This window comes from Aulostomus chinensis, chromosome 1 (assembly GCF_037954235.1).
Source record: "Aulostomus chinensis isolate RoL2024-O1b breed Wild chromosome 1, RoL_Achi_v1.0, whole genome shotgun sequence".
Taxonomy (NCBI): domain Eukaryota; kingdom Metazoa; phylum Chordata; class Actinopteri; order Syngnathiformes; family Aulostomidae; genus Aulostomus; species Aulostomus chinensis.
Genome location: NC_141320.1, coordinates 4,074,161 through 4,134,613, shown reverse-complemented (window position 1 = coordinate 4,134,613; position 60,453 = coordinate 4,074,161). Strand labels below are relative to the sequence as shown.

General features: G+C 39.8%; 1 long non-coding RNA gene and 1 other non-coding gene across 2 annotated transcripts; both read left to right on the top strand.

Moving 5' to 3' along the window:
- The first annotated feature begins 34,558 nt into the window (after positions 1–34,558).
- On the top strand, positions 34,559–34,630 carry trnae-uuc (transfer RNA glutamic acid (anticodon UUC)). The gene has a single exon. It is a non-coding gene; the product is annotated as a tRNA-Glu (tRNA).
- Positions 34,631–39,892: 5,262 nt separating this feature from the next.
- LOC147270054 (uncharacterized) lies at positions 39,893–40,706 on the top strand. Its single transcript, XR_015115664.1, has 4 exons — positions 39,893–40,027; positions 40,100–40,167; positions 40,256–40,311; positions 40,396–40,706. It is a non-coding gene; the product is annotated as an uncharacterized LOC147270054 (long non-coding RNA).
- The last annotated feature ends 19,747 nt before the right edge of the window (positions 40,707–60,453 follow it).

Here is a 60,453-nt window from a genome sequence, read left to right as displayed (position 1 = left end):
TAATCAAGTCAGTGATGCTTACAGTAATGTAGTAAGTGTTTCGAATAACCTCAAAGTGATGGTGACAGTCATGTAGGAAGAGTTGCTACGAACCTCAAAATAATGCGACAGTAATGTCAGAAGAATTGCTAAAGATCTCAAAATGATGCGACAGTGATGTATTTAGAATTGCTAATGAACTCAAAAAGATGCTGACAGTAATGGAGTGAAAGTTTCGAATAACCTCAAAGAGATGCTGACAGTCATGTAGTAAGAGTTGCTACGAACCTCAAAATAATGCGACAGTAATGTAGTAAAAGTTGCTACGTACCTCAAAATATTGCGACAGTGATGTCGTAAGAATTGTTATTAAACTCAAAATCATGCTCACAGTAATGTAGTGATCGTTGCTAATAAACTCAGTGATGCTTACAGTAATGTAGTAAGTGTTTCGAACAACCTCAAAGTGATTCTTTCAGTAATGAAGTGAAAGTTTCGAATAACCTCAAAGTGATGCTGACAGTCATGTAGTAAGAGTTGCTTCAAACCTCCAAAAAATGCGACAGTGATGTCGGAAGAATTGCTAATGATCTCAAAATGATGTGACAGTGATGGGGTCAGAATTGCTAATGAACTCAAAATGATGCTAACAGTAATGTAGTGATAGTTGCTAATAAGCTCAGTGAGGCTTACAGTAATGTAGTAAGTGTTTCGAATAATTTCAAATGATGCTGAAAGTCATGCAGTAAAAGTTGCTACGAACCTCAAAATATTGTGACAGTGATGTCGTAAGAATTGCTAATGAACTCAATATGATGCTAACAGTAATGTAGTGAGAGTTGCTAATAAACTCAGTGATGCTGACAGCAATGTAGTGATAGTTGCTAATCAACTCAGTGATGCTGACAGTAATGTAGTGATAGTTGCTAATCAACTCAGTGATGCTGACAGTAATGTAGTAAGTGTTTCGAACAATTTCAAATGATGCTGAAAGTCATGTAGTAAGAGTTGCTACTACCCTCAAAATAATGCTACAGTGATGTCGGAAGAATTGCTAATGAACTCAATTTAATGCTACAGTGATGTCGTGAGAATTGCTCAACAACTCAAAATGATGCTAACAGTAATGTAGTGATAGTTGCTAATAAACTCAAAGTGATGCTGACAGTAATGTAGTAAGAGTTGCTACGAACCTTAAAATAATGCAACAGTAATGTAGTAAGAGTTGCTACGAACCTCAAAATATTGCGACAGTGATGTCGTAAGAATTGCTAATGAACTCAATTTAATGCTACAGTGATGTAGTGAGAATTGCTCAACAACTCAAAATGATGCTAACAGTAATGTAGTTATAGTTGCTAATAAACTCAAAGTGATGCTGACAGTAATGTAGTAAGAGTTGCTACGAACCTTAAAATAATGCAACAGTAATGTAGTAAGAGTTGCTACGAACCTCCAAATAATGCGACTGTGATGTCAGAAGAATTGCTAATGATCTCAAAATGATGCGAAAGTGATGTAGTAAGAATTGCTAATGAACTCAAAATGATGCTAAGAGTAATGGAGTGACAGTTTTGAATAACCTCAAAGTGATGCTGACAGTCATGTGGTAAGAATTGCTATTGAACTCAAAACGATACGAAAAGTAACGTAGTGATAGTTGCTAATGAACTCAAAGTGATGCTAACAGTAAAGTAGTAAGTGTTTCAAAAAACCTCAACTCAAAATGATGCTAAAAGTAATGGAGTGAAAGTTTCGTATAACCTCAAAGTGATGCTGACAGTAATGTAGTAAGAGTTGCTACGAACCTTTAAATAATGCAACAGTAATGTAGTAAGAATTGCTACGAACATCAAAATAATGCGACAGTGATGTCTGAAGAATTTCTAATGATCTCAAAATGTTGCGACAGTGATGTAGTAAGAATTGCTCATGAACATGAAATGATGCTAACAGTAATGGAGTGAAAGTTTCGAATAACCTCAAAGTGATGCTGACAGTCATGTAGTAATGGCTGCTACGAACCTTAAAATAATGCATCAGTAAAGTAGTAGGAGTTGCTTCGAACCTCAAAAAAATGCGACAGTGTCGCAGAAGAATTGGTAATGATCTCAAACTGATGGGACAGTGATGTCATAAGAATTGCTAATGAACTCAAAATGATGCTAACAGTAATGTAGTGATAGTTGCTACAGTGATGTCTTAAGAATTGCTAATAAACTCAAAAAGATGCTAACAGTAATGTAGTGATATTTGCTAATAAACTCAAAGTGATGCTGACAGTAATGTAGTAAGAGTTGCTACGAACCTTTAAATAATGCACTAGTAATGTAGTAAGAGTTGCTACGAACCTCAAACTAATGTGAAAGTGATGTCGGAAGAATTTCTAATGAACTCAAAATGATGCTAACAGGAATGTAGTGATAGTTGCTAATCAACTCAGTGATGCTGAAAGTAATTTAGTAAATGTTTCGAATAACCTCAAAGTGATGCTGACAGTCATGTAGGAAGAGTTTCTACGAACCTCAAAATAATGCCACAGTGATGTCAGAAGAATTGCTATAGATCTCAAGATGATGCGACAGTGATTTAGTAAGAATTGCTAATGAACTCAAAATGATGCTAACATTAATGGAGTGAACGTTTCGAATAACCTCAAACTGATGCTGACAGTCATGTAGTAAGTGTTGCAACGAACCTCAAAATAATGCGACAGTAATGTTGTAAAAGTTGCCACGAACCTCAGAATATTGTGACAGTGATGTCGGAAGAATTGCTCATGATCTCAAAATGATGCGACAGGGATGTAGTAAGAATTGCTAATGAACTCAAAATGATGCTTACAGTAATGGAGTGAAAGTTTCGAATAACCTAAAAATGATGCTGACAGTCATGTATTAAGTGTTGCTACGAACCTCAAAATAATGCGACAGTAATGTAGTAAGAGTTGCCACGAACCTAAAAAGATTGCGACAGTGATGTCGGAAGAATTGCTAATGAACTCAAAATTATGCTAACAGTAATGTAGTAAGTGTTTAGAACAACCTAAAAGTGATGCTGACAGTCATGTGGTGATAGTTGCTCATAAACTCAGTGATGCTTACAGTAATGTAGTAATGGTTGCTACAAACCTTAAAATAATGCAACAGTAAAGTAGTAAGAGTTGCTTCTAACCTCAAAATAATGCGACAGTGATGTCAGAAGAATTGGTAATGATCTCAAACTGATGGGACAGTGATGTCGTAAGAATTGCGAATGAACTCAAAATGATGCTAACAGTAATGTAGTGATAGTTGTTCATAAACTCAGTGATGCTTACAGTAATGTAGTAAGAGTTTCGAAGAACCTCAAAGTGAAGCTGACAGTCATGTAGTAAGTGTTTTGAACAACTTCAAAGTGATCCTGACAGTCATGTAGTAAGAGTTGCTACCAACCTCAATTTAATGCTACAGTGATGTCTGAAGAATTGCTAAAAAACTCAAAATAATGCTAACAGTAATGTATTGATATTTGCTAATAAACTCAAAGTGATGCTGACAGTAATGTAGTAAGAGTTGCTATGAACCTTAGTAATGTATTGATATTTGCTAATAAACTCAAAGTGATGCTGACAGTAATGTAGTACGAGTTGCTATGAACCTTTAAATAATGCAACAGTAATGTAGTAAGAGTTGCTACGAACCTAAAAATAATGCGACAGTGATGTGAGAAGAATTGCTAAGAATTCAAAATCACGCCAAAGTGATGTAATGAGAGTTGCGACATACCTAAGAAATGATGCTACAGTGATGTGGTGAGAGTTGCTACTTACCTAAGAAATGATGCTACAGTGATGTAGTGAGAGTTGCTACTTACCTAAGAAATGATGTTACAGTGATGTAGTGAGAGTTGCTACGAACCTCAAAATATTGCGAGTGATGTCGGAAGAATTGCTAATGAACTCAAAATGATGCTAACAGTAATGTAGTGATAGTTGATAATCAACTCAGTGAATTGCTAATGATCTCAAAATGATGCGACAGTGATGTAGTAAGAATTGCTAATGAACTCAAAATGATAATAACAGTAATGGAGTGATAGTTTCGAATAACCTCAAAGTGATGCTGACAGTCATGTAGTAAGAGTTGCTACTAACCTTTAAATAATGCAACAATAATGTAGTAAGAGTTGCTATGAACCTCAAAATAATGCGACAGTGATGTCAGAAGAATTGGTAATGATCTCAAACTGATGGGACAGTGATGTCGTAAGAATTGCTAATGAACTCAAAATGATGCTAACAGTAATGTAGTAAGAGTTGCCAATGAACTCAAAGTGATGCTGACAGTAATGTAGTCAGTGTTTCGAACAACCTCAAAGTGATTCTGACAGTCATGCAGTAAGAGTTGCTTCTAACCTCAAAATAATGCTACAGTGATGTCAGAAGAATTGGGAATGATCTCCAACTGATGGGAGAGTGATGTCGTAAGAATTGCTAATGAACTCAAGATGATGCTAACAGTAATGTACAATAATGCTACAGTGATGTGGTGAGAGTTGCGACTATCCTCAAAATTATGCTACAGTGATGTAATGAGAGTTGCTCCGAATCTCAAAATGATGCTACAGTGATGTGGTGAGAGTTGCTTCTTTCCTCAAAATGAGGTGACAGTGATGTAGTGAGAGTTGATACTAATCTCAAAATGATGCTGACAGTGATGTAACGAGAGTTGCTACGGTCCTCAAAATGATGCTACAGTGATGTTATGACAGTTGCTACTAACCTAAGAAATTATGCTGACAGTGTTGTGGTGAGAGTTGATAGTAATTTAGAAATCATGCTAAAGTGATGTCATGAGAGTTGCTTCTAACCGAAGAAATGATGCTACAGTGATGTAGGCATAGTTGCTACGATGCTCAAACTGATGCTTCCAGTAATGTAGTGAGAGTTGCGACAAACCTCAAAATGATGCGACAGTGATGTCATGGGAGTTGCTACTAACCTAAGAAATGATGTTACAGTGATGAAATGAGAGTTGCTACAAATGTCAAAATGATGCGATGTAGTGAGAGTTGATACGAATCTCAAAATGAAGCTGACAGTGATGTGGTGAGAGTTGATCGTAATTTCAAAATCAGGCGAAAGTGATGTAATGAGAGTTGCTACATACCTAAGAAATGATGCTACAGTGATGTGGTGAGAGTTGCTACTTACCTAAGAAATGATGCTCCAGTGATGTAGTGAGAGTTGCTACTTACCTAAGAAATGATGTTACAGTGATGTAGTGAGAGTTGCTACGAGCCTCAAAATATTGCGAGTCATGTCGGAAGAATTGCTAATGAACTCAAAATGATGCTAACAGTAATGTAGTGATAGTTGCTAATCAACTCAGTGAATTGCTAATGATCTCAAAATGATGCGACAGTGATGTAGTAAGAATTGCTAATGAACTCAAAATGATGCTAACAGTAATGGAGTGATAGTTTCGAATAACCTCAAAGTGATGCTGACAGTCATATAGTAAGAGTTGCTACAAACCTCAAAATAATGCGACAGTAATGTAGTAAAAGTTGCTACGAACCTCAAAATATTGCGACAGTGATGTCAGAAGAATTGCTAATGAACTCAAAACGATGCTAACAGTGACATAGTGATAGTTGCTAATAAACTCAGTGATGCTGTCAGTAATGTAGTAAGTGTTTGGAACAACCTCAAAGTGATGCTGACAGTCATGTAGTAAGAGTTGCTAATGAACTCAAAGTGATGCTGACAGTAATGTAGTAAGTGTTTCGAACAACGTCAAAGTGATTCTGACAGTCATCTCGTAAGAGTTGCTTCTAACCTCAAAATAATGCTACACTGATGTCAGAAGAATTGGAAATGATCTCAAATTGATGGGACAGTGATGTCGTAAGAATTGCTAATGAACTCAAAATGATGCTAACAGTAATGTAGTGATAGTTGCTCATAAACTCAGTGATGCTTAGGTAATGTAGTAAGAGTTGCCACGAACCTCAAAATAATGCAACAGTAAAGTAGAAAGAGTTGCTTCTAACCTCAAAATAATGCGACAGTGATGTTAGAAGAATTGGTAATTATCTAAAACTGATGGGACAGTGATGTCGTAAGAATTGCTAATGAACTCAAAAAGATGCTAACAGTAATGTAGTGATAGTTGCTAATTAACTCAGTGATGCTTACAGTAATGTAGTAAGAGTTTCGAAGAACGTCGAAGTGATGCTTACAGTAATGTAGTAAGAGTTGCTACTAACCTCAAAATAATGCGACAGTGATGTCTTAAGAATTGCTAATAAACTCAAAGTGATGCTGACAGAAATGTAGTAAGTGTTGCTCCGAATCTTTAAATAATGCAACAGTAATGTAGTAAGAGTTGCTACGAACTTCAAAATAATGCGACAGTAATGTCAGAAGAATTGCTAATGATCTCAAAATGATGCGACAGTGATGTAGTAAGAATTGCTAAGGAACTCAAAATGATGCTAACTGTAATGGAGTGAAACTTTCGAATAACCTCAAAGTGATGCTGACAGTCATGTAGTGAGTGTTGCGATGAACCTCAAAGTGATGGGACAGTAATGTAGTAAAACTTGCTACGAACCTCAAAATATTGCGACAGTGATGTCGGAAGAATTGCTAATGAACTCAAGATGATGCTAACAGTAATGTAGTGATAGTTGCTAAGGAACTCAGTGATGCTTACAGTAATGTAGTAAGACTTTCGAACAACCTCAAAGTGATGCTGACAGTCATTTAGTAAGAGTTGCTAATGAACTCATTTTAATGCTACAGTGATTTCGTTAGAATTGCTCAAAAACTCAAAATGATGCCAACAGTAATGTAGTGATAGTTGCTAATAAACTCAAAGTGATGCTGACAGTAATGTAGTAAGAGATGCTACGAACTTTAAAATAATGCAACAATAATGTAGTAAGAGTTGCGACGAACCTCAAAATATTGCGACAGTGATGTCGGAAGAATTGCTAATGATCTCAAAATGATGCGACAGTGATGAAGTAAGAATTGCTAATGAACTCAAAATGATGCTAACAGTAATGGAGTGATAGTTGCTCATCAACTCAGTGATGCTGACAGTCATGTAGTAAGTGTTTCGAATAACCTCAAAGTGATGCTGACAGTCATGTAGTAAGAGTTGCTACGAACCTCAAAATAATGCGACAGTAATGTAGTAAAAGTTGCTCCGAACCTCAAAATATTGCGACAGTGATGTCGGAAGAATTGCTAATGAACTCAAGATGATGCTAACAGTAATGGAGTGAAACTTTCGAATAACCTCAAAGTGATGCTGACAGTCATGTAGTAAGTGTTGCTACGAACCTCAAAATAATGCGACAGTAATGTAGTAAAAGTTGCTACGAACCTCAAAATATTGCAACAGTGATGTCGGAAGAATTGCTAATGAACTCAAGATGATGCTAACAGTAATGTAGTGATAGTTGCTAAGAAACTCAGTGATGCTTACAGTAATGTAGTAAGAGTTTCGAACAACCTCAAAGTGATGCTAACAGTCATTTAGTAAGAGTTGCTAATGAACTCAATTCAATGCTACAGTGATGTCGTGAGAATTGCTCATGAACTCAAAATGATGCTAACAGTAATGTAGTGACAGTTGCTAATAAACTCAAAGTGATGCTGACAGTAATGTAGTAAGAGTTGCTACGAACCTTAAAATGATGCAACAATAATGTAGTAAGAGTTGCTACGAACCTCAAAATAATGTGACAGTGATGTCAGAAGAATTGCTAATGATATCAAAATGATGCGACAGTGATTTAGTAAGAATTGCTAATGAACTCAAAATGATGCTAAGAGTAATGGAGTGAGCGTTTCGAATAACCTCAAAGTGATGCTGACAGTCATGTACTAAGAGTTGCTACGGACCTCAAAATAATGCGACAGTAATGTAGTAAAAGTTGCTACGAACCTCAAAATATTGCGACAGTGATGTCGGAAGAATTGCTAATGAACTCAAGATGATGCTAACAGTAATGGAGTGAAACATTCGAATAACCTCAAAGTGATGCTGACAGTCATGTAGTAAGAGTTGCTACGAACCTCAAAATAATGCGAAAGTAACGTAGTAAAAGTTGCTACGAACCTCAAAATATTGCGACAGTGATGTCGGAAGAATTGCTAATGAACTCAAAATGATGCTAACAGTCATGTAGTAAGAGTTGCTAATCAACTCAGTGATGCTTACAGTAATGTAGTAAGTGTTTCGAATAACCTCAAAGTGATGCTGACAGTCATGTAGTAAGAGTTGCTACGAAACTCAAAATAATGCGACAGTAATGTAGTAAAAGTTGCTTCGAACCTCAAAATATTGAGACAGTGATGTCGGAAGAATTGCTAATGAACTCAAGATGATGCTAACAGTAATGGAGTGAAACTTCCGAATAACCTCAACGTGATGCTGACAGTCATGTAGTAAGTGTTGCTACTTACCTCAAAATAATGCGACAGTAATGTCGGAAGAATTGCTAATGAACTCAAGATGATGCTAACAGTAATGGAGTGAAACTTTCGAATAACCTCAAAGTGATGCTGACAGTCATTTAGTAAGAGTTGCTAATGAACTCAATTTAATGCTACAGTGATTTCGTTAGAATTGCTCAAAAACTCAAAATGATGCTAACAGTAATGTAGTGATAGTTGCGAATCAACTCAGTGATGCTTCCAGTAATGTAGTAAGTGTTTCGAACAACCTCAAAGTGATGCTGACAGTCATGTAGTAAGAGTTGCTACGGACCTCAAAATAATGCGACAGTGATGTCAGAAGAATTGCTCATGATATCAAAATGATGCGACAGTGATTTAGTCAGAATTGCTAATGAACTCAAAATGATGCTTAGATTAATGGAATGAAAGGTTCGAATAACCTCAAAGTGATGCTGACAGTCATGTAGTAAGAGTTGCTACAGACCTCAAAATAATGCAACAGTGATGTAGTAAGAATTGCTAATGATCTCAAAATGATGCGACAGTGATTTCGGAAGAATTGCTATTGAACTCAAAATGATGCAAACAGTAACGTAGTGATAGTTGCTAATCAACTCAGTGATGCTTACAGTAATGTAGTAAGTGTTTCGAATAACCTCAAAGTGATGCGACAGTAATGTCGGAAGAATTGCTAATGAACTCAAGATGATGCTAACAGTAATGGAGTGAAACTTTCGAATAACCTCAAAGTGATGCTGACAGTCATGTTGTACATGTTGCTACTTACCTCAAAATAATGCGACAGTAATGTCGGAAGAATTGCTAATGAACTCAAGATGATGCTAACAGTAATGGAATGAAACTTTCGAATAACCTCAAAGTGATGCTTTCAGTCATGTAGTAAGAGTTGCTACGAACCTCAAAATAATGCGACAGTAATGTAGTAAAAGTTGCTACGAACCTCAAAATATTGCGACAGTGATGTCGGAAGAATTGCCTATGAACTCAAGATGATGCTAACAGTAATGGAGTGAAACTTTCGAATAACCTCAAAGTGATGCTTACAGTAATGTAGTAAGTGTTTCGAACAACCTCAAAGTGATGCTGACAGTCATGTAGTAAGAGTTGCTACGAACCTCAAAATAATGCGAAAGTAACGTAGTAAAAGTTGCTACGAACCTCAAAATATTGCGACAGTGATGTCGGAAGAATTGCTCATGAACTCAAAATGACGCTAACAGTCATGTAGTAAGAGTTGCTAATCAACTCAGTGATGCTAACAGTAATGTAGTAAGTGTTTCGAATAACCTCAAAGTGATGCTGACAGTCATGCAGTAAGAGTTGCTACGAACCTCAAAATAATGCGAAAGTAACGTAGTAAAAGTTGCTACGAACCTCAAAATATTGCGACAGTGATGTCGGAAGAATTGCTCATGAACTCAAAATGATGCTAACAGTCATGTAGTAAGAGTTGCTAATCAACTCAGTGATGCTAACAGTAATGTAGTAAGTGTTTCGAATAACCTCAAAGTGATGCTGACAGTCATGCAGTAAGAGTTGCTACGAACCTCAAAATAATGCGACAGTAATGTAGTAAAAGTTGCTACGAACCTCAAAATATTGCGACAGTGATGTCGGAAGAATTGCTAATGAACTCAAAATGATGCTAACAGTAATGTAGTGATAGTTGCTAATCAAGTCAGTGATGCTTACAGTAATGTAGTTAGTGTTTCGAATAACCTCAAAGTGATGCTGACAGTCATGTAGTAAGAGTTGCTACGAACCTCAATATAATGCGACAGTGATGTCAGAAGAATTGCTAATGATCTCAAAATAACGCGACAGTGATTTAGTAAGAATTGCTAATGAACTCAAAATTATGCTAACAGTAATGGAGTGAACGTTTCGAATAACCTCAAAGTGATGCTGACAGTCATGTACTAAGAGTTGCTACGAACATCAAAATAATGTGACAGTGACGTAAGAAAAATTGCTAATGATCTCAAAATGATTTGACAGTGATGTAGTAAGAATTGCTAATGAACTCAAAATGATGCTAACAGTAATGGAGTGAAAGTTTCGAATATCTCAAAGTGATGCTGACAGTGATGTACTAAGAGTTGCTACGAACCTCAAAATAATGCGACAGTGATGTCAGAAGAATTGCTAAAGATCTCAAAATGATGCGACAGTGATTTAGTAAGAATTGCTCATGAACTCAAAATGATGCTAACAGTAATGGAGTGAAACTATCGAATAACCTCAAAGTGATGCTGACAGTCATGTAGTAAGTGTTGCTACAAACCTCAAAATAATGCGAAAGTAATGTAGTAAAAGTTGCTACGAACCTCAAAATATTGCGAGAGTGATGTCGAAAGAATTGCGAATGAACTCAAGATGATGCTAACAGTAATGTAGTGATAGTTGCTAAGAAACTCAGTGATGCTTACAGTAATGTAGTAAGAGTTTTGAACAACCTCAAAGTGATGCTGACAGTCATTTAGTAAGAGTTGCCAATGAACTCAATTTAATGCTACAGTGATGTCGAGTTGTCGAGTACACTTTAGTAGCATTTCGTAGCATTTAGTAAGAGTTGCTAATGAACTCAATTTAATGCTACAGTGATGTCGAGTACAGTGATGTCAAGAGTAGCTACGAACCTCAAAATATTGCGACAGTGATGTCGGAAGAATTGCTAATGAACTCAAGATGATGCTAACAGTAATGGAGTGAAACTTTCGAATAACCTCAAAGTGATGCTGACAGTCATGTAGTAAGTGTTGCTACTTACCTCAAAATAATGCGACAGTAATGTCGGAAGAATTGCTAATGAACTCAAGATGATGCTAACAGTAATGGAGTGAAACTTTCGAATAACCTCAAAGTGATGCTTACAGTAATGTAGTAAGTGTTTCGAATAACCTCAAAGTGATGCTGACAGTCATGTAGTAAGTGTTGCTACTTACGTCAAAATAATGCAACAGTAATGTTGTAAAAGTTGCTAAGAACCTCAAAATATTGCGACAGTGATGTCGGAAGAATTGCTAATGAACTCAAGATGATGCTAACAGTAATGGAGTGATAGTTGCTAAGAAACTCAGTGATGCTTACAGTAATGTAGTAAGAGTTTCGAACAACCTCAAAGTGATGCTGACAGTCATTTAGTAAGAGTTGCTAATGAACTCAATTTAATGCTTCAGTGATTTCGTTAGAATTGCTCAAAAACTCAAAATGATGCCAACAGTAATGTAGTGATAGTTGCTAATGAACTCAAAGTGATGCTGACAGTAATGTAGTAAGAGTTGCTACGAACTTTAAAATAATGCAACAATAATGTAGTAAGAGTTGCTACGAACCTCAAAATATTGCGACAGTGATGTCGGAAGAATTGCTAATGATCTCAAAATGATGCGACAGTGATGTAGTAAGAATTGCTAATGAACTCAAAATGATGCTAACAGTAATGGAATGATAGTTGCTTATCAACTCAGTGATGCTGACAGTCATGTAGTAAGTGTTTCGAATAACCTCAAAGTGATGCTGACAGTCATGTACTAAGAGTTGCTACGGACCTCAAAATAATTCGACAGTAATGTAGTAAAAGTTGCTACGAACCTCAAAATATTGCGACAGTGATGTCGGAAGAATTGCTAATGAACTCAAGATGATGCTAACAGTAATGGAGTGAAACTTTCGAATAACCTCAAAGTGATGCTGACAGTCATGCAGTAAGAGTTGCTACGAACCTCAAAATAATGCGACAGTAATGTAGTAAAAGTTGCTACGAACCTCAAAATATTGCGACAGTGATGTCGGAAGAATTGCTAATGAAATCAAAATGATGCTAATAGTAATGTAGTGATAGTTGCTAATCAAGTCAGTGATGCTTACAGTAATGTAGTAAGTGTTTCGAATAACCTCAAAGTGATGCTGACAGTCATGTAGTAAGAGTTGCTACGAACCTCAATATAATGCGACAGTGATGTCAGAAGAATTGCTAATGATCTCAAAATGATGCGACAGTGATGTAGTAAGAATTGCTAATGAACTCAAAATGATGCTAACAGTAATGGAGTGAACGTTTCGAATAACCTCAAAGTGATGCTGACAGTGATGTACTAAGAGTTGCTACGAACCTCAAAACAATGCGACAGTGATGTCAGAAGAATTGCTAAAGATCTCAAAATGATGCGACAGTGATTTAGTAAGAATTGCTCATGAACTCAAAATGATGCTAACAGTAATGGAGTGAAACTATCGAATAACCTCAAAGTGATGCTGACAGTCATGTAGTAAGTGTTGCTACAAACCTCAAAATAATGCGAAAGTAATGTAGTAAAAGTTGCTACGAACCTCAAAATATTGCGAGAGTGATGTCGAAAGAATTGCGAATGAACTCAAGATGATGCTAACAGTAATGTAGTGATAGTTGCTAAGAAACTCAGTGATGCTTACAGTAATGTAGTAAGAGTTTTGAACAACCTCAAAGTGATGCTGACAGTCATTTAGTAAGAGTTGCCAATGAACTCAATTTAATGCTACAGTGATGTCGAGTTGTCGAGTACACTTTAGTAGCATTTCGTAGCATTTAGTAAGAGTTGCTAATGAACTCAATTTAATGCTACAGTGATGTCGAGTACAGTGATGTCAAGAGTAGCTACGAACCTCAAAATATTGCGACAGTGATGTCGGAAGAATTGCTAATGAACTCAAGATGATGCTAACAGTAATGGAGTGAAACTTTCGAATAACCTCAAAGTGATGCTGACAGTCATGTAGTAAGTGTTGCTACTTACCTCAAAATAATGCGACAGTAATGTCGGAAGAATTGCTAATGAACTCAAGATGATGCTAACAGTAATGGAGTGAAACTTTCGAATAACCTCAAAGTGATGCTTACAGTAATGTAGTAAGTGTTTCGAATAACCTCAAAGTGATGCTGACAGTCATGTAGTAAGTGTTGCTACTTACGTCAAAATAATGCAACAGTAATGTTGTAAAAGTTGCTAAGAACCTCAAAATATTGCGACAGTGATGTCGGAAGAATTGCGAATGAACTCAAGATGATGCTAACAGTAATGGAGTGATAGTTGCTAAGAAACTCAGTGATGCTTACAGTAATGTAGTAAGAGTTTCGAACAACCTCAAAGTGATGCTGACAGTCATTTAGTAAGAGTTGCTAATGAACTCAATTTAATGCTTCAGTGATTTCGTTAGAATTGCTCAAAAACTCAAAATGATGCCAACAGTAATGTAGTGATAGTTGCTAATGAACTCAAAGTGATGCTGACAGTAATGTAGTAAGAGTTGCTACGAACTTTAAAATAATGCAACAATAATGTAGTAAGAGTTGCTACGAACCTCAAAATATTGCGACAGTGATGTCGGAAGAATTGCTAATGATCTCAAAATGATGCGACAGTGATGTAGTAAGAATTGCTAATGAACTCAAAATGATGCTAACAGTAATGGAATGATAGTTGCTTATCAACTCAGTGATGCTGACAGTCATGTAGTAAGTGTTTCGAATAACCTCAAAGTGATGCTGACAGTCATGTACTAAGAGTTGCTACGGACCTCAAAATAATTCGACAGTAATGTAGTAAAAGTTGCTACGAACCTCAAAATATTGCGACAGTGATGTCGGAAGAATTGCTAATGAACTCAAGATGATGCTAACAGTAATGGAGTGAAACTTTCGAATAACCTCAAAGTGATGCTGACAGTCATGCAGTAAGAGTTGCTACGAACCTCAAAATAATGCGACAGTAATGTAGTAAAAGTTGCTACGAACCTCAAAATATTGCGACAGTGATGTCGGAAGAATTGCTAATGAAATCAAAATGATGCTAATAGTAATGTAGTGATAGTTGCTAATCAAGTCAGTGATGCTTACAGTAATGTAGTAAGTGTTTCGAATAACCTCAAAGTGATGCTGACAGTCATGTAGTAAGAGTTGCTACGAACCTCAATATAATGCGACAGTGATGTCAGAAGAATTGCTAATGATCTCAAAATGATGCGACAGTGATTTAGTAAGAATTGCTAATGAACTCAAAATGATGCTAACAGTAATGGAGTGAAACTATCGATAACCTCAAAGTGATGCTGACAGTCATGTAGTAAGTGTTGCTACAAACCTCAAAATATTGCGACAGTGATGTCGAAAGAATTGCTAATGAACTCAAGATGATGCTAACAGTAATGTAGTGATAGTTGCTAAGAAACTCAGTGATGCTTACAGTAATGCTGACAGTCATGTAGTCAGAGTTGCAACGAACCTCAAAATGATGCGACAGTGATTGAGTAAGAATTGCTAATGAACTCAAAATGATGCTAACAGTAATGAAGTGAAAGTTTCGAACAACCTTAAAGTGATGCAAACAGTCATGTTGTAAGAGTTGCAACGAACCTCAAAATGATGCGACAGTGATGGAGTAAGAATTGCTAATGAACTCAAAATAATGCTAACAGTAATGTAGTGAAAGTTGCTTAATAAACTCAAAATGTACTGACAGTCATGTAGGAAGAGTTGCTACAAACCTCAAAATAATGCTACAGTGATGTCAGAAGAATTGCTAATGATCTCAAAATGATGCGACAGTGATGTAGTAAGAATTGCTTATGATATGAAATGATGGGACAGTGATGTAGTAAGAATTGCAAATTAACTCCAAATGATGCTAACAGTAATGTAGTGAAAGTTTCGAATTACCTCAAAGTGATGCTGACAGTCATGTAGTAAGAGTTGCTACGAACCTCAAAATGATGCGACAGTGATGGAGTAAGAATTGCTAATGAACTCGAAACGATGCTAACAGTAATGTCTTGAAAGTTGCGAGTAACCTAAAAATGATGCTGACAGTCATGTAGTAAGAGCTGCTGATAACCTCAAAATAATGCTACAGTGATGTCGGAAGAATTGCTAATGATCTCAAAATGATGTGACAGTGATGTAGTAAGAATTGCTAATGATCTCAAAATGATGCGACAGTGATGTAGTAAGAATTACTTATGAACTCAAAATGATGCTGACAGTAATGGAGTAAGAGTTGCTACGAACCTTAAAATAATGCGACAGTGATGTCGTAAGAATTGCTAATGAACTCGAAATGATGCTAAAAATAATTGAGTGAAAGTTTCAAATGACCTCAAAGTGATGCTGACAGTCATGTAGTAAGTGTTGCTACCAACCTTAAAATAATGCGACAGTGATGTCAGAAGAATTTCTAATGATCTCAAAATGATGCGACAGTGATGTAGTGAAAGTTGCGAGTAACCTAAAAATGATGCTGAGAGTCATGTAGTAAGAGTTGAAACTAGAACAACAAACTGTCCTCTGATGGTTGGACAGGTTGCTTTGGTCTGTCCTCTCACCCATCATTAAAAGCCCTTATTACTCATCATTCATCCAATCTGACACTCACGTCTGCAGTGGGGAATCCCCAGCAACCCGCGGCCCACATGGAGCAGTCTCGGCCAATCACGTGGGGCCTGCAGCGGCACCGACCACCAAATGACTCGCAGGTGTCACTGTCAGCTCCAACCTCATGGCAGGCACAAGGCAGGGCGCCGTTGTTGAAGAGAGCCCAAGAGACACAGCTGAGCTGAGACAGAATGGAGACGAAGGACAGGAGGGACGACAGAGAAAAAGGAAATGTTAGCGAGACATTTTAGGAAAATTAGTTTAGTGGGGAAACGGTTCTTAGCCAAACTTGCTAAATGGAAGGACAACAAAAAAACAAAGATCTTAAAAAGAAAATTAGCACAAAGTGAAACCCTGCAAGAGAAAGTAAATCAAGAACTAAATCTTCTTGAGGCTCAGGTCTTTAGTTCCAATGCTTGTAAATGACATCTGAATGCATTCACAACCCAAATCTGAGCAGACAGAAGCGTCCCAGTCAGGCCCAGTTTAGTTCCTCTAGAACATTCAGGGATACAGAACATGGACCAACTCAGGCTGAGAGACACCGACTTGACATGAAAGCTGTTGAGGCCACAGTTGCTGATGAAGTGGTCAGATTTCTCCAGTGGTTCTTGGTTCAGGGAGCTGGAGCTGGAGCTGCTCTCAGGCACCACCAGGACGTAATCCTGGAGAGACAGAAGGAAGAAGTCCAGGCCTGACAGAGGAGAAGGAGGCACAGAGTAGAAACAGCAGATACGTGTCGGGAAAGGGAGAGGGTATCAGTCCAGCAGAGGAGCAGGAAACCTACCACCACAGGGCTCTGCCTGCAGGAACCTGCAGGTGAGGAGGACCTGGTGGTCCGGCACATCCACAATGATCTGGTTTTCAGACACCGGCACGTTTCGGCAGCCGTAAGCGTGGGGACAGAAGGAGGCGTTGGCGTGGCCTGAAAGACACAAACAACCATCTCCATTTGAATGTTTCTCAAACAGCCGGAGCAGGAAAGCTAAGATGAATCAAAGATCCTCCACCCTGCCAGATCCGACCCTGGTAATGTAGACCTGCACAGGGTGGGTGGGGTGGAGCGGCTGGTGGTGGTGGAGGATGAAGACGTATCTGCCCAAAGCCTGGACACGGTGGAGTCCACCGCAGCGTTCTGAGTAGAAGGATGAGAGCGATGTTCAATGGTACATGTTTTCTTTCCTGAACCGCCGATGTTTCCAATCACGAATCGAGGGGACACAGGAGGAGCTACAGGGGGACGGAAGGTGGATCAGAACCCTTCTAACAAGAGCGCTGAGGGGACACAGGAGGAGCTACAGGGGGAGGGAAGGTGGATCAGAACCGTTCTAACAAGAGCGCTGAGGGGACACAGGAGGAGCTACAGGGGGAGGGAAGGTGGATCAGAACCGTTCTAACAAGAGCGCTGAGGGGACACAGGAGGAGCTACAGGGGGAGGGAAGGTGGATCAGAACCCTTCTAACAAGAGCGCTGAGGGGACACAGGAGGAGCTACAGGGGGAGGGAAGGTGGATCAGAACCGTTCTAACAAGAGCGCTGAGGGGACACAGGAGGAGCTACAGGGGGAGGGAAGGTGGATCAGAACCGTTCTAACAAGAGCGCTGAGGGGACACAGGAGGAGCTACAGGGGGAGGAAGGTGGATCAGAACCGTTCTAACAAGAGCGCTGAGGGGACACAGGAGGAGCTACAGGGGGAGGGAAGGTGGATCAGAACCGTTCTAACAAGAGCGCTGTCCCACTAATGTTCCTCACCAGAATCCTCCTGTCAGGGGGGAACCGTCCATGGGTACTGATGCAGCAGACTGAAGGTTCAACGTAGTCCATGCTGAACTGGTCTTTAGGCACCAGGTGGACTTTGTGCTAAAAACAGCAGAAAAAAAAGACAAAAAGGGGAGAATTTCAACAAAAGTATGCAAATGAGCTGAAGATCAAAATACAAAAAGTAAATCACGTTTTTTTTTTTTCAAATAATTGCCAGCTATTTAGCTAAGAGAAGGACAAATGTCAATCAAGATGTCAGAATGGAACGATCCCACTGGCTTCTGGTCAAGGGAACCATGGAGATGCTAACTTCCTGTTGGACTATCAGGGTGTCTCATCCCTGACATGCTAACTTCCTGTTGGACGATCAGGGTGTCTCATCCCTGACATGCTAACTTCCTGTTGGACTATCAGGGTGTCTCATCCCTGACATGCTAACTTCCTGTTGGACGATAAGCGTGTCTCATCCCTTACATGCTAACTTCCTGTTGGACGATAAGCGTGTCTCATCCCTGACATGCTAACTTCCTGTTGGACGATAAGCGTGTCTCATCCCTGACATGCTAACTTCCTGTTGGACTATGAGGGTGTCTCATCCCTGACATGCTAACTTCCTGTTGGACTATAAAGCCTGATTTAAGCCTGATTTATGCTTCTGTGTCGAGTAGTATTCGTACCTACGCCGTCGACGCAGACCAGACGCTGTAGCCTGAAACGCGCCTCCAAAAAATCCTGTTTTCGCATCGCGTCGACGCGTGGTGACGTCTACGTCGAGGACTGTGATTGGTCCGCTCAGAACGTTATTTCCGGTTCAGTCGCAGCACAACCCCGCCATTTTCAAAGTTTCTGTGGTGAAGGCTCCAAGAAAAAATGGACCAAGCTGAAGAAAGGATTATCGAGGAGGTGCTCAAGTACGACCACCTCTACAACGCCTCTTCGCGGCACTACAAAGACTGACAAATGGCCAACAATTGTTGTCTGTGACCGGAAGAAAACCGAGGAATCCGACAAGAGCCCCGTAAACAATACAAAGACAAAGCCACGCCCCCTAGCGGTTCGGCGGTGTATTGCAGAGCAACGCGTTCCCTCGACGCAGAATAAACCAGGCTTTCCAGTCGCACCTGTTTTACCCCCGTGCCAGATAAGGACCCCCATCGGGCTGTGCCACTCTGGAGGGAGCGCGTCTCACAGTCAGTCAGCGGAACCATGCGGATCCGGGCCGGAGCTGTGGGAAGGAGCGCCAATTGTATCGGGTTGTTGTTTTCTGGACTGCAGCAGAACAGGAGCAGCCGGGACTGGAATGTAGAAGTAGGTTATCTTGAAGTTGACTCAGTTATGGTGAACGATATTGTGGTTCAACACTTTAATGAGCTTTAAGGCAAACATATTTCATGAGGAAACAACGCCGGAATTGGACGGATTTCAGCGGCACACAACAACGTATCCGAGACACCTCATTGGAAACCTGGTGGTCTAAGACTAAGAAACACCAGTCACCATGAAGAAAGGAACTTTTAGCTGAGTACTCATGTTCTTTTCTGCAGGTTGAATGTCGCATTTGTTGGACAGAAGCGTCTCATCTCAACAAAAGCACCTCTTCAGTGCTGAGGCATGATGGGGCCAGGCATGAGAATGAAGTCCCAGATCCACCAGGATGAACTCAGGTATACAGACACTCTCCAACTGACTCACAGTTGCTTCATTGATCATTAATTCCTATTCATTTCTTCTCTCCTTCATCTTTAACCATCCAGCTTCCAGGAAGCAGATGCTGGATGAGGCTCTGCTGAATTTCATCCTGAAGGACTGCCAGCCCCTCAGCACTGTTGAGAGGGAAGGGTTCAGGGAACTGGTTCAGGTCCTTGAGCCTCATATGTTTGCCAACCAGAAAGGTTTGTGTGGAAATGATCTAAAGCAGTAGTTGATATCTCCAGTTTATTTCATCTCTAATTTTAATGTATTGATTTACTCTGGGTGTCATTTTCAGACCATCAAACAAACGGTGGCTAAAAAGTACCAGGAGGAACGGGAAGGAGTGAAAAAGGAAGTCCAGCTGCCATGTGGACATCTGTGGACATGGAGGCTCCCTTTGCTCTGACCTGTCACTGCATTAGTGAGAATGATTGTGTTGGGAGTGCAAGACTTTCCACAAAGTCACCCTGCATCATTTTGAGGTTCGTAGCAGCTCTCACTACATCACTGTCGCATCATTTTGAGGTTTGTAGCAACTCTCAGTACATCACTGTAGCATCACTTCTTAGGTTTGTCGCAACTCTCATTACATCACTGTCGCATCATTTCTTAGGTTAGTAGCAACTCTCACTACATTACTGGAAGCATCAGTTTGAGCATCGTAGCAACTCTGCCTACATCACTGTAGCATCATTTCTTCGGTTAGAAGCAACTCTCATGACATCACTTTAGCATGATTTTGAAATTACTATCAACTCTCACCACAACACTGTCAGCATAATTTCTTAGGTTAGTAGCAACTCTCAATACATCACTGTAGCATCATTTTGAGGATAGTCGCAACTCTCACGACATTACTGTAGCATCATTTTGAGATTCGTAGCAACTCTCATTCCATCACTGTAGCATCATTTCTTAGGTAAGAAGCAACTCTCATTACATCACTTTAGCTTGATTTTGAGATTAGTATCAACTCTCACTACATCACTGCCACCTCATTTTGAGGATCGGAGCAGCTCTCACTACATCACTGTCGCATCATTTTTAGGATAGTAGCAACTCTCACGTCATTACTGTAGCATCATTTTGAGATTCGTAGCAACTCTCACTACATCACTGCAGCATCATTTCTTCGGTTAGTAGCAACTCTCATTACATCACTGTTTCATCATTTTGAGGTTCGTAGCAACTCTCACCACATCACTGTAGCATCATTTCTTAGGTCAGTAGCAACTCCCATGACATCACTGTAGCATCATTTTGAGGTTTGTAGCAACTCTTACAACATTACTGGAAGCATCAGTTTGAGCATCGTAGCAACTCTGCCTACATCACTGTAGCATCATTTCTTAGGTAAATAGCAACTCTCATTACATCACTTTAGCATGATTTTGAAATTACTATCAACTCTTACCACATCACGGTAGCATCATTTCTTAGGTTTGTAGCAAATCACATTACATCACTCTAGCATCATTTTGAGATTAGTAGCAACTCTCATTACATCACTGTAGCATAATTTTGCGGTTCGTAGCAAACCTCACTACATCACTGTAGCATCATTTCTTAGGGAAGTAGCAACTCTCATTACACCGCTTTAGCATTATTTTGAAATTACTATCAACTCTCACTGCATCACTGTAGCATCACTTCTTAGATTTGTAGCAACTCTCATTACATCACTTTAGCATCATTTTGAGATTAGTATCAACTCTCACTACATCACTGTCAGCATCATTTTGAGATTAGTTTCAACTCTCACAACATCATTGCCAACTCATTTTGAGGATCGTAGCAACTCTCACTACTTCACTGTCGCATCATTTTGAGGATAGTCGCAACTCTCGCGACATTACTGCAGCATCATTTTGAGATTCGTAGGAACTCTCATTACATCACTGTAGCATTATTTTGAGGTTCGTAGCAACTCTCACCACATCACTGTAGCATCATTTCTTCGGTAAGTAGCAACTCTCATTACATCACTGTAGCATCATTTTGAGGTCCGTAGCAACTCTCACCACATCACTGTCGCATCATTTCTCAGGTAAGTAGCAACTCTCATTACATCACTTTAGCATGATTTTGAAATTACTATCAACTCTCAGCACATGTCTGTAGCATAATTTCATAGGTTTGTAGCAACGCTCATTACATCACTCTAGCATCATTTGGTCATTTGTAGCAACTCTCATTACATCACTGTAGCATCATTTCTTAGGTTTGTAGCCACTCTCATTACATCACTTAAGCATCATTTGGACATTTGTGGCAACTCTCATTACATCACTGTAGCATCATTTTGCGGTTCGTAGCAACTCTCACTACACCACTTTAGCATTATTTTGAAATTAGTATCAACTCTCACCACATCACTGTAGCATCACTTCTTAGGTTTGTCGCAACTCTCATTACATCACTTAACATCATTTTGAGGATCATAGCAACTCTCACTACATCACTGTCGCATCATTTTGAGGATAGAGGCAACTCTCACGACATTACTGTAGCATTATTTTGAGGTTTTAAGCAACTCTCACAACATTACTGTAAGCATCATTTTGAGCATCGTAGCAACTGTCACTACATCACTGTCCCATCATTTTGAGCATCGTAGCAACTCTCACTACATCACTGTACCATCATTTTGAGATTAGTCGCAACTCTCACTACATCACTGTCGCATCATTTCTTAGGTTAGTAGCAACTCTCACCACATCACTGTAGCATCATTTCTTAGGTAAATAGCAACCCTCATTACATCACTGTAGCATCATTTTGCGGTTCGTAGCAACTCTCACTACATCACTGTAGCATCATTTCTTCGGGAAGAATCAACTCTCATTACACCGCTATAGCTTTATTTTGAAATTACTATCAACTCTCACTGCATCACTGTAGCATCATTTCTTAGGTTAGTAGCAACTCCCATGACATCACTGTAGCATCATTTTGAGGTTTGTAGCAACTCTCACTACATTACTGGAAGCATCAGTTTGAGCATCGTACCAACTCTGCCTACATCACTGTAGCATCATTTCTTCGGTTAGAAGCAACTCTCATGACATCACTGTAGCATCATTTCTTAGGGAAGAATCAACTCTCATTACACCGCTATAGCTTTATTTTGAAATTACTATCAACTCTCACTGCATCACTGTAGCATCAGATTGAGATTAGTATCAACTCTCACTACATCACTGTCAGCATCATTTTGAGATTAGTATCAACTCTCACTACATCATTGCCACCTCATTTTGAGGATCGTAGCAACTCTCACCACATCACTGTCGCATCATTTTGAGGATCCTAGCAACTCTCACTACTTCACTGTCGCATCATTTTGAGGATTGTCGCAACTCTCGCGACATTACTGCAGCATCATTTTGAGATTTGTAGGAACTCTCATTACATCACTGTAGCATCATTTTGAGGTTCGTAGCAATTCTCACCACATCACTGTCGCATCATTTCTCAGGTAAGTAGCAACTCTCATGACATCACTTTAGCATGATTTTGAAATTACTATCAACTCTCAGCACATGTCTGTAGCATAATTTCATAGGTTTGTAGCAACTCTCATTACATCACTCTAGCATCATTTGGTCATTTGTAGCAACTCTCATTACATCACTGTAGCATCATTTCTTAGGTTTGTAGCCACTCTCATTACATCACTTAAGCATCATTTGGACATTTGTAGCAACTCTCACTACATCACTGTCGCATCATTTCTTAGGTTAGTAGCAACTCTCACTACATCACTGTCGCATCATTTCTTAGGTTCGGAGCAACTCTCACCACATCTCTGTAGCATCATTTTGAGGATCGTAGCAAATCTCACCACATCACTGCAGCATCATTTTGAGGATCGTAGCAACTCTCAATACATCATTGTCGCATCATTTTGAGGATAGTCGCAACTCTCACGACATTACTGTAGCATCATTTCTTAGGTTTGTAGCAAATCTCCTTACATCACTCTCGCATCATTTCTGAGGTTAGGAGCAACTCCCATGACATCACTGTAGCATCATTTTGAGGTTTGTAGCAACTCTCACTACATTCCTGGAAGCATCAGTTTGAGCATCGTAGCAACTCTGCCTACATCACTGTAGCATCATTTCTTCGGTTAGAAGCAACTCTCATGACATCACTTTAGCATGATTTTGAAATTACTATCAACTCTCACCACAACACTGTCAGTATAATTTCTTAGGTTAGTAGCAACTGTCATAACATCACTGTAGCATCATTTTGAGGATCGTAGCAACTCTCACCACATCACTGTCGCATCATTTTGAAGATCGTAGCAACTCTCACTACATCACTGTAGCATCATTTTGAGGATAGTCGCAACTCTCGCGAGATTACTGTAGCATCATTTCTTAGGTAAGTAGCAACTCTCATTACATCACTGTAGCATCATTTTGAGGTTCGTAGCAACTCTCACCACATCACTGTAGCATCATTTCTTAGGTAAGTAGCAACTCTCATTACATCACTGTAGCATCATTTTGTGGTTCGTAGCAACTCTCACTACACCACTTTAGCATTATTTGTAAATTAGTATCAACTCTCACCACATCACTGTAGCATCACTTCTTAGGTTTGTAGCAACTCTCATTACATCACTTAAGCATCATTTTGAGGATCGTAGCAACTCTCACTACATCACTGTCGCATCATTTTGAGGATAGTCGCAACTCTCACGACATTACTGTTGCATCATTTTGAGATTCGTAGCAACTCTCATTACTCATTGTAGCATCATTTTGAGGATCGTAGCAACTCTCACTACATCACTGTCGCATCTTTTTGAGGGAAGTAGCAACTCTCATTTCATCACTGTAGCATCATTTTGAGGATAGTCGCAACTCTCGCGAAGTTACTGAAGCATCATTTTGAGATTCGTAGGAACTCTCATTACATCACTGTAGCATCATTTTGAGGTTCGTAGCAACTCTCACCACATCACTGTAGCATCATTTCTTAGGTAAGTAGCAACTCTCATTACATCACTGTAGCATCATTTTGAGGTTCGTAGCAACTCTCACCACATCACTGTCGCATCATTTCTGAGGTAAGTAGAAACTCTCATTACATCACTTTAGCATGATTTTGAAATTACTATCAACTCTCAGCACATGACTGTCGCATCATTTCTTAGGTTTGCAGCAACTCTCATTACATCACTCTAGCATCATTTGGACATTTGTAGCAACTCTCATTACATCACTGTCGTATCATTTTGAGGATTGTCGCAACTCTCACAACATTACTGGAGCATCATTTTGAGATTCCTAGCAACTGTCATTACATCACTGTAGCATCATTTTGAGGTTCGTAGCAACTCTCACCACATCACTGTAGCATCATTTCTTAGGTAAGTAGCAACTCTCATTACATCACTGTAGCATCATTTTGCGGTTCGTAGCAACTCTCACTACACCACTTTAGCATTATTTTGAAATTAGTATCAACTCTCACCACATCACTGTAGCATCACTTCTTAGGTTTGTCGCAACTCTCATTACATCACTTAACATCATTTTGAGGATCGTAGCAACTCTCACTACATCACTTTAGTATCATTTTGAGGATAGTCGCAACTCTCACGACATTACTGTATCATCATTTTGAGATTCGTAGCAACTCTCATTACATCACTGTAGCATCATTTTGAGGACCGTAGCAACTCTCACTACATCACTTTAGCATGATTTTTAAATTACTATCAACACTCACCACATCACTGTAGCATAACTTCTTAGGTTAGTAGCAACTCTCATTACATCACTGTAGCATCATTTTGAGATCCGTAGCAACTCTCACCACATCACTGTAGCATCATTTCTTAGGTAAATAGCAACCCTCATTACATCACTGTAGCATCATTTTGCGGTTCGTAGCAACTCTCACTACATCACTGTAGCATCATTTCTTCGGGAAGAATCAACTCTCATTACACCGCTATAGCTTTATTTTGAAATTACTATCAACTCTCACTGCATCACTGTAGCATCATTTCTTAGGTTAGTAGCAACTCCCATGACATCACTGTAGCATCATTTTGAGGTTTGTAGCAACTCTCACTACATTACTGGAAGCATCAGTTTGAGCATCGTACCAACTCTGCCTACATCACTGTAGCATCATTTCTTCGGTTAGAAGCAACTCTCATGACATCACTGTAGCATCATTTTGAGATTCGTAGCAACTCTCATTACATCACTGTAGCATCATTTTGAGGACCGTAGCAACTCTCACTACATCACTTTAGCATGATTTTTAAATTACTATCAACACTCACCACATCACTGTAGCATAACTTCTTAGGTTAGTAGCAACTCTCATTACATCACTGTAGCATCATTTTGAGATCCGTAGCAACTCTCACCACATCACTGTAGCATCATTTCTTTGGTTAGTAGCAATTCTTATGACATCACTGTAGCATCGTTTCTTAGGTTAGTAGCAACTCTCACTACATCACTTTCAGCATCATTTTGAGGTTCGTAGCAACTCTCACGACGTTACTGTAAGCATCATTTTGAGCATCGTAGCAACTCTCACTACATCACTGTAACCATCATTTTGAGATTAGTCGCAACTCTCATTACATCACTGTCGCATCATTTTTTAGGTTAGTAGCAACTCTCACCACATCACTGTAGCATCATTTCTTAGGTAAATAGCAACCCTCTTTACATCACTGTAGCATCATTTTGCGGTTCGTAGCAACTCTCACTACATCACTGTAGCATCATTTCTTAGGGAAGTATCAACTCTCATTACACAGCTTTAGCTTTATTTTGAAATTACTATCAACTCTCATTTCATCACTGTAGCATCATTTCTTAGGTTAGTAGCAACTCCCATGACATCACTGTAGCATCATTTTGAGGTTTGTAGCAACTCTCACTACATTACTGTAGCATCATTTTGATATTCGTAGCAACTCTCATTACATCACTGTTGCATCATTTTAAGGATCGTAGCAACTCTCATGACATCACTTTAGCATGATTTTGAAATTACTATCAACTCTCACCACAACACTGTCAGTATAATTTCTTAGGTTAGTAGCAACTGTCATAACATCACTGTAGCATCATTTTGAGGATCTTAGCAACTCTCACCACATCACTGTAGCATCATTTTGAGGATCGTAGCAACTCTCAATACATCATTGTCGCATCATTTTGAGGATAGTCGCAACTCTCACGACATTACTGTAGCATCATTTCTTAGGTTTGTAGCAAATCTCATTACATCACTCTAGCATCATTTTGAGATTCGTAGCAACTCTCATTACATCACTGTTGCATCATTTTGAGGTTCGTAGCAACTCTCACCACATCACTGTACCATCATTTCTAAGGTAAGTAGCAACTCTCATTACATCACTTTAGCATGATTTTGAAATTACTATCAACTCTCACCACATCACTGTCGCATTAAATTGAGGTGAGTAGCAACTCTTACTACGTGACTGTCAGCATCACTTTGAGGTTATTCGAAACACTGACAACATTACTGGAAGCATCACTGAGTTTATTACCAACTTTCACTACATTACTTTAGCATCATTTTGCGTTCATTAGCAATTCTTACGACATCACTGTCCCATCAGTTTGAGATCATTACCAATTCTTCTGACATCACTGTCGCATTATTTTGATGTTCGTAGCAACTTTTAAATAAATTGCCTTGCCTTTTACTACATTACCGTTGCATTATTTAAAGGTTCGTAGCAACTCTTACTACATTAATGTCAGCATCACTTTGAGTTTATTAGAAACTATCACTACATTACAGTTAGCATCATTTTGAGTTTATTAGCAATTCATAGACATCACTGTACCATTAAATTGAGGTTCGCAGCAACTCTTAGTCCATGACTGTCAGCATCACTTTGAGGTTATTCGAAACGTTCACTCCATTACTGTTAGCATCATTTTGAGTTCATTAGCAATTCTTACTAAATCACTGTCGCATCATTTTGAGATCTTTAGCAATTCTTCTGACATTACTGTCGCATTATTTTGATGTTCGGAGCAACTCTTACTACATGACTGTCAGCATCACTTTGAGGTTGTTCGAAACACTTACTACATTACTGTTAGCATCATTTTGAGTTCATTAGCAATTCTTACTAAATCACTGTTGCATCATTTTGAGATCTTTAGCAATTCTTCTGACATGACTGTCGCATTATTTTGAGGTTAGTGGCAACTCTTACTACATGACTGTCAGCATCACTTTGAGGTTGTTCGAAACACTTACTGCATTACTGTTAGCATCACTGAGTTTATTTGCAACTATCACTACATTACTGTTAGCATCATTTTGAGTTCATTAGCAATTCTTCTGACATCACTGTCGCGATATTTTGAGGTTCGTAGCAACTTTTACTACATTACTGTCGCATTATTTTGAGGTTCGTAGCAACTCTTAGTCCATGACTGTCAGCATCACTTTGAGGTTATTCGAAACTTTCACTCCATTACTGTTAGCATGATTTTAAGTTCATTAGCAATTCTTACTAAATCACTGTCGCATCATTTTGAGATCATTAGCAATTCTTCTGACATCACTGTTGCATTATTTTGATGTTCGTAGCAACTCTTACTACTTTACTGTTGCATTATTTTAAGGTTTGTAGCAACCCTTACCACATGACTGTCATAATCACTTTGAGGTTGTTCAAAACACTTACTACATTACTGTCAGCATCACTTTGAGTTCATTAGCAACTATCACTACATTACTGTTAGCATCATTTTGAGTTTATTAGCAATTCATAGACATCACTGTACCATTAAATTGAGGTTAGTAGCAACACTTACTTCATGACTGTCAGCATGACTTTGAGGTTCGTAGAAACTTTCACTCCATTACTGTTAGCATAATTTTGAGTTCATTAGCAATTCTTACTACATCACTGTCGCATCATTTTGAGATCATTAGCAATTCTTCTGACATCACTGTCGCATTATTTTGATATTCGTAGCAACTCTTACTACATTACTGTCAGCATCACTTTGAGGTTATTGGAAACTTTCACTCCATTACTGTTAGCATCATTTTGAGTTCATTAGCAATTATTCCAACATCACTGTTGCATCATTTTGAGATCATTAGCAGTTCTTCCGACATCACTGTCGCATTATTTTGAGGTTTGTTGCAACTCTTACTACATGACTGTCAGCATCACTTTGAGGTTGTTCGAAACACTTACTACATTACTGTAAGCATCACTGAGTTAATTAGCAACTTTCACTACATTACTGTTAGCATCATTTTGAGTTCATGAGCAATTCTTCCGACATCACTGTCGCAATATTTTGAGATTCGTAGCAACTTTTACGACATCACTTTCGTATTTTTTTTGAGGTTCGTAGCAACTCTTACTATATGACTGAAAGGATCACTTTGAGATTATTCGAAATGTTCACTCCATTACTGTTAGCATCATTTTGAGTTCATTAGCAATTATTCCTACATCACTGTTGCATCATTTTGAGATCATTAGCAGTTCTTCCGACATCACTGTCGCATTATTTTGAGGTTCGTTGCAACTCTTACTACATGACTGTCAGCATCACTTTGAGGTTGTTCGAAACACTTACTACATTACTGTAAGCATCACTGAGTTAATTAGCAACTTTCACTACATTACTGTTAGCATCATTTTGAGTTCATGAGCAATTCTTCCGACATCACTGTCGCAATATTTTGAGATTCGTAGCAACTTTTACGACATCACTTTCGTATTTTTTTTGAGGTTCGTAGCAACTCTTACTATATGACTGACAGGATCACTTTGAGGTTATTCGAAATGTTCACTCCATTACTGTTAGCATCATTTTGAGTTCATTAGCAATTCTTAGTAAATCACTGTCGCATCATTTTGAGATCATTAGCAATTCTTCCGACATCACTGTCGCATTATTTTGAGGTTCGTAGAAACTCTTCCTACATGACTGTCAGCATCACTTTGAGGTTGTTCGAAACACTGACTACATTACTGTTAGCATCATTTTGAGTTCATTAGCAATTCTTACTAAATCACTGTTGCATCATTTTGAGATCTTTAGCAATTCTTCTGACATGACTGTCGCAATTTTTTGAGGTTCGTAGCAACTTTTACGACATGACTGTCAGCATCACTTTGAGGTTGTTCGAAACACTTACTACATTACTGTAAGCATCACTGAGTTTATTTGCAACTATCACAACATTACTGTTAGCATCATTTTGAGTTCATTAGCAATTCTTACTAAATCACTGTTGCATCATTTTGAGATCTGTAGCAATTCTTCTGACATGACTGTCGCAATTTTTTGAGGTTCGTAGCAACTTTTACTACATTACTGTCGCATTATTTTGAGGTTCTTCGCAACACTTACTACATGATTGTAAGCATCACTTTGAGGTTATTCGAAAGTTTCACTCCATTACTGTTAGCATTTTTTTGAGTTCATTAGTAATTCTTACGACATCACTGTCACATCATTTTGAGATCATTACCAATTCTTCTGACATCACTGTCGCATCATTTTTACATCTTTAGCAATTCTTCTGACATCACTGTCGTATTATTTTGAGGTTCGTAGCAACTCTTACTACATGACTGTCAGCATCACTTTGAGGTTGTTCGAAACACTTACTACATCACTGTCAGCATCACTGAGTTGATTAGCAACTATCACTACATTACTGTTAGCATCATTTTGAGTTCATTAGCAATTCTTCCGACATCACTGTCGCAATATTTTGAGGTTCGTAGCAACTTTTACTACATGACTGTCGCATTATTTTGAGGTTCGTAGCAACTTTTACTACATGACTGTCAGCATCTCTGTGAGTTTATTCGAAACTTTCACTCCATTACTGTTAGCATCATTTTGAGTTCACTAGCAATTCTTACTACTTCACTGTCGCATCATTTTGAGATCATTAGCAATTCTTCTGACATCACTGTCGCATTATTTTGAGGTTCGTAGCAACTCTTCCTACATGACTGTCAGCATCACTTTGAGGTTATTCGAAACACTTGCTACATTACTTCAAGCATCACTGAGTTGATTAGCAACTATCACTACATTACTTTTAGCATCATTTAAGTTCATTAGCAATTCTTCTGACATAACTGTCGCAATATTTTGAGGTTCGTCACAACTTTTACTACATTACTGTCGCATTATTTTGAGGTTCGTAGCAACTCTTCGTACATGACTGTCAGCATCACTTTGAGGTTATTCGAAACTTTCACTCCATTACTGTTAGCATCATTTTGAGTTCATTAGTAATTCTTCTGACATCACTGTAGCATCATTTTGAGATCATTACCCATTCTTCCGAGATCACTGTCGCAATATTTTGAGGTTCGTAGCAACTCTTACTACATTACCGTAAGCATCACTGAGTTTCTTAGCAAGTATCACTACATTACTGTTAGCATCATTTTGAGTTAATGAGCAATTCTCACGACATCACTGTAGCATTGAATTGAGTTCATTAGCAACTCTTACTAAATGACTGTCAGCATCACTTTGAGGTTGTTCGAAACTCTTACTACATTACTGTAAGCATCACTGAGTTTCTTAGCAACTATCACTACATTACTGTTAGCATCATCTTGAGTTCATTAGCAATTCTTCCGACATCACTGTCGCAATATTCTGAGGTTCGTAGCAACTTTTACTACATCACTGTCGCATCATTTTGACATCATTAGCAATTCTTTCGACATCACTGTCGCATTATTTTGAGGTTCGTAGCAACTCTTACTACATTACTGTCAGCATCACTTTGAGGTTATTCGAAAGTTTCACTCCATTACTGTTAGCATCATTTTGAGTTCATTAGCAATTCTTCCGACATCACTGTCACATTATTTTGAGATCATTAGCAATTCTTCCGACATCACTGTCGCAATATTTTTAGGTTCGTAGCAACTAGCTGCTATTTTGAATCAGAAAAACCTTTTGAAGTCTACTTTTGCTTCAGTCAGAAAGTGGACTGTTGTTAACTCTCACAATGGTTGGTGATTGTGGAGGAAGACAAAATCCTTATGAACCTCTTTTTAACAGACACACGTTTCTAAAGACACTGGTTCATTTTATTTTGTTCTTTTAGCAGAGGATGGTTTTGATCCATCGACCTCTGGGTTCTGGGCCCAGCACGCTTCCTCTGCTCCACTCTGCTCTACCATTGACTGAACAGTCCATGTTTTAGGAGAGCATTATCTGTCTTTGTCTCTGCCCTGCTCTCCTGCTCTCTTTCCCCCCAACCGGTCAAAGCAGAAGGCCGTCCCCACTGATCCTGGATCTGCTCCACGTTCCTGCCTGTTAAAAGGAAGGTTTTCATCACCACTGTTGCAGGATGTGCTGCTGATGGAGAACTGTTGGTGTAGGTTCATTGAAGGAGTTTGGTGCTGGACCTGCTCTACTAGTAAAGAGTCATGAGAGAACTTTTGTTGTGACTTGACACACACACACACACACACACACACACACACACACACATTCATTTCTTCCTGCCATGAACACAGACTGTGTGTTTAATGTTAACAGAAATTCTACTTTGTCAATGAATTAATTCAGTCTCCGACTGTCAGTTTCTGTCAGGATGGCTGAGCGGTCTAAGGCGCTGCGTTCAGGTTGCAGTCTCTCCTGGAGGCGTGTGTTCAAATCCCACTTCTGACAAAGGACAATTTCTCCACATTCCTATGCATCCACAGTGGTAAATTCCAAACCCAGTTGAAGCTGCTCTCCACTGATGGGAGTGAGTGGTTGAACTGGCAGCAGAGGAGGCAAAGGAGCTTCCCTGTGACGGTCCAACATCGCCTGGTTTCCTCCAACATGGAGCAGCCACCAAAATCTAACTTCAATGTTGGATCAAAGTCTGCTGAAGAAATGTGTTTTCTTTCAATTCACATTTTGTCCATTAACTTCATCATCAGAGTCTCCATCTCATCACATGACTAAAGTCTGGGTTCTGTGTTGGTGGTAAACATCCTTCCACTCACCCAGGCTCCCCACTGGTCTGCACACAGAAATGCATATTTTACTGGTTTAACCAGTTCCTCAAGTAGTTTAGAAAAAAGACACTTTGTTAGCTCCTGTAAAGGTCCCACTTTGGGTCATAACACTTTTTTCCTGACTGCTTGACGTCTCAGTCAGAACAGCTGAGATGAGAACTGAATGTCTGGATTTCTTCCTGACATCATCAGGGTCTGAGGAGTTCATTAAAAAAAGGATTCAGCAGATGGGAGTTAGAACTTGGAGACCAAAGGAAGAACCTCCAAATTCAGGACCCTGAGATCAAAGTGAACACTCTGATCTCAGAGGTCTGGGATATTTCACATCCTGATGGCCCTCCAAAATAAGAGCCCTGTGTCACTGTCTAAAAATCATCATTTGTTTGTGAAAAAATCAGGGTATGTTTGTCAGACTTTGTCAGACCTTTCCCCAAATCATCATTTGTTTGTGGAAATTAGATCCAGAAAACCACTGCAGTCCCTCGTACATGGTTAGTGCCATAGTTTGTCTCACTCGTTTCCTCTTTGATGGTTCCATGGTGGAATGGTGAGCACTCTGGACTCTGAATCCAGTGATCCCAGTTCAAACCTCAGTGGAGCCTCCAGCAGGTCTCTGACAGGTGTTGATAGAGGAGTTGTGGCTGCTGACTATGGTGGAAGACACCATCAACAATGGTGTGTAGAAGCTCTCAGCTCCTTCAGTCACATGACTGGGCCATCCTGTCATGTGACTGATGTCACTTGGCAGGACTGCCATTGCATTATTAATTCTATAACATCTGAGATTAAAGTCTATGGAATTACAACCAACAAGCAGCCAAACACCTGATCAGATGCTCCTTCATCAGGCTGAGAAGAATCAATCAAACTGGGATGAAGAAAATTAACTGAGAGGAGAAACCTCCTGATTGGATGACATGGACCCACCTGATCCATGTCAGCCTTGTTGGAGCAGAAAGAGGTGGATAAGAGGAATCAGTGGATCAAGACTCAGGTGGCAGATGAAGAGTCTCTGTATTCACAATGGAGTCAGAGAAATCTTCCAACGTGAGAGAACGTGACAGACCATTTTATACTGAAGACAGGCTGTGTGTGTGTGTGCGTGTGTGTGTGTGTGTGTGTGTGTGTTCCTACTGACTGGAAACTGAATAATAACCAGACTAACTTTGTCATTGACCAAGTCTGGTTGACTCACTAAATTCATAACTCAAGTGATTATTTAATTAATAAACAGAACATGTGTCTAAAGTCATGATCAAATTCATGTAAAATCTGAGCAACGAGGGTTTGAAAATGTTCCAATGAGCCAAACCAATGTTGACAGTTAAAAGAAGCCAATGTGGGAGGATTCTTTCTGTCTCAGCAGTAAAGACCAATCCCACAGCTCACGTGAAGCATCAGGTCCTCTGTGAGAGGTGGGAATCCAACCAGGGACCTTTATATCCACACCAATCTTCCCTGACCTCATAGAAACTGGAACCTTTCAACAAATAAATTCAAATTCAACTCAGCAGCAACTCTAGAACAGTTGCTAACTTGCTAATTCCTGTTAGCTCCAGATCAGACAATGCAGGCTCACCTTCACGCTTGGTTGTACGACCGTCACCAGTTGAAGCTTCTCTGGTTCAACAAACTCTGGGGACTCAAGACACAAGTCAGCACCGGTGCAGGTCCAGATCCAGATGTTAGCTGAGGGGGACAATGGCTTAAGGGAGCTCCAGGGAGCTGGTTTGAACTGGTCCCTCATCTCTGTGAGTAGAAACCATCTGAGGTGGAGGGTGAAGATCTGCTTTGACCTCCTGATCTCCCAGTAAAGCCAGTATAGATGTTGAGCTTGGAGGAGTTGATGGCCTCCTTCATCTTCTTGTTGGAGGTGTTTGCTAAACTCAGCACCACCACAGATCAGAGGAAAGTCCACTTGTCAGCTGGAAACTGGAGTTTCTTGTGACCTGCAGGATCTTAGTTGTGGTGGCAGCAGGCCTGTTCCAAGAGCTTTGCTCACATTCCTGATCAGGCTTCATCATGGTTCTGGACCACTGAGTGATAGAAGCTGATCCTGGGGGTGGACTGTCTTTAGGGGGCTGAGGTGTCTGGTGGTCTTGGTGGACCCTCTGCATCTCAAGCTGAGACCACAGAGTCCTGTGTTCTTGAGTCATTGTCTATAGTCTCTGTTGTTGGAGTGCTCTGTGTGGTCCCTGATGGTCTAGTGGCTAGGATTTGGCGCTTTCACCGCCGCGGCCTGGGTTCGATTCCCGGTCAGGGAATGAGTTATTTAGAGGTTGAGGGAGAGGTGATCAGGTGGTCCACATGATGGTGGAGGTGATGAACTGTGAATCCATCATGGCTCCACTCTCACCCCCATTGTAGTGTTCTTGGTTCACTCTGCCATGGCCCCATGTTGAAGGGTGACTGTCTCATTCAGGTTCAACCCTTTGTTAGACTCTATTAAGTCACTGACTCCTGCAAGGACAAACTGTAATCCTCCTTAGTAGCTTTGGTTCCTTGCAGCACAGAAAGTCCATTCACTGATGTAGGAACTGGAAAACTTAGAGCTCCAGTCCTCGGTTCCTTGCTCCAAAGAAAGGAGGGAAATGCAATCAATGTTGAATTCATTTACATTTCTTATATTTGATCAAAGCTAGAACTTAAGAAGCTGTCATCGACCTTGATGATCAACTCCTTCACTGTGTAGTTCAAAGTCCCTGGTTTGATTTGTGTCAGGACTTCAGAAGCTCCAATCCTCTCTAAGTTCTAGTGAGAGTGGAAGAGATTATAAATGAGAGAAGCAGGGCCCTCACTCAGAACTGAACCAGCTCAGTTGGGAGAGCCTTAGACTGAAGATCTAAAGGTCCCTGGTCCGATCCCAGGTTTCAGCAGAGGCGCAGCATTGACTTTACTTTCCAGTGGAGGAACTGCAGACATGAAGGAAACTAACATCTTGTCCTGTGCATTCTTGTGACATTCAGGACATTTTTGGAGCCTCTTGTTGGATTTTGCCACAGAGAATCAGAGCCAATCAAAAGCATGGTGGACTTTAACATGGAGGACTGAACAAGTCAAGAAAGCATCAGTTTGACCTTCACAGGTGTTTCTGTTCCTGTCTCAATGCTGTAGAAAGAGCCTGAGGAGCTCAGACGGTAGAGCATCAGACTTTTAATGTGAGGGTCCAGGGTTCAAGTCCCTGTTCAGGTGCTGTGGAGGTTCCAGTGTTTGACAACATGGTACTGGATGAAGTTTAGTGTTGAACAAACTGTCATCATCAAAAGTAGAAGTGTTCTTGTCTTGACGCTGTGAGACTGTTGCTAGGAAACTGACCAATAATAATTTCATGTGGCATGCAATTAACAAAACACCTACATTGATGGTCGAGGGGGCTGGAGCCTATCCCAGCATCTACGGGCCAGAGGCGGGGTTCACCCTGGACAGGTCGCCAAAACCATTCACACTCACATCTACAGTCAATTTAGAGTGTCCAATCAGCCTAATCCCAAATTACATGTCTTTGGACGGTGGGAAGAAGCTGGAGTACCCAGAGAGAACCCACGCATGCACGGGGAGAACATGCAGATTCTGCACCCGAGCCTGGACTCAAATCCAGAACCTTCTTGCTGTGAGGCCACATTGCTGACCACTAAACCATCATGCTGCCGTGGTCTCATATACTTTTCTAAATTGTGTTTCTTTCATGTCCTCCTGAGATCAAAGACAGAATTCTAGTTACTGTCAAAGCCCTGATGACATCATCAGGAATTCTGACTTTGATCTGGAGACTCTTGCTTTAATCTGAATTTGATCTGACTAATGTTTTAGTTTAGGTTGCATGAAACCGACCACCTCATTTCTCCTGATGGACTGGTGACCTGTCCAGGGTGAACCCTGCCTCTTGAACAACGTCACCTGGGATCACCCCCCCCCCCCCCCCCGTGACCCTTAAAGGATAGAACAGAAAGTGGATGGAGGGATGGACTCAACACTGAAATCAGCTGATCTGATCCACATTCTAATGTTTCCTGTCCCTCTTTAGGAGTCAATGAGAATAGTAGTGTATATAATAATGTATATCCAACCTTGTAGTATCTTTCCAAAGCTTTTAGTATTTCTTCTTGTTTCTACTTGTAGTTTTAGTGTCTGGATCTTTTCTTTTGATGTCCTGCTGTCTGCTCTTTGCTTTTGGAGCTTCCTTCAACAACTACCAGGCCTCCTGGGTACTGTAGGAAACATGGTCAAGTTCTTCTGACTTCTCCAGGAACGTCCTGCTCACATTGGTCTGTCTTCATTTTGACTCCTCCCACTGCCACAATGACCAGCCTTTATACTCTTGGTGACTGGGGCCCTGGTTGCTGCAGGCCTCAACACCAGCCTGTGGTTGTGAGCAGGGCAGAACAGAACTGACAGTATCTCCCATGCAGGACCTGGGTCAGCACCTGCTGCCAGCTGGGGCACCGCTTTAACCTGGACCCCTAGAAGATCTTCTCCAGGAACTGGCCTTTTTGGTTCCATCAAGGCCTGAGAGGATGGTGAAGAGTGATCCTCCACCAGGCAGCACAGTCAGCAGCAGCCATTTTGTTCCACTAGAATCAAGTATGATAGTGACAGACTGGTGAGTACTTGCTAACTAACACTTCCTGTTTTTGTTGCTATTCTTCCATGAATGTGCTCATGTTGGCTGGTCCCCAACCACAGTTTCAAAGCCATGAGGACATCTTTCATCAACAATCAGACTTATTTTTTCTCTATTAGGACAAATAAGGTTTCAACTGACACGGCTGGCCAACGTCCTGGAGTTCATTCAGCCTGGAGAACCAGGTGCTGGTTCCTTCTTTTACCAGGCAGGAACGGGCAGCAGATCCAAGATCAGTAGGTGAAGATGTCTGCTTTGACTGGTAGGAGGAAAGAGAGCAGGAGAGCTGGTCAGAGACTCTCTGACCAGGGTCAGGGGTCAAGGGTCTCTGTTGTTGGCTCCACCCCCTTTAAGGAAACCACCAGGAAGAGGTGAGGACTGACCGTGACGACTGAAACTGCCACATTTACATGAGACAAACTTGACAAACCCAAAATACCAGGCCTTGCACAGTGACTCCCACTGACTGACACTGGGGTCTTCATTTTCCACAGGTAGGATGGCTGGTCCCCCTGTGCTTCCCAGGTCCCTCCCTGGAACACATGGCATCGAAAATGTTTCACATGTTTGCTGATTCAATAAACCTCACCATTAACATGTGTGTGTGCCAATAATTTACATAAACTGTTAATACCAAGACAAATGCTACCTTCAATTCATCATTTATGTCATGGAACCCTTGGTCTCCATTACATTGGTCAACCAGAGAAGCTTCAACTGGTGAAGGTCATCCAACCATGAAGGTCAACCTGCATCACCTGCTGTGCTCCTTAACAGGGGAATTAGCTCAAATGGTAGAGTGCTAGCTTAGCATGTGAGAGGTAGAGGGATCGATGCCCTCATTCTCCAGAATACTTCAGCTTGTTCTGTTGATCAGAGGAGCTGCTGGGGGATGAATGCTGATGTTTGTCCACTGCTGTGATAAAGTGTCCCCCTGTTACTGAGATGTGAATGAACACCTGCTCAGGTCAAAGCTGCAATGAAGTCAAGTCATCACCCTGTAAAGCACCAAATAACAACAAAAGTTACACTTTACAAGTAGAACAGGTCCAGTTCAACACTCCTTAAATGAATTTACACCCAACAATTCTTCATGAGCAAGCACATCCTAGCTTAGGCCCGACTTTTCTTGGCGCTCTCCCAGATGCTTGGGAGCTGCTGGGGGAGCGCTAGTTGGGCCTAAGCTAGGAGCTAAGCTAAGGTGGTCCGCACCTGCTAGTGAGGGTTGGCTAGCTCTCGCAGCTTTGGTGCAGAGCCGCTGCAGGTCCAATTCAACATCGCTAAGCCTCACCTCCAACACAACAAAAAAACTACATTTAACACACTTATCAGTATCACTAGAGGAGGCAGAGGAGGAACAAAACATGTGGCACTCTGAGCAGGAGAGAGGAGAACAAGAGGGAGAAGCCATCGTTAGCTTAGCGTGTTTACAAGGCAGAAAGACTGTTGCTACCAGAATGATGGTCTTTTAAACTTCAGCCAAATAAAGCAATTAGGTATTTATTTTTGGTGGGTAATTAGTCAATGAAATAAGGAATTAGCAGGGAGGATCACACTTTAGCGAGCACAATGAAGAAAGGCTCTACGTTCAGCAACACAGAAAAAGGAGTTGAGGTCACAGGCTTCCTGCAACCAAGGTCAAAAATCCAGGACGGACGAAGGGGAGGACAACAAAGACAAAGACACAAGAAACAGAGATAATAACCATCAACTCCATAACAACCATAACAAATATAACCATACAGAACATATATAACAAATATAACAAGAAAAGCATTAAAAATATGTCACCTCTGGTCAGATACCCTGATTTGCATTTGTGTCTGTCAGCATTTTCATTTTCATGTTAAAGCCTCCAGAATGAGGGGAGGGGTCAGGGGCAGTTTTCTGTGTTGTCTGCAAACTGAATTACAGGAAACCTGAACTTCCACTGTCAATGTATCCAATTGATGAATAATTGTTTGATCTATACATAGATAACTCGTAGTTATTGCACACACACACACACACACACACACACACACACACACACACACACATTTTGTGAAACAACTCAGGAGTCATCAGGTGTTTTACTCAGAGGGATTCATTCATGATAAATGAGCATGGAGGAGACCCAGTAATCATCAACACAAGCGTCACATGAGCAGGTCACCACCCACTTTTATTGATTGGTTCTTGTAAGAATCACTCCTAACGCCATCAGGAGGTCATTTTTTGTCCTGCCCTGTCTCAACTGTTGCTTGAGTCATTGTGTATCCTGGCTGCATTCAGTGCTTTCACCGCTGCAGCCCAGCATGATTGGCTGTCAGGACAGGTGTTATTAAGAATGGTAGAGGGGACAGTTTTGGCAGGACAAGTTGCTCCACATTCAGGAGATGGTGGGAATTTTAAAGGCTGGTGACAAACTCCTTCATTGTGTGTGGTTCAGAGTCCCTGGTTTGATTGCAGCTTTGACCTGAGCAGGTGTTCATCCTCATCTCAGTAACAGGGGACACTTTATCACACCAGTGGACAAACATCAGCATTCATCACCCAGCAGCTCCTCTGATCAACAGAACAAGCTGAAGTATTCTGGAGAATGAGGGCATGGATCCCTCTACCTCTCACGTGCTAAGCTAGCACTCTACCATTGGAGCTAAGTCCCTGCTAAGGAGCAGCAGATGATGGAGGTTGACCTTCATGCAGGGTTGGATGACCTTCACCAGTTGGAGCTTCTCTGGTTGACCAACATGTGGAATCTCTGTCAATACTCCAGTGGTGGTTTAAGTGGTGACAATATGGGTTAGTGACTGGGAGGGTGTGTGTGTGTGTGTGTGTGTGTGTGTGTGTGTGTGTGTGTGTGTGTGTCAGTGTTGTGTCAGGATGGCGCTACACTCCCCACCGTGAGGGGCAGTGTGGCAGACGATAGTGAGTGGTCACCTAGCAGTAGACCTGGTCCGACCCTTCTCCGTCCTTTCCACTTCCTCTCCCTCCTTTACAGAGCTGACAGCCGTGCGTGGTGGCGTCTCGCTGGTCAGCAGATCGGTTACAAACAAAGGTATGCATGCTTGCTCTGCTCCATTATTCAGTGTCCTGGGCCCCGTGTTTACTCCAGTTTTGCTCCGTCCAGCGGTGTGGTGTTACCGGGAGCTGGGCTGTCTCCCTGGGGCCGGTGTGTGCGTGGTGCGCTTTCTGGGGGTAAGACGCGTAGTTGTCTGCCTTTCATATCAAGCTGCCGATGGTCTGTGGTGTTCTGATTATCCTCTCCCGGCCATCGTTTGTGTAGTCTGGGCTGTGGGCTTCCTCCTCCTGCCTCGTCTGACGCCACGATTCTGCTCTCCGGTAGGAAATGTTTATTCTTAGCTTTTGTTATTCTGTAATCCCCTTCATCCACATTTTAATTAGGTGAACTTGTTTATTTTGCAGTGCGCAGCCGTCAATTGCTGCTGTGAGCCTCGCTGTTGTTTTGGTTCTTCTTCTCTTCTCCTCTTCTTCATTCTGGATTCTTGCTGATTCGGCTCATAACTAACGCTGCTCCCAGTAACGGTGGTTAAAGCCGTGCACTACGGCCTTCATAAGAGCCTCAACGTGGGCCAAGAGAGGGCATCCCGACCCTCATCGGCGCTGAGCCATCCCCCTTGGAGACTGGTTTTAATTAGAGGGGGAGACATTTCCTTAATTACTTGAGTTTATTCCTTTTCTATTTGTTATTTCTTTCTTTGAATTATTATTGTTAGTTTTTGTGGGTTACATTTGATTTATTGTTTAGAACCCTTATTATTATTATTATTATATTATTGTTATTATTATTATTATTATTATTATAGCCTTTTGCTCCCCATTTTGATCATTTGGATTTAAAACAGTTTCTGTTGGGTTATTTGTGGTAGTGATATTTGGTTCGTGTGTGAGGGTTGCCTTGATTTCATGTTTTTGATGGTGTTCTTTTCTTTTCTTTGACAGGTGTTGAGGGCCCAGAGCGGCAGCGGTCCCCCTGGTGGTGGTTCCTTATTCATGTTTTTTTGGTTTGCTGTGTCACGGGTGAAGTGTAGTTTTTTTGGATCCCTCCCCTTTTCGTTACCGCTGTCGTGGTAAGCCCCAGCCCTGTCCCCTTTTCCTTTCGGTAATTCCTCTTGCACTCCTTATTATATCCATTGGTATTCATTTAGTCTGTTGCTCATTTTAAACTATTTTTCTAATAAAAGTATTTTTATAATTGGAAATCACGGTCCTGTCCTGTTGTGTCTCTCGAACTGTGTGCCTTTGTTCAAATAGAAGCCTGGTCATTTTGAAATTTTGATTATATCCTGGGGTGAAAGCCCCCAGGTGGCGTTGTTGGCAACTGTTCCCCACCGCTCGCCTTGCCACTCTACGAACCTCAAAATAATGCGACAGTGATGTTGTAAGAATTGCTAATGATCTAAAAATGATGCTTACAGTAATGTAGTAAGAGTTGCTAATAACCTCAAAATAATGCTACAGTGATGTAGTAAGAATTGCTAATGAACTCAAAATGATGCTTACAGTAATGTAGTAAGTGTTTCGAATAACCTCAACGTGATGCTGACAGTCATGTAGTAAGAGTTGCAACGATCCTCAAAATAATGCGACAGTGATATCGTAAGAATTGCTAATGATCTCAAAATGATGCGACAGTGATGTAGTAAGAATTGCTAATGAACTCAAAATGATGCTGACGGTAATGTAGTGAAAGTTTCGAATAACCTCAAAGTGATGCTGACAGTCATGTGGTTAAAGTTGCGAGTAACCTCAAAATAATGCGACAGTGATGTTGGAAGAATGGCTAATGAACTAAAATGATGCGACAGTGATGGAGTAAGAATTGCTAATGAACTGAAAATGATGCTAACAGTAATGTAGTGATAGTTGCTAATAAACTCAGTGAGGCTTACAGTGATGTAGTAAGTGTTGCTACTGACCTCAAAATAATGCGACAGTGATGTCAGAAGAATTGCTAATGTACTCAAAATGATGCTAACAGTAATGTAGTGAAAGTTTCAAATAACCTTACAGTGATGCTGAAAGTCATGTAGTGAGAGTTGCGAGTAACCTCAAAATGATGCTGACAGTAATGTAGTAAGAGTTGCTAATAACCTCAAAATAATGCTACGATGATTTTGTAAAAATCGCAAATGATCTCAAAATGATGCGACAGTAATGTACTAAGAGCTGCTAATAACCTCAAAATAATGCGACAGTGATGTTGGAAGAATTGCTAATGAACTCAAAATGATGCTAACAGTAATGGAGTGAACGTTTCGAATACCGTCAAAGTGATGTTGACAGTAATGTGGTTAGAGTTGCAAATAACATAAAAATGATGCTGACAGTAATGTAGTAAGAGTTGCTACTAACCTCAAAATAATGCTACACTGATGTCGGCAGAATTGCTTATGTCGTCAAAATGATGCTAACAGTAATGTAGTGATAGTTGCTAATCAACTCAGTGATGCTTACAGTAATGTAGTAAGTGTTTCGAATAACCTCAAAGTGTTGCTGACAGTCATGTAGTGTGTTGCTACGAACCTCAAAATAATGCGACATTGATTTCAGAAGAATTGCTAAAGATCTCAACATGATGCGACAGTGATTTAGTAAGAATTGCTAATGAACTCAAATGATGCTAACAGTAATGGAGTGAAAGTTTGGAATAACCTCAAAGTGATGCTGACAATCATGTAGTAAGAGTTGCTACTAACCTCAATTTAATGCTTCAGTAATGTCGTAAGAATTGCTAATGAACTCAAAATGATGCTAACAGTAATGGAGTGAACGTTTCGAATAACCTCAAAGTGATTCTGACAGTCATGTAGTAAGAGTTGCTACGAACCTTAAAAAATGCAACAGTAAAGTAGTAAGAGTTGCTACGAACCTCAAAATAATGAAACAGTGATGTCAGAAGAATTGCTAATGAACTCAAAATCATGCCAACAGTGATGTTGTAAAAGTTTCTATAACCTCAAAGTGATGTTAACAGTCATGTAATAAGAGTTTCTACGAACCTCAAAATAATGCGACATTGATGTCAGAAGAATTGCTAATGATCTCAAAATAATGCGACAGTGATGTAGTAAGAATTGCTAATGAACTCAAAATGATGCTAAGATTAATGGAGTGAACGTTACGAATAACCTCAAAGTGATGCTGACAGTCATGTAGTAAGAGTTGCTTAAAACCTCAAAATGATGCTGACAGTGATGTCGTAAGAATTGCTATTGAACTCAAAATGATGCTAACAGTAATGTAGTGATAGTTGCTAATAAACTCAGTGATGCTTACAATAATGTAGTGAGTGTTTCGAACAACCTCAAAGTGATGCTGACAGTCATGTAGTAAGACTTGATACTAACCTCAAAATAATGATACAGTGATGTAGTAAGAGTTGCTACGAACCTAAAAATAATGCGACAGTGATGTCAGAAGAGTTGCTAATGAACTCAAAATGATGCTAACAGTAATGTAGTGAAAGTTTCGAATCACCTAAAAATGATGCTGACAGTCTTGTTGTAAGAGTTGCTAATGAACTCAAAATAATGCTACAGTGATGTCGTAAGAATTGCTGATGATCTCAAAATGATGCGACAGTGATGTAATAAGAATTGCTAATGAACTCGAAATGATGCTAACAGTAATGGAGTGATAGTTGCTAATAAACTCAGTGATGCTTACAGTAATGTAGTAAGAGTTTCGAACAACCTCAAAGTGATACTGACAGTCATGTAAAAAGAGTTGCTACGAATCTCCAAATAATGCAACAGTAATGTAGTAAGAGTTGCTCCGAACCTCAAAATAATGCGACAGTGATGTCAGAAGAATTGCTACTGAACCCAAAATGATGCTACAGTAATGTAGTGATAGTTGCAACTGACCTCAAAATAATGCCAAAGTGATGTCGTAAGAATTGCAAATAAACTCAAAATGATGTGAAAAGTAATGTAGTGATAGTTGCTAATAAACTCAGTGATGCTGACAGTAATGTAGTAAGAGCTGCTGGAGGCTCAAGGACCTGAACCAGTTCCCTGAACCCTTCCCTCTCAACAGGGCTGAGGGGCTGGCAGTCCTTCAGGATGAAATTCAGCAGAGCCTCATCCAGCATCTGCTTCCTGGAAGCTGGATGGTTAAAGATGAAGGAGAGAAGAAATGAATAGGAATTAATGATCAATGAAGCAACTGTGAGTCAGTTGGAGAGTGGCTGTATACCTGAGTTCATCCTGGTGGATCTGGGACTTCATTCTCATGCCTGGCCCCATCATGGCTCAGCACTGAAGAGGTGCTTTTGTTGAGATGAGACGCTTCTGTCCAACAAATGCGACATTCAACCTGCAGAAAAGAACATGAGTACTCAGCTAAAAGTTCCTTTCTTCATGGTGACTGGTGTTTCTTAGTCTTAGACCACCAGGTTTCCAATGAGGTGTATCGGATACGTTGTTGTGTGCCGCTGAAATCCGTCCAATTCCGGCGTTGTTTCCTCATGAAATATGTTTGCCTTAAAGCTCATTAAAGTGTTGAACCACAATATCGTTCACCATAACTTAGTCAACTTCAAGATAACCTACTTCTACATTCCAGTCCCGGCTGCTCCTGTTCTGCTGCAGTCCAGAAAACAACAACCCGATACAATTGGCGCTCCTTCCCACAGCTCCGGCCCGGATCCGCATGGTTCCGCTGACTGACTGTGAGACGCGCTCCCTCCAGAGTGGCACAGCCCGATGGGGGTCCTTATCTGGCATGGGGGCGTAAAACAGGTGCGACTGGAAACCCAGGTTTATTCTGCGTCGAGGGAACGCGTTGCTCTGCAATTCACCGCCAAGCCGCTAGGGGGTGTGGCTTTGTCTTTGTATTGTTTACGGGGCTCTTGTCGGATTCCTTGGTTTTCTTCCGGTCACAGACGACAATTGTTGGCCATTTGTCAGTCTTTGTAGTGCCGCGAATAATGCTTTCTTCGGCTTGGTCCATTTTTTCTTGGAGCTTTCACCACAGAAACTTTGAAAATGGCGGTGTTGTTGTGCTGCGACTGAACCGGAAATGACGTACTGAGCGGACCAATCACAGTCCTCGACGTTGACGTCACCACGCAGGATATTTTGGAAACGTGTGTCAGGCTACGGTGTAGGGGTCTGCTTCGACGGCGTAGGTACGAATACTACGCGACGCAGAAGCATAATTCAGGCTTTATAGTCGAACAGGAAATTAGCATGTCAGGGATGAGACACCCTTATCGTCCAAAAGGAAGTTAGCATCTCCATGGTTCCCTTGACCAGAAGCCAGTGGGATCGTTCCATTCTGACATCTTGATTGACATTTGTCCTTCTCTTAGCTAAATAGCTGGCAATCATTTGAAAAAAACCTTGATTTACTTTTTCTATTTTGCTCTTCAGCTCATTTGCATACTTTTGTTAAAATTCTCCCCCTTTTTTTTGTTTTTGTTTGTTTTTTTGCTGCTGTTTTTAGCACAAAGTCCACCTGGTGCCTAAAGACCAGTTCAGCATGGACTACGTTGAACCTTCAGTCCGCTGCATCAGCACCCATGGACGGTTCCCCCCTGATAGGTGGATTCTGGTGAGGAACATTAGTGGGACAGCGCTCTTGTTAGAACGGTTCTGATCCACCTTCCCTCCCCCTGTAGCTCCTCCTCTGTCCCCTCAGCGATCTTGTTAGAGCGGTTCTGATCCACCTTCCCTCCCCCTGTAGCTCCTCCTGTGTCCCCTCAGCGCTCTTGTTAGAACGGTTCTGATCCACCTTCCCTCCCCCTGTAGCTCCTCCTGTGTCCCCTCAGCGCTCTTGTTAGAACGGTTCTGATCCACCTTCCCTCCCCCTGTAGCTCCTCCTGTGTCCCCTCACGTTTCCAAACTCCCTCCCACTGGCTGGTGCTGAAGGAGGGCCAGAGCTCCTCCTACAGGATCCCATCCTGACCTCCCCCGCTGCAGCTCCTCCACTGACCTCCCACCAGAGAGATGAGCCCCCTGGTTCAGAGTGACAGACCACCTCTGGGAGCAGACAACAGAGACCACATCAGGCTGGACTCCGTGCAGGTACGGAGGCTGACGGCTGCTGAGTGAGTGAGTTTACGACGCTCCCACCACCGCTGCTGGATTGATTTAACACATCTGGAATATTTAGATTTATTCTGGGTCAACATCTGCATCTGTTGAAGTCCTCAGTCTCCATGCAGGTGGTGTTGTTCCAGATAAAAGGTCTCAATAACAGCATCACTCCAGGTGAAACCATTCCAAAGAAGGCTAAGTGGAGCTGGCATATCAGCCACCAATGGAAGCCTGCATATCTTGTTATCATGATCAACTAATCTGGCCTGGTGGAAGAACGCTGCTGTGTTTGGATTCAGACGAGTCAAATCTGAACCAGGGAATTGTAATGAACTCAAAATGATGCTTTCACTCCATTACAGTTAGCATCATTTTGAGTTCATTAGCAATTCTTCCGACATCACTGTAGCATTATTTTGAGGTTCGTAGCAACCCTTACTACATGACTGTCACCATCACTTTGAGGTTATTCGAAACTTTCACTACATTACCGTTAGCATCATTTTGAGTTCGTTACAATTCTTACTACATCACTGTCGCATCATTTTGAGGTTCGTCGTAACTCTTACTACATTACTGTCTGCATCACTTTGAGGTTGTTCGAAACACTTACTGCATTACTGTAAGCATACTGTTCGCATCATTTTGAGTTCATTACATTTCTTACTACATCACTGTCACATCATTTTGAGATCATTAGCAATTCTTACGACATCACTGTCGCATTATTTTTTAGGTTCATAGCAACTCTGACTATTATTATAACTATTATAACTTATTATTACTTATTATTATTATTTATTATTTACATTATTATTTATTATTTACATTATTATTTATTTATTTACACTTATTATTACTTATTACTTATTATAACTCTTATTATAACTTATTATAACTCTTATTACATGACTGTCAAAAATTTGAGGTTTTTCGAAACTTTCACTACATCACTGTTGGCATGATTTTGAGTTCATGAGCAATTCTTACTACATCACTGTCGCATCATTTTGATGTCATTGGCAATTCTTACGACATCACTGTAGTATTATTTTCAGGTTATTAGCAACTCCTGCTACATTACTGTCAGCATCAATTTTAGGTTACTCGAAACTTTCACTTCATTACTGTGAGCATCATTTTGAGTTCATTAGCAATTCTTAGGACATCACTGTCAAAATCATTTTTGATTTCATTAAAATTCTTCCTACATCACTGTAGCATCATTTTTAAGTCCGTAGCAACTATCACTACGTTACTGTTAGCATCATTTTAAGTTTATTAGCAATTCTTTCAACATCACTGTCAGCATCATTTTGAGTTCATTAGCAATTCTTCTGACATCACTGTTGCATTATTTTGAGGTTCGTAGCAACTCTTACTACATGACTGTCAGCATCACTTTGAGTTCATTAGCAACTATCACTACGTTACTGTTAGCATCATTTTTAGTTCAATAGCAATTCTTACGACATCAATGTAGCATCATTTTGAGGTCATTAGCAATTCGTACGACATCACTGTAGCATTATTTTGAGGTTATTAGCAACGCTTACTACATTATTGTCAGCATCATTTTTAGGTTACTCGCAACTCTAACCACATGACTGTCAGCATCACTTTGAGGTTATTCGAAACTTTCACTCCATTACTGTTAGCATCATTATGAGTTCATTAGCAATTCTTCTGACATCACTCTCGCATTATTTTGAGGTTTGTAGCAACTCTTACTACATGACTGTCAGCATCACTTTGAGGTTTTTCGAAACTTTCACTCCATTACTGTTAGCATCATTTTGAGTTTATTAGCAATTTTTACGACATCACTAATGCATCATTTTGAGATCATTAGCAATTCTTCCGACATCACTTTCACTTTATTTTGAGGTTCGAAGCAACTCTTACTACATTACTGTCAGCATCACTTTGTTTATTAGCAACTATCACTACATTACTGTTAGCATCATTTTTCGTTCATTAGCAATTCTTAAGACATCACTGTCCCATCAGTTTGAGATCATTAACAATTCTTCTGACACCACTGTCGCATTATTTTGAGGTTCGAAGCAACTCTTACTACTTTACTGTTGCATTGTTTTAAGGTTCGTAGCAACCCTTACTACATGACTGTCATAATCACTTTGAGGTTGTTCGAAACACTTAATACATTACTGTCAGCATCACTTTTAGTTTATTTGCAACTATCACTACATTACTGTTAGCATCATTCTGAGTTCATAGCAAATATCACTACATTACTGTTAGCATCATTCTGAGTTCTGTTGCATTATTTTGGGATTATTAGAAACTCTTAGTACATGACTGTCAGCATCACTTTGAGGTTATTCAAAACACTTACTACATTACTGTAAGCATCACTGAGTTGATTAGCAACTATCACTACATTACTGTTCGCATCATTTTGAGGTTGTTCGAAACAATTACTACATTACTGTTAGCATCATTTTGAGTTCATTAGCAATTCTTACTAAATCACCGTCGCATCATTTTGAGAGCTTTAGCAATTCTTCCGACATCACTGTCGCATTATTTTGAGGTTCGTAGCAACTCTTACTACATGACTGTCAGCATCACTTTGAGGTTATTCGAAACACTTACTACATTACTGCAAGCATCACTGAGATTAGCAACTATCACTACATTACTGTTAGCATCATTTTAAGTTCATTAGCAATTCTTCTGACATCACTCTCGCATTATTTTGAGGTTCATAGCAACTCTTACTTCATGACTGTCCGAATGACTTTGAGGTTATTCGAAACTTTCACTACATTACTGTTAGCATTATTTTGAATTCATTCGCGATTCTTCCAAAAATCACTGTCGCATTATTTGGAGGTTCGTAGGTACTCTTAATACATGACTGTCAGCATCACTTTGAGTTTATTAGAAACTATCACTACATTATTGTTCGCATCATTTTGAGTTCATTACATTTCTTACGACATCACTGTCGCATTATTTTTTAGGTTCATAGCAACTCTGACTACATTACTGTTGTATTATTTTAAGGTTCGTAGCAACTCTTATTACATGAATGTCAAGACTTTGAGGTTATTCGAAACTTTTACTACATCACTGTTGGCATGATTTTGAGTTCATGAGCAATTCTTACTACATCACTTTCGCATCATTTTGAGATCAGTAGCAATTCTTTGGACATCACTGTAGCATTATTTTGAGGTTATTAGAAACTCTTACTACATGACTGTGAGCATCATTTTTAGGTTAATCGCAACTCTAACCACGTTTCTGTCAGCATCAATTTGAGGTTGTTCAAAACACTTAAAACATTACTGTCAGCATCACTGAGTTGATTAGCAACTATCACTCCATTACTGTTAGCATCATTTTGAGCTTGTAAGCAATTCTTACGACATCACTGTAGCATCCTTTTGAGACCATTAGCAATTCTTCTGACATCACTGTCGCATTATTTTGAGGTTCGAAGCAACTCTTACTACTTTACTGTTGCATTGTTTTAAGGTTCGTAGCAACCCTTACTACATGACTGTCAGCATCACTTTGAGTTTATTAGCAACTATCACTACATTACTGTTAGCATCATTTTGAGTTCATCAGCAATTCTTACTAAATCACTGTCGCATCATCTTGAGATCTATAGCAATTCTTCCGACATCATTTTCGCATTATTTTGAGGTTCGTAGCAACTCTTACTACATGACTGTCACATCATTTTGAGATCATTAGCAATTCTTCCGACATCACTTTCGCATTATTTTGAGGTTCGTAGCAACTCTTACTACATGACTGTCAGCATCACTTTGAGGTTATTCAAAACGTTCACTCCATTACTTTTCACATCATTTTGAGTTCATTAGCAATTCTTCCAACATCATTGTCGCAATATTTTGAGGTTCGTAGCAACTTTTTCGACATTACTGTCTCATTATTTTGAGGTTCTTAGCAACTCTTAGTACATGACTGTCAGCATCACTGAGTTGATGAGCAACTATCACTACATTACCGTTAGCATTATTTTAAGTTCATTAGCAATTCTTCCGACATCACTGTCGCAATATTTTGAGGTTCGTAGCAACTTTTACTACATTACTGTCGCATTATTTCAAGGTTCGTAGCAACACTTACTACATTACTGTCAGCATCACTTTGAGTTTATTAGCAACTATCACTACATTACTGTTAGCATCATTTTGAGGTTAGAAGCAACTGTTACTACATGACTGTCAGCATCACTTTGAGGTTGTTCGAAACACTTACTACATCACTGTAAGCATCACTGAGTTATATAGCAAATATCACTACATGACTGTTAGCATCATCTTGAGTTCATTAGCAATTCTTCCGACATCACTGTCCCATCAGTTTGAGATCATTAGCAATTCTTCTGACATCACTGTCGCATTATTTTGAAGTTCGAAGCAACTCTTACTACTTCACTGTTGCATTTTTTAAGGTTCGTAGCAACCATTACTACATGACTGTCAGCATCACTTTGAGGTTATTCGAATCACTTACTACATTACTTTAAGCATCACTGAGTTAATTAGCAACTATCACTACATTACTGTTAGCATCATTTTGAGTTCATTCGCAATTCTTCTGACATCACTGTCGCAATATTTTGAGGTTCGTAGCAACTCTTACTTCATTACTGTCAGCATCACTTTGAGGTTATTCGAAAATTTCACTCCATTACTGTTAGCATCATTTTGAGTTCATTAGCAATTCTTACTACATCACTGTCGCATCATTTTTAGATCATTAGCAATTCTTCCGACATCACTGTCGCATTATTTTGAGGTCCGTAGCAACTCTTACTACATTACTGTCAGCATCACTTTGAAGTTGTTCGAAACACTTACTACATTACTGTCAGCATCACTTTGAGGTTGTTCGAAACTCTTACTACATTACTGTAAGCATCACTGAGTTTATTAGAAACTATCACTACATTACTGTTAGCATCATCTTGAGTTCATTAGCAATTCTTCTGACATCACTGTCCCATCAGTTTGAGATCATTAGCAATTCTTCTGACATCACTGTCGCATTATTTTGAGGTTCGAAGCAACTCTTACTACTTCACTGTTGCATTTTTTAAGGTTCGTCATAACCATTACTACATGACTGTCAGCATCACTTTGAGGTTATTCGAAACACTTACTACATTACTGTAAGCATCACTGAGTTTATTAGCAACTATCACTACATTACTTTTAGCATCATTTTGAGGTTAGAAGCAACTGTTACTACATGACTGTCAGCATCACTTTGAGGTTGTTCGAAACACTTACTACATTACTGTAAGCATCACTGAGTTAATTAGCAACGATCTCTCCATTACTGTAAGCATCATTTTGAGTTCATTGGCAATTCTTCCGACATCACTGTAGCAATATTTTGAGGTTCGTAGCAACACTTACTACATTATTGTTGCATTATTTAAAGGTTCATAGCAACTCTTACTACATTACTGTAAGCATCACTTTGAGTTTATTAGCAACTATCACTGCATTACTGTTTGCATCATTTTGAGTTTATTAGCAATTCATATGACATCACTGTGGCATTGAATTGAGTTCATTAGCAACTCTTACTACATGACTGTCAGCATCACTTTGAAGTTGTTCGAAACTCTAACTACATTACTGTAAGCATCATTTTGAGTTCATTAGCAATTCTTCTGACATCACTGTCGCATTATTTTGAGGTTCGAAGCAACTCTTACTACTTTACTATTGCAATATTTTCAGGTTCGTAGCAACCATTACTACATGACTGTCAGCATCACTTTGAGGTTGTTCGAAACTCTTACTACATTACTGTAAGCATCACTGAGTTAATTCGCAACTATCACTACATTACTGTTAGCATCATTTTGAGTTCATTAGCAATTCTTCCGACGTCACTGTAGCAATATTTTGAGGTTGTTCGAAACACTTACTACATTTCTGTAAGCATCACTGAGTTCATTAGCAACTATCACTACATTACTGTTCGCATCATTTTGAGTTCATTAGCAATTCTTCCGACATCACTGTCGCAATATTTTGAGGTTCGTCGCAACACTTACTACATTACTGTCGCATTATTTTGAGATTCGTAGCAACTCTTAGTACATGACTTTCAGCATCACTTTGAGGTTATTCAAAACGTTTAATCCTTTACTTTTAGCATCATTTTGAGTTCATTAGCAATTCTTACTAAATCACTGTCGCATCATTTTCAGATCTTTAGCAATTCTTCTGACATCACTGTCGCATTATTTTTAGGTTCGTAGCAACTCTTACTACATTACTGTCAGCATCATTTTGAGGTTAGAAGCAACTCTTACTACATGACTGTCAGCATCACTTTGAGGTTGTTCGAAACACTGACTACATTACTGCAAGCGTCACTGAGTTGATTAACATTCATCACTACATTACTGTTAGCATCATTTTGAGTTCATTAGCAATTCTTCCGACATCACTGTCGCAATATTTGAGGTTCGTAGCAACTTTTACTACATTATTGTTGCATTATTTAAAGGTTCATAGCAACTCTTACTACATTACTGTAAGCATCACTTTGAGTTTATTAGCAACTATCACCACATTACTTTTACCATCATTTTGAGTTTATTAGCAAATCTTACGACATCACTGTAGCATTAAATTTTGCTCATTAGCAACTCTTACTACATGACTGTCAGCATCACTTTGAAGTTGTTCGAAAAACTTACTACATGACTGTCAGCATCACTTTGAGGTTGTTCGAAGCTCTTACTACATTACTGGAAAAATCACTGAGTTTATTAGCAACTATCACTCCATTACTGTTAGCATTATTTTGAGGTTCGTAGCAACTCTTACTACATGACTGTCAGCATCAGTTTGAGGTCATTCGAAACTTTCACTACATTACTGTTAGCACCATTTTGAGTTCATTAGCAATTCTTAATACATCACTGTCGCATCATCTGGAGATCATTAGCAATTCTCACGAAATCACTGTAGCATTGTTTTGAGGTTCGGAGCAACTCTTACTACATTACTGTAAGCATCAGTGAGTTTATTAGCAACTATCACTACATTACTGTTAGCATCATTTTGAGATTACTAGCAATTCTTCCGACATCACTGTCGCATTATATTGAGGTTCGTAGTAACTCTTACTACATTACTGTTGCATTTTTTTGAAGTTTGTAGCAACTCTTTCTACATTACTGTCAGCATCACTTTGAGTTTTTTAGCAACTATCACTACATTACTGTTAGCATCATTTGGAGTTCATTAGCAATTCTTACTCCATCACTGTCGCATTATTTTGAGTTCATTAGAAATTCTTTTGACATCACTGTCGCATTATTTTGAGGTTCGCAGCAACTCTTACTTTATTACTGTCAGCATCAATTAGAGGTTTGAAACTTTCACTCCATTACTGTTAGCATCATTTTGACTTCATTAGCAATTCTTACTACATCACTGTCGCATCATTTTGAGATCATTAGCCATTCTTACTACATCACTGTCGTATTGTTTGGAGGTTCGTAGCCACTCTTACCACATTACTGTCAGCATCACTTTGAGGTTGTTCGAAACACTTACTACATTAATGTAAGCATTACTGAGTTTATTAGTAACTATCACTACATTAGTGTTCGCATCATTTGAGTTCATTAGCAATTCTTACTCCATCAATGTCACATCATTTTGAGATCATTAGCAATTCTTCCGACATCACTGTCGCATTATTTTGCGGTTCGTCGCAACTCTTACCACATGACTGTCAGCATCACTTTGAGGTTATTCGAAACTTTCACTACAGTACTGTTAGCATCATTTTGAGTTCATTAGCAATTCTTACTACATTACTGTCAGCATCATTTTGAGTTCATTAGCAATTCTTAAGACATCACTGTAACATTATTTTTACGTTATCAGCAACTCTTACTACATTACTGTCAGCATAATTTTTAGGTTACTCACAATTTTCACTACATTACCGTTAGCATCATTTTGAGTTCATTAGTAATTCATACTACATCACTGTCACATCATTTCAGATCATTAGCAATTCTTACTACATCACTGTCACATCATTTGAAGGTTCGTAGTAGCTCTTACTACATTACTGTTGCATTATTTTAAGGTTCGTAGCAACTCTTCCTACATGACTGGAAGCATCACTTTGAGGTTATTCGAAACTTTCACTACATTACTGTTAGCATCATTTTGAGTTCATTAGCAATTCTTACGACATCACTGTAGCATTATTTTGAAGTTATTATCAACTCTTGCTCCATCACTGTCGCATCATTTTGAGATCATTAGCAATTCTTCCGACATCACTGTCGCATTAATTGGAGGTTCGTAGCAACTCTTCCTACATGACTGTCAGCATCACTTTGAGGTTATCAGCAACTCTTACTACATTACTGTTAGCATCATATTGAGTTCATTAGCAATTCTTACTTAATCACTGTCACATCATTTCAGATCATTAGCAATTCTTACTACATCACTGTCACATCATTTTAAGGTTCGTAGTAACTCTTACTACATTACTGTTGCATTATTTTAAGGTTTGTAGCAACTCTTCCTACATGACTGTCAGCATCACTTTGAGGTTATTCGAAACTTTCACTACATTACTGTTAGCATTATTTTGAGTTCATTAGCATTTCTTACTCCATCACTGTTAGCATCATTTTGAGATCATTAACAATTCTTCCGACATGACTGTCGCATTATTTTCAGGTTATTAGCAGGTCTTACTAGATTCCCGTCAGCATCATTTTGAGTTCATTAGCAATTCTTAAGACATCACTGTAGCATTATTTTGAGGTTATCAGCAACTCTTACTACATGACTGTCAGCATAATTTTTAGGTTACTCATAATTTTCACGACATTACTGTTAGCATCATTTTTAGGTTACTCATAATTTTCACGACATTACTGTTAGCATCATTTTGAGTTCATTAGCAATTTTTACTACATCACTGTCACATCATTTCAGATCATGAGCAATTCTTACTACATCACTGTCACATCATTTTGAGGTTCGTAGTAACTCTTACTACATCACTGTTGCATTATTTTAAGGTTCGTAGCAACTCTTCCGACATGACTGTCAGCATCATTTTGAGGTTCGGAGCAACTCTTACTACATGACTTTCAGCATCACTTTGAGGTTATTCGAAACTTTCATTACATTACTGTTAGCATCATTTTGAGTTCATTAGCAATTCTTACAACATTTTAAGGGTTTTAAGCAACTCTCACTACATTCCTGTCAGCATCATTTTTAGCATAATAGCAACTCTCACTACATCACTGTCGCATCATTTGTTAGCTTAGTAGCAACTCTCATTGCATCACTTTAGCATCATTTTGAGATTAGTAGCAACACTCACCACATCACTGGAGCATCATTTTGAGGTTAGTAGAATGTCTTACTACATCACTGTCGCATCACTTGTAGGTTTGTAGCAACTCTCACTCCTCTAATGTCAGCATCATTTTGAGTTCAGTAGAACTCTCACTACATTACTGACAGCATCATTTTTAGATTTTTAGCAACTCTCTCTCCATCACTGTCAACATTATTGTAAGGTTAGTCGCAACTCTCACCACATCACTGTAGCAGCATTTCTTAGGTGAGTAGCAACTCTCATTACATCACTTTAGCATCATTTTGAGATTAGTAGAAACTCTCACCACATCACTGTCGCATCATTTCTGAGATTAGGAGCAACTCTCATGACATCACTTTAGCATCATTTTGAGGTTCGTAGCAACTCTAACGACATCATTGTGAGAATCATTTTGAGGTTAGTCGCAACTCTCACTACATTACTGTCGCATCATTTTGAGGTCATATGCAATTTTTTTTTCCATCACTGATGCTGATATTTTCAGCAATTCTTACGAAATTACTGTACCATCATTTTGAGATCATTAGCAATTCTTACTACATCTCTATAGCATTATTTTGAGATTAGTATAAACTCTTACGACATTATTCTCAGCATCATTTTGAGTTCAATGGCAATTCTTACTACATCACTGTCGCATCAGTTTGAGGTGAGTAGCAACTCTCATTACATCACTTTAGCATCATTTTGAGATTAGTAGAAACTCTCACCCCATCACTGTAGCATCATTTCTGAGATTCGGAGCAACTCTCACGACATCACTTTAGCATCATTTTGAGGTTCGCAGCAACTCTCATTACATCATTGTAGCATCATTTCTGAGGTTAGTTGCAACTCTCACTACATAACTGGAGCATCGTTTTAAGGTTGGTAGAAACTCTCATTACATCACTGTAGCATCATTTTGAGGTTCGTAGCAACTCTCATTACATCACTGTAGCATCATTTCTAAGGTTAGTTGCAACTCTCACTACATCACTGGAGCATCGTTTTAATGGTTATTAGAAACTCTCATTACATTACTGGAGCATTATTTTGAGGTCATATGCAATTTTTTTTTACATCACTGATGCTGATACTGTCAGCAATTTTTACGAAATTACTGTACCATCATTTTGAGATCATTAGCAATTCTTACTACATCTCTATAGCATTATTTTGAGATTAGTATAAACTCTTACGACATTATTCTCAGCATCATTTTGAGTTCAATGGCAATTCTTACAACATCACTGTAGCATCAGTTTGAGGTTTTAAGATACTCTCACTACATTTATGTAGCATCACTTTGAGCATCGTAGCAACTCTCACCACATCACTTTCGCATCATTTTGAGATTCGTAGCAACTCTCACCACATCACTGTAGCATCATTTTGAGGTTTTTAGCAACTTTTACTACATTACTGTCAGCATCATTTTGAGATTTGTAGCAACTCTCATTTCATCACTTTAACATCATTTCGAGGTTTTTAGCAACCCTTACCACATCACTGGAGCATCATTTGTTCGGTTAGTAGCAACTCTCACTACATCACTGGAGCATCATTTCTTAGGTTAGTTGCAACTCTTACTACAGGACTGCAGCATCACTTTAAGGGTTTTAAGCAACTCTCACTACATCACTGTCAACAACATTTTTAGCATAGTAGCAACTCTCACCACATCACTGTAGCATCATTTCTTAGCTTAGTAGCAACTCTCATGCATCATTTTAGCATCATTTTGAGATTAGTAGCAACACTCACCACATCACTGTAACATCATTTCATAGATTAGTAGCAACTCTCATTACATCACGAGCATCATTTTGAGATTTGTAGCAACTCTCACCACATCACTGGAGCATCATTTCTTAGGTGAGTGGCAATTCTTATTGCATCATTGGAGCATCATTTCTTAGTTTAGTTGCAACTCTTACTACATGACTGTAGCATCATTTTGAGGTTGGTAGCAACTCTCACTACATTACTGTAGCATCATTTTCAGGTTTGTAGCAACTCTCATTACATCACTGTAGCGTCATTTCTAAGGTTAGTTGCAACTCTCACTACATCACTGGAGCATCGTTTTAAGGTTATTAGAAACTCTTTTTACATGACTGGAGCATTATTTTGAGGTCATATGCAATTTTTTTTACATCACTGATGCTGATACTGTCAGCAATTCTTACGAAATTACTGTACCATCATTTTGAGATCATTAGCAATTCTTACTACATCTCTATAGCATTATTTTGAGATTAGTATAAACTCTTACGACATTATTCTCAGCATCATTTTGAGTTCAATGGCAATTCTTACTACATCACTGTAGCATCAATTTGAGGTTTTAAGCAACTCTCACTACATTTATGTAGCATCATTTTGAGCATCGTAGCAACTCTCACCACATCAGTGTAGCAGCATTTCTTAGGTGAGTAGCAACTCTCATTACATCACTTTCGCATCATTTTGAGATTAGTAGCAACTCTCACCACATCACTGTAGCATCATTTCGTAGGTTAGTAGCAACTCTCACTACATAACTGTAAGCATAATTTTTTAGGTTAGTCGCAACTTTCACGACATTACTGTGGCATCATTTTTGAGATTTTGAGCAACTCTCACTACATTATTGTCAGCATCATTTTGACGTTTTTAGCAACTCTCACCACATCACTGTCAGCATCATTTTGAGGTTGGTAGTGTTGTGTGCTGAAGAGCGAATTGGTCAAAAATAATGATGATTGATAATTATGAATATAATTATCGATTATTAAATAAATTACTAATTAATATTAAATATTAATTATATGGGGCACCACCCTGATGAGTTCAGGGAAACTAAAATACGACCAAACTTTTAACAGTTATCAGTCTCTAACAGAGTTTATCTACTAACAGTCAATATTCTGTAACATTAACTACCAAAGGACAGCTCTGATGTTGGAGGATGAGATCAGAGCACTGGCTATTGCTTAGACATGTGACAACATGTTGGTACACAAAAGACACTATGACTTTTCTCTCATAATAAAAATATATTGATGCTAACAGTGATGTAGTAAGAATTGCTAAAGAACTCAAAATGATGATGAAAGTGATGTCGTAAGAGTTGCTAATGAATTCAAAATGAATGAATCAATCAGCAACACGTTGGTATGACGATTATCTAACCAAAAGACACAAGTGATAATATGTGTGTGTGTGTGTGTGTGAGTGAATGAAGAAGGGGAGGGGGAGTATGGTTGCCTAGCAACCAGTTAGCGTCAGCAGTGCTAAAAGCTAGGCTAGTTAGCTGAGGCTAGCTAGCCGCTAGTTAGCACCGTGTAGGTAGAACTTACGGAATGTTAATAACTAAGCAGAGCGCTTAGCGAGAGAGAGAGAGAGAGAGAGAGAGAGAGAGAGAGAGAGAGAGAGGACAAAGGTAAACCCAAAAATGTGTGTGTTAACACACTTGTGCAGTATTAATAACAGGTAACACCTTCTTGAGAGGTCACAGTTATTAATAACTAACATCAATAAATAATGTATAATGCTATGTAATTTCTGCTAATTACAGGACTTCGTCACATAAACAGAACATTCACAGACATTATACAACACACTGAGCTATTTCTCTGCCCAGAAAATGCCTAGTTCAGGGAATCCTTACTTGACCCGGTGGAGCGGTAAGGGATTCAGTTTCAGTGTTCCGGTGCGCGTTTCGGCTCGACTCGGAAGGCAGCAGAGCGGCGGCGGGGCAGCCTGCAGGGTCTGCTGGAGTTACTGGTGGGAAGGATGAAGAAGCTGGGATGGGCTTTCTTTCTCCTGGGACCAGTTCACGCGGGTTGCGTGGCTCAACGGTGGCTTCTCTGGACGAGTGAAAAGGAGGGAGAGAGTTGTCCTTCTGGGGTCTCTGTCGTCGCTGCACTGTACTCGAGGTCCGAGGTGGAGAACCGGAGGGTTGAATCCTCTGAAGACTTGCAAACCACCCAAGGGAAGAAAATCCCCGAGAGGCGAAAATCACAGAGAGAGAGAATCTTCTTCGTGCTGAAGTTTTATATGTGGAGGCTGATGATGTCACTTCCTGTGGGATGATACTGGCTCTCAGCCAATAGCATTTTGACAGGTTCTTGGATGTGGTCAGTGGCCAGGTTCTCAGAGGGGGGTCAGTGGCCAGAGTCATAACCTTTTACGACCCTTTGTTCAAGAGCATGTGGTCACTTGAATTCAGGCTTTGTAAAGGGGTGTTAGGCCTCACAGGTCGAAAGCCTTCTTCAGCTGGACTGATTGTCACATCTCTGAATTAATCTCTTGGTCTGGTTGAGTTGGCACAACACTGTGCAGGTCCAGACCCATATTGAAGTTGGTGGAGACAATTGACTGAATGAAAAGATTTGCCCAGAGTCCAACTCACCCCTCTGAACTGACCCCTCATCTCTGTGTGGAGTAAACATCAGAGGTTGGGGGTGCAGGTTCTGCTTTGACCTCTGACCTCCTGGGTAAAGCAGTGGAGATGTTGAGCTTGAAGGAGTTGACGGCCTCCTTCATCTTCTCATTGGTTTGCTAAACTCAGCATCATGAAATGTTGCTGAAATTCAACATGTCAGCTGAGGCCAGAGATTCCTGCGTTCCCTGAGTCCTTGAGTGTCGTCTCTGTTGTTTGAAAGCACAAAGCTGTTCTTGATGGTCCAGTGTGTCAGATTCTGGGCTCCCACAGCTGTAACTGGGGTTTGAGCTCCGTTAAGGGACTGGTTTTGTGGAGAGAACCAAGCAGAAGAATTGACAGTTTCAGCAGGAAAGGTGACCATTGCTCCACAACCTCAGTCCCAGGATTCATTCCTGCCTCACCCAGCATGGCCCTATGATCAACAGAAATGAACTGCCAGTGGAGGTCCTCAGTAATCCAGGTCATGGTTTCTCTAGATTGCTGTGTTGTAGTCAGAACACATGCAAATATCAGCCTCTTTCCTCCATGATCTCTCATTCTTTCTGTTCTCTCCATTTCTCCTCTTCATTTCTACTCCTTGCT